This window comes from Benincasa hispida, chromosome 6 (genome assembly GCF_027475165.1).
Source record: "Benincasa hispida cultivar pf3 chromosome 6, pf3_genome.v1.1, whole genome shotgun sequence".
In the NCBI taxonomy this organism is placed as follows: domain Eukaryota; kingdom Viridiplantae; phylum Streptophyta; class Magnoliopsida; order Cucurbitales; family Cucurbitaceae; genus Benincasa; species Benincasa hispida.
In genome coordinates, this window is record NC_143483.1 from 13,199,963 (window position 1) to 13,272,051 (window position 72,089).

The 72,089-nt window shown below is 34.9% G+C and overlaps 4 protein-coding genes and 1 non-coding gene across 6 annotated transcripts in view; 4 read left to right on the forward strand and 1 right to left on the reverse strand.

Annotated features, from left to right (window-relative positions):
- Positions 1-14,891: 14,891 nt before the first annotated feature.
- Positions 14,892-18,226, forward strand: LOC120079513 (S-adenosyl-L-methionine-dependent methyltransferases superfamily protein). Its single transcript, XM_039033723.2, has 9 exons — positions 14,892-15,137; positions 15,249-15,310; positions 15,585-15,636; positions 16,412-16,526; positions 16,685-16,779; positions 17,237-17,343; positions 17,440-17,554; positions 17,894-17,938; positions 18,027-18,226. Exons 1-9 carry the CDS (start codon positions 14,952-14,954, stop codon positions 18,096-18,098), a joined length of 849 nt encoding a protein of 282 aa, XP_038889651.1. The 5' UTR covers positions 14,892-14,951; the 3' UTR covers positions 18,099-18,226.
- A 12,071-nt stretch (positions 18,227-30,297) lies between these two features.
- On the forward strand, positions 30,298-34,677 carry LOC120079353 (serine/threonine-protein kinase STY13-like). Its single transcript, XM_039033514.2, has 7 exons — positions 30,298-30,659; positions 31,396-31,544; positions 32,192-32,324; positions 32,578-32,773; positions 33,111-33,235; positions 33,323-33,481; positions 34,024-34,677. Exons 2-7 carry the CDS (start codon positions 31,417-31,419, stop codon positions 34,342-34,344), a joined length of 1,062 nt encoding a protein of 353 aa, XP_038889442.2. The 5' UTR covers positions 30,298-30,659; positions 31,396-31,416; the 3' UTR covers positions 34,345-34,677.
- Positions 34,678-34,880: 203 nt separating this feature from the next.
- Positions 34,881-34,952, reverse strand: TRNAD-GUC (transfer RNA aspartic acid (anticodon GUC)). The gene has a single exon. It is a non-coding gene; the product is annotated as a tRNA-Asp (tRNA).
- Positions 34,953-37,767: 2,815 nt separating this feature from the next.
- Positions 37,768-42,823, forward strand: LOC120079566 (SUPPRESSOR OF GAMMA RESPONSE 1). Of its 2 annotated transcripts, none has more exons than XM_039033793.2 (6): positions 37,768-38,124; positions 39,789-39,921; positions 40,593-40,779; positions 41,125-41,621; positions 41,799-42,116; positions 42,196-42,823. In XM_039033793.2, exons 1-6 carry the CDS (start codon positions 38,117-38,119, stop codon positions 42,247-42,249), a joined length of 1,197 nt encoding a protein of 398 aa, XP_038889721.2. In that variant the 5' UTR covers positions 37,768-38,116; the 3' UTR covers positions 42,250-42,823. The 2 variants fall into 2 exon arrangements, with proteins under 2 accessions (XP_038889721.2, XP_090170602.1); XM_090314476.1 differs by having other exon boundaries at positions 38,103-38,204.
- A 26,250-nt stretch (positions 42,824-69,073) lies between these two features.
- The window catches only part of LOC120080331 (RNA-binding CRS1 / YhbY (CRM) domain protein), a 3,960-nt gene continuing 944 nt past the window's right edge, over positions 69,074-72,089 (forward strand). The window contains 4 exon segments of the mRNA XM_039034975.2: positions 69,074-69,350; positions 69,675-69,960; positions 70,291-70,692; positions 71,692-72,089. The exon segment at positions 71,692-72,089 is cut by the window's right edge and continues 289 nt beyond it. Coding sequence (XP_038890903.2) covers positions 69,286-69,350; positions 69,675-69,960; positions 70,291-70,692; positions 71,692-72,089 — 1,151 coding nt within the window. The 5' untranslated portion in view covers positions 69,074-69,285.

Sequence of the window (72,089 nt, forward strand, 5' to 3'; positions counted from 1 at the left end):
TCAATGATAACACTAATTCTGATAACCCACGCGTTTAAGATAGGCGTTAGAAATATAAGTCTAAAAACCTCACTAAATGAAACATATTTTTTATTTCCCATGCTTGTAAGCCTCACCTCAAACTTTCTTTTAAAATTTCTAAGGCATTTTTGTAGTTCTTTTTCAGCAATGAGGACCTTGCTTACCTCCAAAATTTTGGGGTGGGGAGGTTCGAGTTGATGCGTTCTCTAGATTATAAAAATCTTAATAATTTCATTTAATTTTTCACAAATAATAATAATAAATAAATAATATTTTAGACATAATAACAAAACTCCATTATCAGCGCAAAACAAAAAACCCAACCTGATATGATTTAAGATTGGAAATGGCACTTACTCGTAGTTGGATGCCCACATGACACTTGTGGGGGCAAACCAAAACGAAGGTGAGTAACTAGGACCAACACGTCCCAAACTCTGCTATCTAAGCCCAAAGAAGAAAACATAACGCTTAGACGTTTAGATAAGAGTTTAGTTATGAAGGGCACTTGCTCGTGTTTGGATGTCTGCATGACACCCGTGGGGGTAAGCCAAAACGAAGGTAAGTTACCTGAATCGACATATGGGTAGTCCTCTAAGAATAAAAACTTGCATTTGAAAGGATTTTTATAACAAGATAATCTTCTAACGCATTACTAAAATTGAAAGATGGAAATGTTTTGGAAAGTAAAAGAATTTTTTAAGAATGGGCTTGTTACATACGAGATCAAGTATATATTTCTTTTGGAATGGAACAACGAGATCAAGTATATATTTCTTTTGGAATGGAACAAACTTATATTTTAAATGCCAATCTCAAACACTTAGAGGTTAAAGGACATAATGAGAGATGGAGCTAGTGCGTTAATGTTGGAGTATAAAGAACACATGCACAGCGGAAGCAAGGATCGATTACGTTCTAATTATATAAAAACAAGAATAAGCATGCATAAGGGTTAGAAATTACAAGATTTATAGAATCCACTGCAATCTTCCTCTCCCAAGCTCGATTGACACCACCAACAGCAAATCCTCACTATTCTTCGGTTGAAGAACACGATGGTGGGACCGTTTTGTTAGTGAAGATAATGGAAAATCACTTTAATAAAAGGAGAGTAAAGAGATTTAGGTGGAAGAGTTTTGGTCAAAAGTCAAAGAAGCGTTAGATTTTACAAAATTCAAAAACCAAAATATTTATAGAAAAAATACATGCAAAATTCTATCTTGCATGTCTTCCACCTCAAACTCCACTAGCATGTAAACTTTAGGTGTCAAGCTTGGTGAGTGTCACTTCAAAGTCCACTTAGTTAGTGGGAAAATCTAACAATTAGATTTTTCCATTAACTAATTTTTTATTTTTTTAAAAAAATGAAATACAATTTTCAAATTTTGGAATTATTTAATCAAAACAATTTTAATTAAATAAAATAAACAAATTTAATATCATATATTAAATTGTCTTTGACACCTAGCTTTGATTAATCACATTAATCAAGTTTAAAAAACACTTTCATGCTAACGATCAAGTATACTCTAAAAAATAATTAATTAATAAATTGATTATTTAATTGTAAATTATATCTCATATAAAATACAATTTTTTCTAAAACCCGAATTTGAACATTTCAAATTCTTATTTTACCTAGTTCTTCAATTTTGTCTGTATTGAGCTAGCAAGGAGACCCGATGGACTTACAGATCATAGGCTCCAACGATCCGAGACTAATTGATCAAACTCTTTAACCTAGTTAATCAACATTCATTAACTAATAGGACTATCCATTATAGCCTGTAGTTGCACTCCTCTCACTGTAGATATATTATGTGTCCATTTGATATAATCGTCATCAATAAGTTGATCCTTCACAGGTTGTTCGTAACTTCAGCTAGGTCAAATATTGAAATACCCGTAAGTTACATCTTTTCTCCTTAAGTACCACTGTCCCTCTAATGAACAATTGATTTAGGATCATAATCACTAAATCCATTCCCTCTTAGGCCAACAAGAGGATGAGGCCCCTTGTTCAAGACCCGGGATCAGCCCTTAAAGGGACAACATTTCTACTATCCCGAAAATGGGTATAAGTGAATTCCATCTTGCAAATTCTATATCTCCAACCATCTACTCGGTCTTATCCTTGAAATAGGAGGCATATTGAGTAGCGATGAGCTTATGCTCACCTATGCAGATCAAGGGACAATCGCGGATAAACAGGAATTCATAGACCACTCAGGATTCAGATCAAGTTATCTAGGTCATCAAGAAGTGAAATTAATCACTGTTAGTCTGTCTTACATAATCTCATCATGTAGAACACCCCCGCTCACATGTTTGTACATGAACGAACTGATCATATTATTTATGACACTTTACAACATTTGTAACAATCATAAAGAGGGTCGTATTCAATAGTTTCTCTAGAAATAGGTACCCAACCTAATCCAAGTACTATATGGTTTAGGCTATTTTACTCGAACTTGATCTAGTTTATGTCTCCACATAAAGTCCAAGTATTCATAACAATAGCCAAGGGTTCGTAGTTTATTGGATTTAGAGTTATTAAATAATCAACAACACTTGTCTGAATAAACTTCATGTATGTTTACTGTTTACAAAACTACAAGTTTTAGGACATACAACCCAACAAACTCCCACTTGGACTAAAACTCCTAATGGGTTACAACAAAGTTGAGTGCTGTGAGAGAAAACTAAATACAATAAATTAAGGCATTCCATAGCCACAATTTCTCCCACTTTCCCTATTTATTCTACCCGTAGTCCTAAACTCTTCAGGTGACCCTCAAAAATCTTAGTCGGGAGGGCCTTTGTAAACAAATAAAAAAATATTGTCCTCAAACGCTATTTGTCTCACAATAACATCTCCTCTTAACACGATCTCTCTGATGAGATGATATTTGCACTCAATATATTTTTTGCGCTTATGGCTTCTAGGTTCTTTAGAGTTTGCTACTACCCCACTGTTATTGTAATACAAAGTGATTGGCAGATACATGTCTGGAACAACTTCCAGATCATTTACGAACTTCCTAAGTCATACTGTTTCCTTGGCTACTTCACAAGTAGCAACATATTATGCTTCCATTGTAGAGTCTGCAATGCAGCTCTATTTAATACTTCTCTATACTTCTACTCCTCCATTTAGAATAAACACCGATCCGGAAGTAGATCTCCTAGAGTCTATATCAGTCAAAAAATCAGAGTCAGTATATCCTATAAGGATCAAATCCTTATTTCAATATATGAGCACGTAGTTCCTCGTTCTCTTAAGATACTTAAGGATATTCTTAACAGCAATCCAATGTTCATAACCAGGATTGGACTGATACCTACTGACAATCCCTACTGTAAAGCATATGTCTGGACGAGTACATAGCATTGCATACATCAGACTTCCGACTACTGATGCATAGAGAACCTATCTCATATCCTCAACTTCTTGAGGTTTCTTAGGCCAATGTTCCTTTGACAAATGTATTCCATTCCTAAAAGATAAAAGACCTCTTTTGGAATCTTGCATCTTAAACCTAGACAACACCTTGTCTATATAAGATGTTTGAGATATGGCTAGCGTTTTGTTCTTTTGATTTCGAACTATTTGAATCTCAAGAACATACTGCACCTCTCCCAAATATTTCATTTGAAATTGGGTTGCTAACCAATTTTTAATGTCAGTTAAGTATCCTACATTATTCCCAATAAGTAGGATATCATCTACATACAAAACTAGAAATGCTACAATGGAGTTGATGATCTTTTTGTATACACACGGTTCATCAACGTTCTGTTCAAAGTCATAAGATTTGACCACAGTATCAAATCTTATTTTCCAGGATCTGGATGCCTGTTTCAATTCATAAATAGATCTCTTCAGTTTGTAAACTTTTTGCTCCTGACCATGTTCAATGAACCCTTCTAGTTGGACCATATAAATACTCTCTTCAAGATCTCCATTTAGAAAGGTAGTCTTGACATCCATTTGTCAAATTTCATAATTATAAAAAGTGGCAATGGACAAGAGTATCCTGATTGATTTGATCATAGAAACAGGTGAGAAGGTTTCTACATAGTTCACCCCCTCAACCTGGGTATAACCCTTTGCTACTGACTGGGCTTTATAGGTCTGTACCTTCCCCGTATGGTCTCTTTTACACTTGTAGATCCCCTTACAACCGATAGGTTTTACCTCATCAAGTTTATCTATAAGTTCCCATACTGAATTAAAGTACATAGACTCTATTTCAAGGACCATGGCTTTGATCACTGATCCAATCAACATCCATTGCCTGTTTATATGTTAATGGATCCTCTAAGCCATCATCAGGTATGTTGACTTCGGTTTTAATTAAACCCATATAGCAATCAGGCTGTCTCACAACCCTCCCACTACATTGAGGCTCTCTCAACTCTTGAGCAGGATGTGATGGACTAGATGTCTTTGATCTATTTACAACTCTTGTTGATGAGTAAGGCTTATCAACAACTTTTGTTGATTCGTCTGTAGCATTATTTGAAATCTCTTCCAAAACTAGTTTACTACGGGGTTTATGATCTTGAATACGGTCTTCCTCTAGGAATGTGGCATTTGTTGATACAATACCTTATCATCCTAAGGATCATAAAACTGACCATCTCTCATTCCTTTAGGGTAACTTACAAACAGGCATAACTTTGAACGATATTCCAATTTCTTAGGATTTTGCACCAATGCGTGTGCCAAGCAACCCCAGATCCGAAAATGACGTAAATTAGCTTTATGTTCTTTCCATAACTCATAAGCTGTTTCTGAAACACTCTTAAAGGGAACGTTATTCAAAATGTAAGTTGCAGTCTCTACTGCATACCCCTAGAACGAGTTAGGCAACTGAGCATAACTCATCATGGACCGAATCATGTCTAACAAGGCTCTGTTTCTCCATTCAGATACACCGTTCTGCTGAGGCATTCCCAGTGTAGAGAGTTGTGACTGAATCCCATGTTCTATCATATAGTCCTGGAATTTCAAGTCAAAATACTCCCCACCTCGACCTGGTTGAAGTGTCTTAATAGATTTACCTAATTGGTTCTCAACCTCGGTCTTAAATTCCTTGAACTTTTCAAAAGCTTCAGACTTAAAATGAATTAGGTAAATGTAATCATACCTTGAATAATCATCTATAAAGCTAATGAAATATTCATAACCTCCACATGCTTTAACACTTATCGGTCCACAGAGGTTCGAATGCACGAGCTCTAAGGTTTCTTTGGCTCGAAGACCTTTTCCAAAAAAAGATCTTTTTGTCATTTTTCCTTCGAGACATGACTCACATGGCGGTAAAGAGACATCTTTTAACTTGTTTAGAAGTCTTTTTTTAGCCAGTCTCTCAATCCTATTGAGATTAATATGGCCAAATCTCAAGTGCCAAAGATAGGTACTCTAAGAAATGCGTTGCCTTTTTCTTTGAGATTCAGCTATTTTAAACACTTCTGTGTTATATAAAGCTTCAAATTTAGATGGTTTTAACTTATATAAGTTACTTTCTAAGTTTCAGAACAGATTTGTATACCTCTTTTTGTAATGAACGCTTCATTAAGACAAAAATTTACTTTGTACAAATCTTCCAACAAACAAGAAATAGATATCAAATTTATTTTACAATAAGGTACATAAAGAATATTTTCTAAATATAGATATCTATTTCCAAAAGTTAACTTAACAGCTCCCACTGCTTTTGCTGAGATACGATCCCAGATCCAACCCGGAGAGTAATCTCATCTTTTTCAAGCTGCTTCTAGGAACTAGTTTCCTGAGAAGGAAAACAAACATGATTAGAGGTCCCTGAATCCAATATCCAAGTAGAATCTTCATTCTCCACTATACATGTTTCAATAACCAATAAATCTAATTTACCTTGTCTTTCTTTTTCAGCTTTCTTCTCGGTAAGATATTTAGGGCAAATTCTTTTCCAATGTCCATTTTCATTGCAATGGAAATATTTTCCTTTGGCAACTTTATTTTTGCCTTTCTGTGCAGCTGGAGCCTTCCCCTTCCCCTTCCCAATTTCCTTCTTTTTCTTTTGAATACCTCTATTTTTTTAGAAAGAATGGCCAGATTTACTCCTAGAAAACGAATTTTTTTAGGGTTTCCTCATTGAAGTGGAACCAACATTTGCTTCTGCCTCTGAACCTTTATTTTTCAATAAAGATTCATAAATATGGAGTTCGTTGAGAAGAGTATCAAGTTATACTCTATCTTATTCATCATGGCATTCGTTTTGAATTGAAAATATCTCTTCGGAAGAGACTGCATGATGAATTCAACTTGACTTTTCTCATTCATGATGGCTCCATTCACTTCTGCAATATTGAAGTGAACCATCATGTTCAAAAAAATATTCCCTTACGGAGGTTCCTTCCTTCATTCTGCAGTTGTAAACGAATTTAATTGCGTCATGCATGGCAGATGTGGACGGTTGTCCAAACAGGCCCCTCAAAGAGTCCATGATCTCTCGTGTAGTAACTAACCTCTCGTGTTTCTTAAACAGTACATCAGATATACTAGCTAAAAAATAAACCCGAGCTTTCTCATCAGCTTTGACCCATCTGTCATACACATTCTGAACTGTTCGGTTTGTGTTGAGACCAGGGGATGGGGGACACTCCTCCGTTAAAACGAGTCGAAGATCATCTATTACTAGTATCGTGTTTATATTCATTTTCCAAGTTTCGTAATTATCGTCGTTAAGTTTTTCAAAAGCTAGTAGTTGTATAATGGATGATGACAATGTTGAAAAAGTAAACAAATTATCAGAGAATTAATTTAACTCTTTTTAATCCAATTTATTTAGAAAAAATAATATACTCATTCTCATTATTCTTTTGCTACGATACTTTAGTGAGTCATAATAGCCCCCACTGAAGGGCAGTCGACTACTCCTTCACTAAATCAAGACATTCTTGACTAAATACTAATACCAGAATAACTCTTATCCTTATAGTACTTAGTTGCCGTTTACTTGGTCAAGATCTTTACTAGCACTTAGTAATTCTTGTAAGTGTATACCCGCCACTTTCAAATTATAGAGATTGGAATCAAACAAGCCATCGAAGGAGAAACAATTGTTTGAAAATGGACCTAAGTAACCCTATCCATTTTTAGAGTTCGTTGTTCCAAATCCTATGTTATAATCCTCCGAAGGTATAGCCGTCGTTGAACGACTAGCAAAGGGTCGCATAAAGCCAACCAGCAGGCGCAACATAGGAATCTCACGATGTGATCTAATGGAAGATACCGTAAGACGTGTTTACACACACCTTTCACTCACTTACTATGAACTATTCACCTTGTTATTGACCCATGCAAACACTTTCCGAGGGGAGGTTGCCATTAATTGCAATTCGAAGCTGAGCACGGATCTCACGGTGTGAACTCTTAGGGACGTGAGAGCTAGAAATAATATACCTCATATACTATTAATCTCCCACTGAAGTGTTTTATTTTATAAAACGTTGGGTATTTACTTGGTTATTAACCGGCTAATATTAAACAACCTAAGTCTAGGTAATTTTTCCTAGTTTAACTCTTATATCGGGACTAACCTATGATGTCTAGGTGATAAACCAGTTTTATTACCATACACTGCACATGCATGCTCATAAAATTAGGGTTATTGACTTATACACCAGTTTGATCTCCAGGTAGGAGATGTTTCATAAACCGTCAACTTAAGTACCCCCAACCTTAGACAAGATCTCCCCGGGTAAGTAAACAACTCTTGTTTTACAAGTAATCGACCTATTTTAACTCTTAAAAAGGTGATTGAATTGCACCGGTTAACCCTATGTGAGCATGCATCTTATCTTTGTTATAGATTTTAAAAGTCTAGGTTATTTTATAACAATTATAACATTTATAACCCTAGAACATTCATCTATAACATGCTTCCTTAGACAAACATGCTTTAATGTAACACATATATTAAAACTAAGCATGCATATTATATAACACTTATAATATATATCAAATGCATGCCACATGCTTATCCTATGGTAGAGTTTTTTTTTAAAAAAAAAAAACTATATGGCATACTATATGCATACATAATTAAAACAATATCATACATCACATGTATAATAAATAAATAACACTAAAGTGGACCAGTTTTGGCATTAAAAACAAACAAACAACTAATTTATTATTAAAAAAAAAACAACAACAAACAACTCCCTCGAACGGCTTCAAACTCTTTGAACCAACTTGAACCAGCCAAAAACCACTCGAACCGGCTCAGAAACTCCAAAAACCAAGTTGAACCAATCAAATCGGCTCAACTAAGTCATTGGACCGGTCCAGACCATCTGAACCAGTTGAGTCAATGCACTGGAGCTGGTCAACGAAGGAGGAAACGACAAGCGAGGAACGAGGACGAACTGGGTCAGGGCTCCTGACGAGTCGGACACTAGCAACAGCTGACACGTGCACGGGGACTCCACCGAACTGGGTCGGGTCGGGCCAGACCGGACCGCTCAGGTGGCTGGCGCACGCTGGGAAGCTCACTGGATCAAGTCGGTCCGCCGGGTTCTCGAGTCTGGACTAGGTCTAGGAGGTTCTCTCACATCTACAAGCTTAATTTCTCCAAATTGAACCTATCCTCTTTCCCAAAACTGAGCAATTATATCCTAAAAACGACTCTAATGACTCTAGCAAATTTACAGACCCTTTGTCACACATTAAAGCTCATATACATGTGAGCAATTACAAATTTCAACAAGAAATTAAATGAAAACTAATGCCAAAACTGTAATGTATTCACTTTAGTCAACCGAACATTCAATAAATGAAAAACACCCACCAATATACAATAGAACGTTATAAGCATGCTCTGATACCAATTGTTGGAGTATAAAGAAAACATGCACAATAGAAGCAAGGATCGATGATGTTCTAATTACATTAAAAATAAATAAATAAATAAGCATGCATAAGGGTTAGAAATTACAACCTTTGTAGAATCCACCGCAATCTTCCTCTCCCGAGCTCGATCGACATCACCAATAGCAAATCCTCGCTATTCTCCGGTTGAAGAACACAGTTGTGGGACCGTTTTGTTAGTGAAGACAAGGAAAAATCATTTTAATAAAAGGAAAGTAAAGAGATTTAGGTGGAAGAGATTTGGTCAAAAGTCAAAGAAGCATTAGATTTTACAAAATTCAAAAGCCAAACTATTTATAGAAAAAATACATGCAAAATCCTATCTTGCATGTCTTCCACCTCAAACTCCACTATCATATAAACTTTAAGTGTCAAGCTTGGGAAGTGCCACTTCAAAGTCCACTTAGTTAGTGAAAAAATCCAACAATTGGATTTTTCCACTAACTAATTTTTTATTTTTTAAAAAATGAAGTACAATTTTCAAATTTTGGAAATTATTTAATCAAAAAAATTTCAATTAAATAAAATAAATAAATTTAATATCACATATTAAATTGTCTTTGACACCTAGCCTTGATTAATCACATTAATCAAGTTTAAAAAACACTTTCATGTTAATGAACAAGTATACTCTCAAAAATAAATAATTAATAAATGAATTGTTTAATTGTAAATTATATCTCATATAAAATACAATTTTCCCTAAAATCCGAATTTGAACATTTCAAATTCTTACTTCACCTAGTTCTTCAATTTTGTCCATATTAAGCTAGCAAGGAGACCCGATAGACCTACAGATCATGAGCTCCAATGATCCGAGACTAACTGGTCAAATTCTTTAACCTAGTTAATCAACATTCGTTAACTAACAGGACTGTCCATTATAGCCTATAGTTGCACTCCTCTCACTAAAGATATATTATGTGTCCATTTGATATAACTGTCATTAATAAGTTGATCCTTCACAGGTTGTTTGTAACCTCAGCTAGGTCAAATACCAAAATATCCTGAGTTACATCGTTTCTCCTTAAGTACCACTGTCCCTCTAATGAATAATTAATTTAGGATCATAATCACTAAATCCATTCTCTCTCAGGCCAATGAGAGGATGGAGCCCCTTGTTCAAGACCCAGGATCAGCCCTTAAGGAAACAACCTTTCTACTATCCCTAAAATGGGTAGGAATGAATTCCATTTTGTAAAATCTATGTCTCCAGCCATCTACTCGGTCTTATACCTAAAATGGGAGGCATATTGAGCAATGATGTTGAGCCTACCCTCACTTATGCAGATTAAGGGACAATCGCGAATAAACATGAGTTCATAGACAGATCAGGATTCAGATCAAGTTATCTATGTCATCAAGAAGTGAAATTAATTAGTGTTAACAGTAAACGGTGTTAATACGTAACAGTGATTATTTCGTGGTCTGTCTTACACAATCTCATCGTGTAGAACACCCCTGCTCACATGTTTGTACATGAACAAACTGATTACATCGTTTATGACAGTTTACAACATTTGTAACAATCATAAAGCGGGTCGTATTCAATAGTATCTCTAGAAATAGGTATCAAACCTAATCCAAGTACTATAGATGGTTTAGGCTATTTTACTCGAACTTAATCTAGTTTATGTCTCCATATAAAGTCCAAGTATTCATAACAATAGTCAAGGGTTCGTAGTTTATTGGATTTAGAGTTATTAAACAATCAACAACACTTCTCTGAATAAACTTCATATATGTTTACTATTTACAAAACTACGAGTTTTAGGACATACAATCCAACAGTTAAGTGTTGGGTTTTATGTCCTAAAACTCGCAGTTTGTAAAATAATAAACATTTTCTATTATCAATATACTTGTTATTCATCTCGTAAATTGTATGAAAGTCTAAATCCAATAAACTAAGATCCATGACTATTGTATGAGTACTTGAACTTTATGTGGAGACATAAGAGTGGATCAAGTTCGAGTAAATAGTCAAAATGATCTATGGTACATGAATGAGGTTGGGTACCTTATTCTGGTAACACCATTGGATGCGGCCTACTTTGTAGTTGTTACAAAGAGTTGTAAAGTGCTACATACGATGTGATCCTAATTCGTACATGTTATGACATGAGAAGTATGGGCGTTCTATGCAATGAGTTTGCATAAGATCAGGACCAAGAAGTAAGTCACTCTTAATTTTTAACGTTGTTTACTGTTTAAGACTGACTATTTCACCTAGATGACCTAGGTTAACTCGATCTTAATCCTGAGCTAGCTATGAACTCCTGTTTGTTCGGGATTATCCTTTGATCTGCAAACGGGGAGAGTAGTCCAACAGCACTACTCAATAAGCTTACCATTTTGGGGATAATACCGAATGAATAGCTGGGGACATAGCCTTGCAAGATGGAGTTCACGCCTACCCGATTTAGGGATAGGAGAAAGGTTGTTCTCTCAAGTACTGAATCTAGGTCTTGAACAAGGGGCCTTACCCTCTCACTGGGCTGAGAGAGTTTGGTTTGATGATTGGATCACAAACCAGTTGTTCATTAGAGGATCAGCAAGGACTTGAGGAATAAGACGTAATCTCGGGGGTAAAACAAATATTTGACCCAGCCATTATTATGAACAACCTGTGAAGAGTCGACTTGCTGATTATGGTTAAATCATGTGAACATAATATATCTACAGTGAGGGGAGTGCAACTATGGACTTAGTGGAGTGACCCATTAGTTAACGAATGGAGATTAATCTGGTCTAATGAGTTTAGCCAATTAATCTCTGATCGTTGGAGCTAATGATCTGTAGGTCCGCGAGGTCCCCCTACTAGCTCGTAACGGACTAGCTATAGAATAGCGTGATAAGTTAATTTGAAACGTTCAAATTAGAATTGAGGAAATTTGTAATTATATGAGATATAATTATATGTTTAATTTTAGAATTAAACGGAATAGAAGAATTTATATATTTAAATATGATTTAAATATATAAAGATGAATATGTGTTAAAATTAATTTAATATTTGATATTGAATTAATTAAATTTTATTTAATAATTAATTTATGAAATTAATTTATTTTTCATTTTGAAATCAAATAGATTTTTTAAATCAAAATTTGATTTTTAGATAAAATTGAAAAAGGAAAAGAAAACTAAAACACAAAATAGAAATATGGGTTTTTCAATAATCCATCTTTGAAGTAGCTCACACATGAAGCAACCATTTGCCTTGTCTTCTCCAAGCATGAGCTGCAACTCATGCAGCTCTTCTCTTTGCATATTGATCTGCAATATAATGAGAAGATTGGAGTGAAAATCAGGCATGCAATCTATAGAATTTTGAGAGAAAATTCGGTTTGAAGAAAGTTTCTTCAACAAAGATTGTTGCAGTGAGCTTTTCTCCTTCATCCCTTGATTCAAGTTTGTTTTGAGTCCCACAACTCAATCTAGAGTACCAAGAGAATAGTGGGAAAGATCTTGAGGTGGTCTACAACAAGATATGAAAAAGATTGCAGCTGGAGAAGAAGCTTTGAAGAAGTTCTACAAAAGGCATGTCTTGAAACCCATTTTTCTATAGAAGCATGCTTTATATTATGCCAAAATTAGTGAATTTGAATGCTTAGATGATCATTGTGCTTCCGCTGCTGTTGATACAATCCTACATTAAGACCATGAGAGTATGTTGAGGAATTATTTTAGGAATGCTCCAAGATGAGGATTGTTCAAAATTTGGGAGTGTGATAACTTGTAGAAATATAAGTTATCTCAATGTTGAAATAATTAAGATTATAAGTGATGTAAACGCACTCTTGATAAAGGAAAACGCATGAAATTCTATATATGTGGTAAACTCATACAAAAGTATCCTTTTAAGTTTGGCATCTGCATCGAGAGATGTTGAGCATGAATTAAAGAACAGATTTCCAACGCATCACACATACATTTAAATTTTAGCAGACATTTGCACCATCTCTATTTCATTGTCATTGTGCTCATATAGGCTTGTTGTTTCCACTAGGAAATCAATGCATACCATCTATGTTTAAGCCATTCATCAACGAACCCTTTTTCCCTCTTTGAACTCCTATTTTTCTCTTGCATGCGTGCCAGTAGTTTAGTGTAAATATCCAATGCCTATCAAATTATTAGGACCTCTACAATAGACCCAAAGATCAACCCTGCGCTGTGTTTGATCATAGGCTTACCAGGACACTTAGACTAGATTTATACTTGGGTCTAGCTTCAGAGAACTTATACGCACTTACAAGGTGTGCACGCATATAAATCTGTCATCAGTCCAACGCATAACATTATCTTTATACTAAGAGATAGATCAAACATCTTCATCATTCATCTTTATTCATCACAACCATCTATCACTATTTATATTAATCATCATAAGCACGATAGAATTAAAAGGTGAACAATCCTGTAAGGATCAAATCCTTAGACTCATACAATAGCATATAGGTCCTCGTTCTCCTAAGATATTTGAGAATAGTTTTAACGGCTATCCAGTGATCTAATCCTGGTTAGACTAATATCTACTAACTATCCCCACTGCATATATCAGGTCTAATACATAAAATCGCATACATCAGGCTGCCAACAGCCGATGCATAAAGGATCCGTCTCATCTCCTCAACTTCTTGAGGTGTCTTAGGACACTCTTCCTTAGACAAGACAACTCCATGCCTGAAAGGTAGCAAATCTCTCTTAGAGTTTTGCATCGAATACTTGACAACCATCTTGTCAAAGTAGGATGTTTGAGACAAGGCCAGTGATTTGTTTTTATGATCCCTAAAGATTTGTATGCCTAGAACAAACTAGCCTCTCCCAAATCTTTCATTTGGAATTGGGCCACCAACAACTGTTTTGTATTAGTTAGCAGACCTACATCTTTCCTTATGAATAGGATATCATCTACGTATAATACTAAGAAAGTGATTGAACTGTTGATGATTTTCTTGTATACACAAGGTTAATCAACATTTTCATCAAAGCCATAAGATTTGATCGCAATATCAAATAATGTTATATTCCAAGATCGAGAAGCTTGTTTCAATCCATAAATGGATTGGTTGAGCTTGCAAACCTTTTGCTCTTGACTTTCGATTATGAATCCCTCTAGTTGTTGCATAAAGATGGTCTCCTTAAGACTGACATTCTTAAAAGCAGTCTTGACATCCATTTTTCAAATCTCATAGTCATAATATGCGGCAATGGACAGGAGTATCCAGATAGACTTTAACATGGTGACAGGTGAGAAAGTCTCCTCATAGTCAACTTCCTCAACCTACTTTGCCATTAATCTAGCCTTAAAGGTTTGCACCTTACCATCTGCACCTCTTTTCTCTTGTAGATCCATTTGCAACCTATAAGTTTTACCCCATCAGGTTGATCTATAAGCTCCCAGACTGAATTGAAGTACATAGACTTCATTTCGAGATTCGTAGCTTTAATCTATTCATCTTTGTCTGCATCCTCCATTACCTGTTTATATGACAATGGATCCTCAACGTAATGAATCAAAGTTGAAAGTATACGGACTAAAATGAACATTTTGAAAGTATAGAGACCAAAATGAACAAAAATTAAAAGTAGGAAGACCAAAATAGTATTTAAACCTTTATTTCTTATTAGATCAATTATTTGAAAAAAATTGTATAATTCATTAAACAAACCTGAAGGCTAAAAATATGTGAGAAACTTTTATTTCCCTGTGCTATGCCCATACCAGTGTGGAAATTGGAAGAACCAACCAAAATGAAAACCGAACCAGACCAAAACAGGTTCATATCTTTGGCGGTCCGAAGTGGACCACAAAAAACCGAATCTAGTCGGTTCGATCGGCTTGACTTCCCTAAATTCGAGTACGAAACCGAACCGAATCGTTCGGTTTTTCTTGAGGCGGGTTTTGCTAAAACCCCAATTCCCAACCCATCAATCGCCCTAGTTCCATTCCGCTTCGAATTGTTTCATCAAATTTTCCTAGCAAAAAACAACAATGGCGGACGAAGGCCGCTCAAGCAAAAAGCGCAAGAGGGCGAAGCGCCGTGGATCGAACAAAAATAAAGATTCTACCAATAATCTACCGGATACTACTGCGCCCAGTCGCCAAGACATCGTTGTTTCTCCTTCTTCCGATGGAAAATCTCAGAAGGTTTCCGGCTCGTCTAGTTTCCTCGATAAGGTTCGACTTCTATTAGAAACTAGCCTCGTTTTGAAATCAATTGTTGCTGCTGAAGAACTTTAACGATTATAAATTTATAATTGTATGTATTGTGGTTTGGTGATGATGCAGATGCGAGCTCGTTTGTCAGGAGGGCATTTCAGGATGCTCAATGAGAAGTTGTATACCTGCACGTAATGATTTTCTCTTCTATTCTGCTATTTTTCATCTTGTGTTTTTGGTTTTTAATGCTTCGCTTGTGTGTTTCTATGTGTATATGCTAAATTTTGAGTCAGATGCCATATTGTTGATATGTTGTTACTTTAATTTTTGTTGACTTTAAAATTTCAGTTTCTGATCTATTTTTCTAAAATTGAACTCTTATACTTAGTTTTATTAATTTACTTCATAGTCAGACCCACATTATTTGAAGCCAATTAATCTTCTTTTTCGTCTTTTGTGTTTCAGAGGGGAAGAGGCACTTAATTATTTCAAGGAAGACAAAGTTCTATTTGATGTTGTAAGTTTTGTCGCTGTCCATACTTCCTAAATGTAGTGGATGTTACTATTTAAGAACTAGTTTCTTCACGCACATACACGGCAGAAGAAACTTTACTATTGACTTATAAATTATAATCATCAATCTTGTAAATATGGAATTTTTTCCTATATACAATGTTTTAAAAGGATTTTTAGGCTTCTCACCTCAAGGCTCTAACTCTTAGAAAGGAGGCTCACACCTCCTTTGAACGATAAGAAGCTTATGCCTTCCATAAAAGTTCTTCCCTCTGCGAAACTTAAAGTATCTATATCACATGTGATGATTAGAAGAATAATATTAAGTTGCCTCATTCTTTAAACCTATAAAAGTTTGAGTTGTGGGAATTTGAACTAGTACTACTATTAATTTTGCTATTGTGATTTTAAAAGCATTGAAGACAAAAGTTTACAGTATAAGTCAATTCTATTATGATATAGTAGAGAGGTTAAATATATCCTTTTAGAATTTTGGTGAAAGAGGTAAAGGACAGTCATTTTTATTTATTTATTTATTTATTTTAATGACGATTATGCTTATGACTGCCGGGTTTTACCAATTTAGGATTTTTAAAATGTTGTAAACTAAATTTGAGACTTAAGCCTCATATTGCCCCTAGGCCTTCAATAAGAAAAACATCAAGGCTGCCTTTAGCCTTTAAAGATACTGTCTATATATTGATCATTGAGGAAGTTTTAGGTGGTGAAGTTCATTTATAAGGTCTAGGACTAGGGTTAACTAACATTTTGATGGCTAGTATCATACAGGATACCAAGAGCAAATGACACATTGGCCTGAGCTGCCAGTGAATTTAATCATAAAATGGCTGAAGGAGCACGATCCCTCATTTATCGTGGCTGATTTTGGCTGTGGTGAGTTTTTGGAAAAATCTTTTTCCCTTCCTTTAACTAACTATTGATCAAGTGTTTTGATACTTTTGATGGCCTTCGTTTTTATTGATCAAGTGTTTGATACTTTTGATGGCCTTCGTTTTTATTTCTTCATTTTTCTCCTTCAAATTTAATTACAGGGGATGCACGCCTTTCAAAGAATGTGAAGAATAAAGTTTTCTCATTTGATCTAGTTTCCAAAGATCCTTCTGTTATTGCCTGTGATATGTCAAATGTACGTGCACTGTTCTTTAATTTAATGTCGGAAAATGCATTGGGACATACAACTACATTTTTTGCATGAAACTTAGCCATATTGATAATATTTGCATGTATTATCTATTTGATACTTGATAGCACTGTTGCAGTTTTAAATGATATTAGGTATCAATGTTCTGAAAATTTGAGGACATGGTAAGATTGGTTGGATATTTTATGTGACTGTGTTTTGAAACATGTGGCCGTTTGTTTTTCCAATCATGTTATTTGAGCAGTTATTATTGGCATTGCTATGATATTCACTCAATTATCCCCGCCGGTGATGATTATAGATATGCTCATAGGAGCATTACATTATATCCGTCTCTTTATTTTTATGTTCATGAAATTTATATTAGACTCTCCTTGGCTGTTGTCTTCTTCAAGTAAGAAAGAAAGCTCTAAAAGCTGGTTAATGTTTATGCTACTGGCAGACGCCTCTTGACTCTGCATCTGTGGATGTTGCTGTCTTTTGCCTTTCACTTATGGGGGTCAATTATGCAAGTTACTTGGCAGAAGCACGACGAGTACTTAAACCACGGTTTGTGTGCGCTATTTTTGGCTCTCTCTATTAGCTTTTTAGCCTGATAAAACTTGTCTATCATGTGGCAACTGAACTTTCTGTTTTTACATCCAGTGGATGGCTTTTAATATCAGAAGTTAAAAGCAGATTTGATCCAAGCAATGGAGGAGCCGACCCCAAAAAGTTCATAAAGGCTGTTTGTGAGCTAGGTTTCATCTCAGCTTTGAAGGTATACTTAATTTTTTGTTATTTAGCTAGCATTGTCTGTTCCTTAATTTTCTGTTATTTAGCTAGCATTGTCTGTTCCTTTCTGGCTGCTAACTAATAATTCTATTGATGACTTATGCCATTGAATGAGTCAAACTCAAATTGCAAGTTCAACTAACCCATTTTCAAAATATGAAGTGGATGGATAAAAATATTTTGAAAGTCCTTCATTTGCCATATTATCTATGAAATTCGAACCCAGACTCCATTTATGAGTATTTTTTCATTTCATTGGTCCTTATTTCTTATTTTCAATTTATGTCTAATCTATATTAGTATTTGTTTTTTTAATCATGTGCAGGACTTCTCGAATAAGATGTTTATTTTGTTATACTTCAAGAAAAAGGTTTGTAAATGTTCTGAGTACCTTAATCCACACCTTAATCCACTCGTTATCCTCTGGGTTTAGTCATTCTTTTGCCTCGTTTATGCAGGACGATAAAACTTCTGAGGGGAAAGATATTGATTGGCCCCAACTAAAACCTTGTTTGTACAAACGTCGATGAGATTGCATTTTTTGTTGGGGTTATGTTAAAGAAAACTCAAATAGCTTCTATATTTATCTAATCTCATGGGAAATCATTTTGTAGTTCATTGATGTTGTCAAATGAAATGTTGGTTTTTAGTTGAGCAATTATTGAAGTCCGAAGCTTTCTTGGGTGGTTCATCTCTCCAATGGGTTTCAGTTGAGCATGGTGAGTGTTATGAAATCAGTGAACAAATAACACAATAAACATAGAAATTCACACATAGATTTATGTAGTTCATTAAAGTTGTGTTAGTTACAAGGTAGAGGTAAAATAATTTTATTAAAAAGAATAATTAGAATTGTGTTTCTAACGTTTAAAAAGTTTATATAGTGTACTTCTCTAAATCTTAGGTTCATAAAAATAGGAAATAATAAATGCAAATGGAATAATTCTTTTTTTTTTTTTTTGAATGGATCAATCTTGTCAATTGGTCTGATCCTTTTAAAAAGATCAATCAATTTGTGTTTTCTCTTGAATGGTTTATCTAGTGGCATGATTTGCATCAAAACTCTGAAATTATTTTGGTTAATTTTTGAGTTATCGATAGAATTTTTCAAATTTATTTTCAAAATTGTCTAATAGATTTTTGAACTTTTACTTTTTGGGTTGGATATATCTCAAAACTTATGATTTTGTTTCAAGTTTTTGTCTTCGTCAATAATAATTTAAGGATATAAATTTTAAATATATATTTAATAGAACAATCAAATTCTCAAAATTGTTAATATGGGAGTGATTTATCAAGCACAAAGCTAAAAATTTGTTAGACGTTTTAAGAAATTTAGAGATTTATTTAAATGCAAAATGTGGGTGTATTAAATATTTTGAAGGTTCATTGACCAAGTACTAAATTTGTAATTGAATCAATTATTTTTATTCAAGCAAAAAGCACACCCTATTATGAATATTATAATACAAAATAGATGTTAATTGCTTAGTGGTCATGTGTCACTATTCATGTTGTTCATGTGTCATGTAGTTATTCATATTTAGTGTTCATGTAAGTCTGTATCCTACTTGTCACTTTGCCTATAAATGATGGTATTTGGTGGATCTTAAGAACACACCTACATTAATAAGAATTTCACTTTTACTAATTTTTATATTATCTAATTTCATGATTTTGGTTATTTTATGTTTTAGTTATTTTATTTTATAATTTTAGTTTTTTTATTTATTATTATTATATATAAATATTATTATATTATATTTTTCATATTTGTATTCCTATTGTACTCCTCAATTTCATAATGCTTTGTCAGCAAGAGCTCCTGTCATTTTCTCCATTAAAGGTAGGTCCTAAAGGTATGTTGATTTTTCCCTCTTCGTTATAATTAACAAATTAAATGTTATTTTTCATATTTAGTACATATTAAATTTATAATATAAATATAATATTTTGTGATAGTGTTGTCATGACAAACCTTACAAAATTAGAATTTGCAGCCCTTGACATTAATGGCAATAATTATTTGTCATGAGTGCTCAATGCCGAAATTCACTGGATGCTATGAACTTGAGAGAAACAATTAAAGAAGGAAATACGACATCTAGTCAGGAAAAAACAAAAGTTATGATTTTCCTTCGTCATCATCTTCACGGGGGATTGAAAATGGACTATCTTACAATAAACGATCTCCATATCTTGTGAAAAAATTTAAAAGATGTATGAACATAAAAAAAAATAGTTATTCTTCCTAAAGCTCGTTATGAGTGGATGCACTTGAGGTTATTATTTTTGTGGTGGTTGTTCTAATCATTTAAATTTCTAAAGAACCACACAAAATGATGATCACAAAGGAAAAGCTCCACAAGATAAAAGTTCAAAGAGTGTTGAAAATAAATGTTTCCGATGCAGAATGATTGGACATTGGTCACATACCTGTCATACGTCAAAACACTTAGTTGACCTCTATCAAGCCTCCCTGAAGGAAAAAGAGAAAAATGTGGAAGCGAATTTTGCATACCAGGATAATGACATATTTGACCCATCTCATATGACAAATTTGGATGTGACGGACTTCTTTGAATCTCCTAAAGAGAAGATTGGCACAGTTGGTGGTACATCAAGTGTTCTTTTGACTTTGAGAATATCTAGACTTAATGTTGGTATTTTCTTTTATCTATCTTTATTTTTTTTTTAGTAACTTTTGTATATTTTAAGTGTTTTTTTTTCTTATTGTAATTATTTTCTTTTAATGAAGAGACATGGATCATTTTCATATATTGGGTGTTTAAAAAATTAGCAAAGAAGATCTATGTCTGGCAGACAATGCAACTACACATACAATACATACAAATAAAAAACACTTTTCCAAATTGAAAATGTTGAAAGCAAAAGATTAAAGTAAATACAATATTAGGTTCTGCAAACTTAATGGAAGGTTTTGGAAAAGTAAATATTATTTTCCTAGAGGAACAAAATTTACAATCGACAATGCATTATTCTCTAGTCAATCAAAGAGAAATTTTCTAAGTTTTAAAGCTATAGGTTACAATGGTTACCATATTGAGACCGATGGTAAGAATAATGTAGAATATCTATATAACATATCCAGTATCTCAAATGAAAAACGTATATTAGAAGAGTTGTCTGCTTTATCTTTTGGATTCTATTATACTCATATACGAGTAATTGAAACATATACAATAATGAACTTGAAGTTCATGAACCATACATATTTACAATTTGGCATGATCGATTGAGTCATCCAGGATCTATAATGATGAGAAGAATTATTGAAAATTCAAATGAATACCCATTGAAGAACCAGATGATTCTTCAATCTAATGAATTATCATGTGATGCTTGCTCTTAAGAAAAATTGATAATTAAACCATCACCAGCTAAAGTGGGGACTGAATCACCTATATTTTTAGAATGAATTCATGGTGATATATGTGAACCCATTAACCCACCAAGTGGACCATTTAGATATTTTATGGTATTAATAGATGGATCCAACAGATGGTCACACGTGTGTTTATTATCAAGTCGAAATCTTGCATTTGCAAGATTACTTGCTCAAATAATTAAGTTAAGAGCACAGTTTCCTGATTATACAATTAAGACCATTCGTCTTTATAATGCTAGTGAATTTACATCCCAAGCTTTTTATAATTATTGTATGTCAATTGGAATAAGTGATGAAAATCTTGTAGCTCATGTTCATACACAAAATGGTTTAGTAGAATCATTTAGAAAATGTTTGCAATTAATTGCAAGACCACACTTATGAGAGCTAAGTTTCCTTCATCTGTATGGGGGACATGCTATTTTGCATGCAACATTCACTTGTACACATTAGGCCAGTAGTTTATTATAAGTACTCGCCATTATAATTAGCTTGTGGTCATGAGCCAAATATTTTCCATCTGAAATTTTTTAGATGTGCAGTATATGTTTCAATTGCTCCACCACAAGGCACTAAGATGGGTCCTCAAAGGAAGTTCGGAATATATGTTGGATATGATTCTCAAAGGAGGTTTGGAATATATGTTGGATATGATTCTCCATTTATTATTAAATACCTTGAGCCCCTGACGGATGATGTATTTACTGCACGATTTGTTGATTGTCATTTTAATGAGAAAAATTTTCCAACATTAAAGGGAGGAATTAAGATGTTGGAAAAAGAAATTACATGGGATGCATCATTATTGTCTCATTTAGATCCCCGTACAGATCAATGTGAACTTGAAATTCAGAAAATAATTTATTTGCAAAATATAGCAAATCAATTACCAAATGCATTTATAGATGCAAAAAAAGTAACTAAGTCACATATACCAGTTGCAAATGTTCCATCAAAAATTGATATCTCAACACAACAAGTTGTCACTAATGAATCTGGAACACGCCAGAAGCGTGATAAACCAGTGGATTCCAAAGATAAAAATCCTTGAAAACGAAAAATAATTAATAGTGAAAAAGACTTGGTTGAGGATGTAAATACTCATAAAGAAACCCTCGACATGACTAGTGAGGAAGGTGAAATACCTAAGAATAATAATGAAATTTCAATAAACTATGTCATGACAGGAAAAAAGATAGAATCGAACTAATATAATTATTGACAACATTTTTGTGTATAATGTTGCTCTTGATATTTTATTTGAAAATGAAGATCATGAACCAAAATCTATTAAAGAACGTCGACATAGAAAAGATTGGCTTCAGTGGAAAGAAGCAATCGAGACAGAATTAAACTCACTTTCAAAACGTCAGGTTTTTGGACCTGTAGTCCGAACACCAGAAGGTGTTAAGCCTGTGGGATACAAATGGGTATTTGTGAGGAAAAGAAATGAAAATAATGAGGTCACAAGATATAAAGCAAGACTAGTTGCACAACATTTTTTCACAAAGACCTGGTATTGATTTTGAAGAGACGTATTCTTTGGTGGTAGATGCAATTACATTAAGATATTTAATTGGCTTGACTGTGTATAAAAGTCTGGATATGTATCTTATGGATGTAGTCACAGCATATTTATATAGATCTCTTGATAATGATATTTATATGAAAATCCCAGAAGGATTTAAGATACCTGAAACTTATACATCAAATTCCCGGGAATGGTATTCAATAAAGCTACAGAGATCACTATATGGATTGAAACAATTAGGACGGATGTGGTACAATTGCCTGAATGGATATTTATTGAAAGAATGATAACAAAATCATCCAATATGTCCGTGTGTTTTTATAAAGAAATCACAATCAGGATTTACTATTATAACTGTATGTGTTGATGACTTGAATATAATTGGAACTCTTGAAGAGCTTTCAAAGGCAAAGGAATATCTTAAGAAAGAATTTGAGTTGAAAGATCTCGGAAAAACAAAATTTTGCCTTGGTTTGTAAATTGAGCATTTAGCCGACAGAATATTTATTCACCAGTCAACTTATACAGGAATTATATGGACAAAGCACATCCATTAAATATTCCAATGGAAATCCGTTCATTGGATATAAAGAAAGATGTATTTCGACCTCGATAAGATAATGAAGAACTTCTTGATCCTGAAGTACCATATCTTAGTGTAATCGGTGCACTTATGTATCTTGCTAATAATACAAGACCAAATATTACAATTTTAGTAAATTTATTAGCTAGATATAGTTCTTCACCTACAAAAAGACATTGGAACAGAATTAAGCATATACTCCGTTATCTCCAAGGAACAATCGATATAGGTTTGTCTTTATCCAAAAAAATCAAATAACAGATCTAGTTGGTTATGCAGATTCTGGGTATTTATCTGATCCACACAAAGCTAGGTCTCAAACAGGTTATCTGTTTTATCCAAATAAATCAAATTTTGATCTAGTTGGTTATGCAGATTCTGGGTATTTATCTGATCCACACAAAGCTAGGTCTCAAACAGGTTATCTGTTCACATGTGGAGGAACTGCTACATCATGACAAGTGAAATAGACTATAACGACAACTTCCTCAAATCATGCTAAAATTCTTGCAATTCACGAGGCTAGTCGAGAATGTGTATGACTAAGGTCAATGACTCAGCACATTCGTGAAACGTGTGACTTGTCTTCTAATAAAAATCTTCCAACAATATTATACGAAGATAACACAACCTGCATAGCCCAAATCAAAGGAGGATATATTAAAAGAGATAGAACAAAGCATATTTCACTGTAGCTTTTCTACATTCATGATCTTGAAGAAAATGGTGACATCACTGTACAATAAATTTGTTCGAAGGATAACCTGCCAGATTTATTTATAAAGGCATTACCAAACGCAACTTTTGAAAAATTGGTGCACAATATTGGAATGCGGCAACTCAGAGATCTTAAGTGATGTTTCCATGAAGGAGAGTAAATATATTGTATTTTTTTAGGAGTATGTATTATATGAAATATGTACTCTTTTCCTTCATTAGGATTTTTTCCATTGGGCTTTTCCTAGTAAGGTTTTAACGAGGCATCTATATATATATATATATATATATATATATATATGAGAGCATCTAAAGGGGAGTTTTATGAATACTATAATGGAAAATAGATGCACATTGCTTAGTGTCCCAAAGGTCATGTGTCACCATTCATGTTGTCCATGTGTCATGTAGTTATTCATGCTTGGTGTCCATGTAAGTCCACATTCTACTTGCCACTTTGCCTATAGTGGCATTTGGTGGATCTTATGAACACACCTATATTGGTGAGAATTCCACTTTCACTAATTTTCATATTATCTAATTTCATGATTTTGGTTATTTTATGTTTTAGTTATTTTATTTTATAATTTTAGTTTTTATTCATTTATTATTATTATATAAAAATATTATTATATTATATTTTTCATATTTGTATTCCCGTTGTGCTCCTCAATTTTATAATACTCCCTAAATTTATTATATCATATCATGAAATTTAAGGTACTTAACTAGTATATTTTTTTTCTCTATAAATATTAACTTAAAGAACATTTTACTTACAACACTATAGGTTGTTTGGGGTGCTGAGTTGAGTTATAAAATCGAAGTTCATTTGTCTGTCGATCTTATATGTCAAGAAGTCTATGTTTAGGGTGTTTTTTTTCTAAAATAAATAATCTACTTTTCTGGCAACTATTTTTTTTTAATATTTTTATTCAATAATTCTATACATTTTTTTAAAAGTATGGATTGTCTTTTATTTTTTAGAAGTACACATGTATTGTTGGTAGATTTGAAAAACATGGTTTAGGGTTTACTTTTGGTTCATGCATTGCAATTGTTTTTTTGTTTGCTTAACTTTTTGTTTAATCCTTCAATTGCACTCATAATTTCCAAAAATTTAATACTAAATTGAGATGTCAACTTAAAACTATCACAACCAAAATGAGTATAGCTCAATTGACATAAAAATGTGCTAGTAACAATAATAAAGTTTGTGGTTCAAATCTTCTTGTCCTCAATTGTACTAAAAGAATAAAACTCTCACATATATTTTATAAATTTTTTACATGTAACCATTGTATTTGAGATAGACAAAATACTCTTTTTTTATGCAAACTACAAAATTACAATATAATTTCACATTATTGGAATGTATAAGTATAATATCACACAAATGTAGGTCATCAAGGAGTTTAGGATATTTTATGGCATCTTATACCAAATTATAGTTTAGGGTTTAATATGCATTCATGTTGGTGTTGGGAATGAGATTAAAGATTCAAATTGGCTAGACAAGGGGATAATTATGAGTACATGAGGGATGACAACTATTACCAATGATATGAGACTTTTTGGCTAAAAACAAAAGTAAAGTCATGAAGGTTTATGCCAAAGTAGATAATACCATACAATTGTAGAGATATTTGGAGGTTGGTTATCCCTAACAAATGATATCAGAGCAGTATTAGGTTGTAACTTAGCCTTATTGGTAGAATCCTCATGTACCAAACAAAGAAGTGGAAAACCTTAGACGATGAAGTCATGATGGTACCCATATATGTGGTTGGCATCGAAGGTGGTAGTCTGCAGAGTTGGACATTGGAGTTCTTCGCTAGAGATGATTGTCGAAGGTGATATTTGCCGAAGGTAGTTGTCGAAACATATTGCTAAAGTGAGTTGGTAATAGTCGTCCATAGTGGTTGCAGCCAGAGTTCAGAGGTAATCGCTAGAAGTGGTCGTCGGAGCATGTTGCATACAATGATTGTCGTCGAAGTTGGTCATCAACAGTGGCCAATAGGTGGAGTTATTGGAAACATTGGAGGGAGGGAGAGAGAAAGAGGTGAAGATAGAGTTCCTTGATAATGTACAAACTTTAATAATAAACACCATAGAAATTGGTCGAATTGAGTTATTTTATACCAATTTTATAAATCGAATTTTTAACTCAACTCCACCATGTCAATACTCCAAAGACCCCTATAAAGTTTTATATCAATGTCACTATGAATGAGTATCTTCTAATGGTTTAATTAGTTAATGTTTTGTTGAAGTAGAGCTTTATTCAAAAGCACTACCATTCAAAGTCATTTTAAATTAATTTTTATAGTAATTTTGCTTTTCCTTCATGTTAATGGATTTCTCCTTTGTCTTTGTTAGGAACTCGTCATTTTCATGTGCTTTTCTACTTCATTTTCATTATATTTTAAGTTTCCTTCTTCTCTAGTGGCCAGTATGTCACATAGTCGTTGACCCTTTTCTTAAATAATAAATACGTTTTATTTCATCGACTTCACTTTAGGAATATATATTTTGTTGTGTTTGTAATTAGATAATCCAAAATTTTATTACAACAAATCATGACATGTGGGGGATAATGACATGTCGGGGAAGTTAAATACGCACATGATTTTTGTTATGTCAGGATAAATTTCGTTGCGAATAATGAAAATTCTTGTAGTGACTTTCATTGTTTGTAAAACAAAATATTAACTTAGGGTTACAACAAAATAATAATAATAATAATAATTTAGAGTAAATAATTACTCTCTAGCTAACATATTCGAACATGGGGAGATTCAAATATTATATTGATTTGATATAGTTAAACGGTATAGTAGTATTTTATAAGGTAGTAACAAAAAATCAAAAAGTCGAAAAGTCGAAAACCAAATCAATCCAAACTGATCCAATGGTTTAGTTTGATTTTTTTAGTATAAAATTGGACATATTGGTTTTGTATTTGAAGAAAATAAAAAAATATTTGTTTGAATCGGTTTTTTTATTAGAAAAATCAATCAAAACCAAACTCAACCGAGGATATATATCCTCGAAAATAAATTTCAATATTAGGTATCTTTAAATATTTTAATTATTATGGTGTATATATATTTGTTGTTTAGAAAAAAAAAAGACTAATTATTTTGGAGCTGGTATGTTTTTTATTTAAATAATGTATCAAGAAAAAAATAAAAATATCAAAATTCAGTCTATAGAAAAACATATCCAATTTTAATTTAAAATTAGCAAAAATAACCAATTTAAAACAAAAGTGAAAATACAAATAAAAATTTAGAATGAACAAAGAAAATACCTAAAAACTGAAAACCAAACGGATAACAAATCGAATCAAATAGAAACCAATCTATTAATTTTATTCTTTATTGGACATTAGTTTGGATTCCTTCTTTATAAAATCATTTGGTTTGGTTTGATTCTTGGTTGGTCCTAAAATCGACAAAATCGAATCGACTATCATTTATAGTATTTTAACGTGTTAATAAGTTTAAAATGTACTTAACTTTAAAAAGTTATTATAACGTAAGCTTGTCATAATATTGTTTAAATAAAATCCAAATCTTGAAAAACAAATTTGAAAGAATGAAAATGTGGATACGTAAGTATGATTTATATATATATATATATATATATATATATATATATATATGTTCAAAAATTAAAAATATCATTTCTTACATTCTTCATCGAATAATTAAGGGGTATTCTTAATCCACTGCAAACCCCACAACTTATTTACATCAATTCGATAATTTGTACTACTTATATTGTGACCCTACAACTAAACATTTTCACTAATTATCTTAAATGCCTCTAAAAGTTAACGACAATTCTTAATTTTTTTTAAACTTTTAATCATTTTATATATACGAACAAATTATTAGAATTTTTGGTAGTATTGATTGTGAGATTTAGTTAATAATAATAATGCCCATTTGCCATCCCTACTTGTTTATTGAAAAGTGTTTTTTTTGTTCGTACACTTTCTCCTTTGCACTTGTCTCATGATTTGGTCCTCAATTTTAAAACAAACGTTCCACATCAAAGTATCCATTTTCCCACCCTTCCTTTTTAAAGGAAAAAAAAAACATTATTTTGAAAATAATTTGAAATCACTATTCGTAATTCAAATTATCCACCGTGTCGTGTTCATAACTATACAAATAATTCGAAATCACTATTTATGCTTCAACATTGTTTAATTAAATCAAATGCAATTCATTATTCCTCACTACCATTTCTATTATATACTTAAATTTCTTAGATATTAGATAAAAGTCGTTCGAATGTCAAATGACATGAATTGTAAAATAACGAAAACTAACATTTTGCTTACGTCACAAAATAACGACCATATTAAATTGTTTATTCACGATCGCGAGTCTCACTTATTGTGAATTGATGAGATCCCAAATGTAATTTCATGTAAGAGAAAAGTCATAAGATCACCAAATTTTAATAATGACGAGAATTTGTATTTTAATAAAATTTGTGATGTCCCTTGGAGACACATTCGGGGTCTCATCAATTCACAATGGGTGTAAACCGTAATTGCGAATAGGCTTTAACGTAAATTTAACATATAGTAGTTGGTGCTTTGTAATGCGTAAACAAAAAGTTATTTTTCATTATTTTCGAAATTTAGGTCTTTTCACATTACCTTGATTAAATTTAAATTGTTCATATAAAAAAAACTCAAACTCAGAAATCATTCACATTTATTAATTCTTTTACAAAAGTAGGGAACATAACTCTCGTTTTCTTATTTTAGTTAAACTTACTACTTTTTATTTGTATTCATTTAAATATGAATCTCATTCTAAGACATTAGTATAATAGAGTAATGATTAAGTACAGCCTAACCTCATACCCCTCTCACCTTTACACACAAAGAAAAAAATTATTAAAAAAATTAAAAATAAATAAAAGTATCACGTGACACATTTTTATTGGGTACTAGTCGGACTGCACCTAAGTTTTTCCTAATATAACAACATCGAATAAAGTTTTCGAAAAATTTATACTCATAATTCTATATTTTTCTTTTCCCTTCACTTAATTACATGCATAACTTTAATATATAAGCATCAACATAACACATTATATCATATTTTCAATCAAAATGTTGAAGGTTGGAATTTACTCTTGTACCTAATAAAGTAGAAATTGAATACTAAATCTAACATATCTTTCTTCTCTCTCTATTATTTAGTCAATAAATTTCTTCTCATTCTATTACTATTCCTCACCAATCCAAATTAATAATGGAATGAATTATGTATGAGATATTTATAATTGAGATTTAAACACACCATGTCCCTTGTCTAATCCAAAATCAATGTAAAATGCATCCCCTCATTTTCTCTCATCTATTGCCACCTTGCACCTTTTTAAATCATCTTATCTTCTCTCCTCGATTCCCTTTAAACAAAACCAAGCATGAATTTTCATCCATATTTATACATTTTTATGAAATCGAACACGAGTGGTAAATCGATATTTTTATTATATCATAGAAGAATTTATAAAATACAAAAATAAGTAAATAAATTGTCAACGATGTGAATATAATAAAACAATAAATAATTTTATTGATTTTAAAAGCGTAAAATATTTGTTTGTCAATTTCATTTTTTAATCTTACATTTTGGAAAAATTGCAGTAAATAATCAAAGTGTGATGATAGGTGCAATTATACCCTCAAACTTTCAATTATAAAAACTAAATCATTCAACTTATACAAGTGTTAAAATTAGATGATGAAGCTTACTAATCGTAGAAATTGTAACAATTGTAAAATTTTGATGGTTCAATTTTTATCATTTGGAGGTCTAATTTCTACGATTATTGTAAGTATGAGGTTAAATTTTAACATGTGTAGAGGTTTTAGAACTCAATTTTTACAATTGAAAGTTTATGGTGTAATCTCAACTACTACCATACTTTAGGATAGTATTTACAATTTGCCCTTATATTTTTATAATTTTTTTATAAAAATATTTACATCATCTAAATTTTATCAATATTTCCAGAAAATTTTAATAGATAAAAAAATGTCAAACTATTTACAGAAATAGTTAAAAAAAAATTATAGACATTGATAGTGTCATCAGTAATAGACTTATATCCGTTCTTAATACTACAGTGTCAATAATAGAAAATATACTTCTATCAATTTCTATCAGTGATAGACTTGTATCAGTTTCTATCCGTGATAAACACTGATAGACTTTTATCAACCTCTATCAACATAAGATTAAATTTTATTTAATGTTTCTTATTTTTTCTATTTGAAAATCCCCCGTATTCCATCCATGTTCTTAAATTTTTTGGCAATATTTTTGTCCCATCAACATCTTAAACCTCGGTTTTAATCCATATTCTATTTCGATTTTGACCATTTTCCGCCAATTCGTTTTAAAGAAGACGACGAAACTACACTTTTGACCAAATTTTGGTGAAGAAATTATTGTTTAGACAATGGAGTTTCGTTTCTCACTTCATTTCAATTGGGTTTCATGAATGAATCTCTCTTGCCCATTTGTCAAGCATGCCCACCTCTCTCCTTCACCCGATGACCTTACGTTTACTGTCCTTTATTTCCTTACTGTTCATCTTTTTTTCCTCTTGTACTTATCTGGGGAAGTTGAATTTGAACCTACCAATAGTTGAAATGGGTTCTCAATTGGGTGTTTTTCTAAATGTTTTTATATTGATAGAAAAGTCAAATACCTGGTGGCCAAACCATTTTACTTTCTTTTGACGCACTCCAACTGTTAGCGAAAATGTCTGAACTAACTCCCCCGCAGGCGGAGGCGCTTCTGAGTTCTGAGGTAATAATCCGTGTAGTGAAAGCTACCCAAAAGCATTTTTCTTTCTTTTGGGTGCGTTTTGAGGATGATTCTTTATGGTCCCACTCTGTAATTCTTTAAGAAATTGATCGGATTGATTACAATTATCGCAGAATATTGTTTTATTTCTTTTCAGACCGTCAGATTTCCTTCCCCACGTATCCGTTGCTCTGTTTTCCCTCTCTGTCTTTCTCCCTTTCCTTTCAACATTTGAGTTGTTTCCTACTGTTATATGACACAAACCCAGTTCCTTCCGCGGCTTTTCTTTTTCCTGATATTGAGTTTGACATGTTTCATACGCGGAGACTTGAAAACACAGTTTTTGGGGGTTAAGTTTTAGAGACGAATTGGATCTTTCAGCTTTCTTCTAACTGAACTTTGTTATTTTGCTAACTACCCTTTAAAATTCGTTTGTTTGTGCATTTGTTGGCCTCTTCCTTTCCCTTCTTGCTCCCCTTTTCGCTTCATTTTTTTATCCCTGTCAATGGCAGAACTTCTTGAATTCCGAGTCTGTGTTTTTCTTTTAAAGTATCTACCGAACTGAGATGAGTTTTGGATTCTGGTCCGCTGAGAGTTGAGATGGAATCATGCAAAATCAAGCATATATTTCCATAGTTCTTTAACTTCATTAGCTTGCCGTTTAATTCAACTAATTCTCTCTCTGAAGTTCTAACTGTGCTTCAAAAACCTTTTTTTCTTCTTATTATTATGTCTTAAGGAGTCTTGCTTGGTATAAGAAATGGGGTCCGGTAACCGGTTATGTTCAAAAGAGTTTGATTTGGATGCTAAGTGGCTGGTCGATCCGAAGCAAATCTTTGTTGGGCCAAGGATTGGGGAGGGTGCGCATGGCAAAGTGCACATGGGGAAGTAAGTTATCCTTACCTTGATACCTTTCTCTCAGATTTGAATTCTTGGGTTTGAAGTTATGTTCTGTTCAGTTATGATTTCTGAATTCTTGTTTGCAATTGTTGTATTCTTTTTTTCTTTTCTTTTTGTTCCTTTGCTTTTTTGGGGTTGTGGGTGGGAATTGAAGAATATTCTTCATTTCTCTGATTTTCAATACCGATTGGGGCATTACGTATAGGTATAGGTTACATACGTATTTTCCAATTACTTTATTCATACTTGGCATAGAGTAAAGGGCTGTTAGAGGTGATAACAAACAGAAATAGGCCATCGATGGGGAGAGAGAAAAATAAAACATTGTTCCTCGCAAGTAAGGAGTCGTTACTTTCTGATGTGGTTTGTTTTAACTTAATATAAGTATCGGTGGTTTCCGCCTATTTAAGAAAATTAGAAGGAAACCACATCGGAAAGTAAGGACAAGCAGGGAGCAAGGATGCAAATTTATTCTTCTGGATGGGGTAGGTGGTTGAATGTTTTGAATTTTTATAGTGCATTTTATATGCCCATTTGTGCTACCCTCGTTGAGATAGGTAATGCACATTTTTAGTAGCTTATGCTGTTTAATGGATCTTGTTACAGTGCAATTATAATTCTTTTTCACCATCCAGATATAAAGACCAAAATGTTGCAATTAAAATAATTCGGAAAGGTGAAACTCCAGAAGAAATTGCAAAAACTGAGGCACGTTTTGCTCGGGAGGTTGCTATGTTATCCAAAGTTCAACACAAGAATCTTGCGAAGGTTGTAATTGCAGTTCTAAGTTAGTGACATATAATTGTGAAGTAATTTGATTGTTCTCTTGGCATACGTCTTGTTGTGTAGCCCTTCTTGGCGTTTTCATATTTCTCTCTCTTTTCGGTTCTTTTAGTAGTCTTCTTGGCACTCTCATTTTACGGATAAACCTTCAGTGTTCTGAAAGGAAAAAAGAGAGCAGACATGGTAATGAATGGAGTCGCATAATAACTTGTGGGATTGTGGGGTTGATTTGTCCCAGTTTATAGGTGCTTGCAAGGAGCCTATTATGGTGATAGTGACCGAGCTTCTTGTAGGCGGTACATTACGGAAGTACTTGTTGAGTGTAAGGCCAAGGTGCTTGGACTTCGATGAGGCAGTTGGCTTTGCTCTTGATATTGCACGTGCAATGGAATGCTTGCATTCCCATGGGATCATTCACCGTGACCTCAAACCTGGTATGCTTCGACCTGACAGTACTTTTAAGCTTTATAAACCAAAATCTTCAGTTAGCATAGAGTATAATTTACTATGGAACTCTGATGAGGGAATAAAATTTGGCTGGAATTGTGTGAAGATGATTGTGAAGAATTTTACTATCGACATGTTCTTTTTCTATAATGAGCATAAGATTTGAAGGCTTACTGCATCTCATCTATAGTTAGATTTTAGATTTCCTTTTAGTAGTACTGTACACTGGTTTGAGCTCCATTAGATAGACAGCAACGAGATCTTGGTACTTTTAAGGAAGATCAGTCATATTATAATTCTAATTACACTGCTTTCTGTTCCCAGAGAATTTGATCTTGACTGCAGACCACAAGACTGTTAAACTTGCTGATTTTGGTCTCGCTAGAGAAGAGTCGGTAACAGAGATGATGACAGCAGAAACTGGGACTTACAGATGGATGGCTCCAGAGGTAAAATCTTTTTTGATCTGTTATTTTGTGTGCCAATGCAACTGCTTTGTGATAGTTCTCTACATCACTTTGTATACTTGGTGGCAGCTATACAGTACGGTCACTTTACGAAATGGAGAGAAGAAGCATTACAATCACAAGGTGGATGTTTACAGCTTTGGAATTGTATTATGGGAGATTATCCAAAATAAGATGCCTTTTGAAGGCATGTCAAATCTACAAGCTGCCTATGCGGCTGCTTTTAAGGTGACGACTAGCATCAAAATACATTGAATAAAACAATCCGACTGCTGAGTGGTTTCTCTGAGTTTGTATCTGTCGTCCAGTTGGTAGTCAGAGCGACTTAACCCTAAGCTGATAAATAAGAGTAGCTTGATCTTTGGAATTCTAAGGAAGAAAATGGAAGAATTAGGTCCATATGAATATCAATATGATTAGGATATACCTGATAAAGCTATGCACCCACAGTATATGCCACCATATCTTTATAGTATAGGAGCAGATTTGAATCATGTGATCCTTTTCCTCCTTTATTTTAGTGGGGTTTTTTTTTTTTTTCCTTATAACAATATTGGAGGAATCTCCATGTTATGCAAGATGTAGAAGTGCGAAAATGGATCTTCCAAAATAAACTTAAGGCTGCATATTTATGCCACATTACTTGTTCTTTTTGTTGTTTTGCCTATTTTTGATTGAGTAGATCCATACATTGTAACTGCAAAAGCATCGGTAATACTTGTAATATCTCCATCTTTTTTTTTTTGGTCCTCTGGACATTGTCGATGCAGAATTTACGACCGAGTGCTGAGAACCTCCCAGCGGATTTGGCACCCATTGTGACCTCCTGTTGGACAGAGGATCCAAACGATCGGCCTAACTTCAACCAAATCATACAGATGCTCTTGAAATGTCTATCCACCATTCCACAACCAGATTATGTAAGACCACCAACGATGCACCCACCTGAGAATGCAGTGCTGCCACCAGAATCTCCTGGAACAAGTTCTTTGATGGCAGCCACAAGACGTGGCACCGGGGAAGTCCTGAACAACGAGATGGGAGAGAAACCAAGCAGTTTCTTCTCGTGTTTCACTGGTAACTGTTACTGATTCACCCAGAAAGTAAAACAACCTTCTTATCACAGAACTGGAGCTGGAAGTCCTTACAAAACTTACCACAACTGAAAGATTGGAAAAAGAAGAAAACCATGTGTAGTTAATGATAGAAAATTAGTGATTCAGGTTCCATCGGTAATATCTGTTCAAGTTGATAATATAGAGACATGGATTCATAAAGAGACTTAGAGAGTGTGGAGTTGGGGTTGCTGTGATGTCAACCGTAAGAACAAATATTCGTCCAAATGCCTTCCTCTCCTGCTTGTTCTTCTCTATGGAATTTTCAAAACTGAAACGTATGATAGTGAGGCCATTTAGTTCTTCGAATGTCGTTCCATTATTTTTTGTCTTCATTGCAAAAATTGTAAATATATATATATAAATGCCATTGCCGCGGATCGAACCAGGGACACTAGCGTGACAGGCAGAAATTCTTACCACTATACTACAACAACTCAACTGCATATAATTTAGGCTGACGTTTAATTGCAGAAATTTGAAGAGGAAAAAAAAAAGGAAAAGAACAATAACGCCGTTGCCGGGGATCGAACCCGGGTCACCCGCGTGACAGGCGGGAATACTCACCACTATACTACAACGACTTGCTGATAGAAATTATAAATAGACAAAATTTGAAGGAACTTTACAAACTTTGACTTTTTTTTTTTTTTGACTAAATTGAAAAAGAAAACATACTCCAACATGGAGAATTAAGGGTGATATTTTTTTATTAAAAAAATAAAAATAAAAGTTCAATTCAAAAATTTATAATTTGAAAATTTTGAACCTATCGAATAAATTTCTAAAATTTCAATTTTATCTTTAATAAGTTGTTGAATTTTAAATTTTGTTTCTTATAAGCTTATGACATATTTAACCTTTTTTATAATCAACGAATGTATTAGATATAAAATTTAGTTGTGTGTTTAAAACATTAATGTTCTGATGATAACTATTTATTTTTTTAAAAAAGAAAAAAGAAAAAAAAAAAAACTTATAAGCATTATTTCTATCCATGAGTTTTTATGTTTTGTTATCTGCTTTCAACCCATGTTTAAAAAACAAGTCAATATTTGAAAACTAATAAAAGTAAGCCTAGTTAATAACTACTATTTTTTATTTTGGAAATAATATTATACACTCTCCTTTCACATATTAGTTTATTTGTTTTGTTACTACTTTTAAAAAATGTTCTAAAAAAAGCATGTCAAAGTTCTAATACTAAAAAGGGTTCTATCTCGTTTGATAGATATTAAGGCTTCGTTTGATAACTATTTTGGTTTTTGGTTTTTGATTTTTGAAAATTACGCCTATTTTTCCTTAAATTTCTCACGATGCTTTATATTTTTCTCAAGTAAAAGAGTCGAGTTATTCGTCTAATTCTAAAAACAAAAACAGGTTTTCAAAAAACTACTTTTTTAATTTTAAAAACTTAACTTAGTTTTTGAAAACAACGGTAAAAGTAGATTAAAAAGCACAAAATTTAGAGGTGAAATGAGTGTTTATAGACTTAATACAATACTTCACCTCCAAATTCCTTCATATATTATCTACCTTTTACCAATAGTTTGAAAAACCAAACCAAATTTTGAAAAAAAAAAAAAAAACTCTCTTAAAAACTTGCTTTTGAAATTCGGAATTTGGCTAAGAATGCAACCATTGTACTTAAAAAATATGCAAATCATTGTAATTAATGAAGAGAAAATATGCTTAATTTTCAAAAATAAAAAACAAAAAAGAAATGGTTATCAGATGTTGCCTATATGGTTACCAAATAGAAGCTAAGTTTTTTGTTTTTTGTTTTTTAAAATTAAGTTTATAAATACTACTTTCACTTTTTTATTTGTTTGTTTTGTTATCTACTTATTATGAGTGTTTAAAAAAAACAAGTCATAATTTGAGGAATTCTTTTAAAATTGAAGCTAAAATTTGAAAACTAACGTCCCATTTGGTAGTCATTTGATTTTTAAAACTTGTTTGTGTTTTTGGAATTTGGTTAAGAAGGCAACTTTAAACTCAATAAATATGCAAACTGTTGTAAGAAAAATTAAAAGAAAACAGGCTACACTTTTAAAAATAAAAAACCAATAACCAGATGGTTACCAAACGAGCGTAAAAAAAAACAATGTTCAAAAACTTGTTTTTGTTTTTTGAAATTTGCTAAAAACTCTAATGTGTACGTAGAAAATATGAAAACTATGGGTCAAAAGTTGTAAGAAATCAAACACAATTTTAAAAAATAAAAAACTAAATAGTTACCAAACTAAATTTAAATGGTCATCAAATGGAGCAAAAACTTTTTAAAACTTGTTTTTATTTTTATAATTTGACTAAGAATTCAAATATCTAGTTAGGAAAAATGAAACTCATGATATCGAAGCTGTAAGAAAACAAATAGAAGTTTTTTTAAAAAATAAACATAAACAAAAAATTAAATGGTTATCAAATGAGGTTATAGTTTCAAATTTTTTTTAAAACAAAAAATTGAATAGTAAGTCAAATATTTTTTTAAGATAAGTGAAAATCATAGTAGAAAAATTGTAAGGAAACGAGCATAATTTTTCTTTTTCTATAAAAAAAAATGAAATAATTATCAAACGAGAATTGAGTTTCATGTACCAATAGGTGTATATATATATATTGAGAAAAATCAACTCGATCAATGACCTTATACACAAAATTAAAAGCTTGAGACTTATTTGATCGACAATCAAAAGTCTAAAGACTTACTAAATACTTTTAAAGTTGAGTGACTTATTAGGTATAAAAATGAAAATTCAAAGACCTATTACGTACAATTTTTAAGTTAAGCACCTAAATTTGTTATTTAACTTTTGGAAAAATTTAAACAATATGAATTAAATAGAAACAAGGAAAAAAAATATTTTTTTGATCCCTAAGTCTTCGGTCTAGTTTCTATTTGGTCTATAGATTTTAAAATATTACACATTTAGTTCTTAAGTTTTGATTTTTATTTCAATTTAGTTCATAAGTTTCAAAACGTTACACTTTTACCCTTGACATTTGAGTCATATTTCAAATCTTAGGTTTCAAGATTTTATATTTTTAATCTCAAATTTTTGTTAAATATCCACTTTCAATCATTGACGTCAATGTCTACTAATTAATTTGAAACAATTATAAAATAAATTTTTAATTTTAATTTTAATTTTAATTTTAAAAACAATAAAAAATAGAGAAATAATTCTTTTAATTGTTTTAAATTTACTAACCTACCTTACCATAAAAAACGAAAAAAATAGTATTTAGTAAAAAATAGAAGTTAAAAATGACTCAATTAAAACAAATCTATTTATATATATATAAAGTAGCACTTTTGGCTTGGGCCGCAAGTATCCATGTCCCACCTGAAATTTACGGAACATTACATTAACTCGTTTTTCGAAGCTACAAATCCTTCCACCAGACATCCCAGCTTCGTCTCCCATACCTCAGCCTCGGTCCGAGCTTCCGTCAACGCTCGGGCCCACATCCGTTAACAATCCCCTCCATGCTTCTGTTCCGAGCCTATGTTCTGGAAGACGAGCCTGCACCGAAGCAGGGGCTCAATTTCCCGCTCACACTGAGCACAGTTAGGATTTGGGTTTCCACTCTTCCTTTCCCTCACACTATTCACTAAAACTTAGCTTAGTGGACCAAAAGCCGAAGCTCAAACGCGCTGAAGTTTCTTTTTCTCTCTGAAATGTTCTTCTTCTCCTCCTTCTCCTCCTTCTCCTCCTTTTTCTATCGCTAGCTCTTGAAGAATATGGCAAGGTGAGCCTACTCCTTTTCGTGTAATTTCTTGGTTTTCTGCTGAGTATTCGTCGAGTTCTTACAACCCCAGATAGCAAAATGTGGGTTTTTATCTTCCATTTCTCTGTCGATCGTCCTTTTCTTGGTTCTTCTTATAGTTTGTATTTCTGGGTCGATTGAACTTTTGTGCCCAGATGATGGGTTTCGTTTCATTTTTCTTATATGTAAAGTTGATGTTAGTTAATCGAGAAGTATAGGTCTTACTACTGGACTTTTATGTGTGTGTGTGTGTGTTTTAATGCTTCGCTGATTTGGGGAAAACGCTGATACAGAGGATGTGGGTTTGTAGACTATTGAAGCTTGAAAGGGAAACACTAAACTAGTTTTGTTTAAGGTATATTTTTTCTGCTTCTTGCTTGAGAGCTTGGTGGTGACGTCTGAGAGCTTGATCACGTACATTTATGGCATAGTTGAACGTGCCCCACTATGGCATTTCTAAAACCCAATAAACGATCTACTTTGAGGTTAAGAAATAGGGGGAATGTTCTGTTCACAACACTTTTGGTTAAAAGTTTCACACAAGATGTGCTGGTTTTGATCATATATGAAGATTCAGCTATTTTTCATGGTTAGAATGATGAGATTGAGAATGCATGGAGTTTACTTCATTGTGTGGAGTGTGCACATTTATTTCCAGCAAAAGTGTTTGGACCTGTAACTGCAAATCGGTCCAAATGTTCTGTCTTGAATGGTCATATCATGTAAAGTCTTAGACTCGATTTCTTTTTGCCATGGTTCGAGCTACCAGACCCAATGTAGACAACCTACTGAAGGATGGTTGCTTTCGTTTCCTGTTATTGCACTAAAAACAACCCTTTTGGATCATTTTAATCACTCAACCAATCTGATAAACAAATGTACAATCCACTACAGTTGGTCCTAGTAGTAATTGAGCTTGAGGACTTTAAATCTTAAGGTGGTACTCTACCGAGGATAAACAACAGTCCTAATTATTGGAGACTATGCACATCTCCTCATATCTTCACAATAGTATGATATTATTCACTTTTTTTGGCATAAGTCCTCGTGGTTTTGTTTTTATATTAGGGACAACTGACCTCCAAATATCTCCACAATGGTAATATTGTTCCCTTTGGACGCAAGTTCTCATGACTTTGTTTTTGGTTTCACCCAAAAGGCCTCGTACCATTGGAGATAGCTAGCCTCCCTTATATACCCATGATCATTCCCTTATCTACCAAATGTGGAACTTGGATCGCATTTCCAATATTTTGGAATCATCCAAAAAACCTCATACTAATAGAGATACCGTCCCTAACTTGTATACTCGTGATCTTCCCTCTTTCATAGCCAATGTGTAACTTTAGTCACATTCAACAACTCTAACGTTTCTCGATAGCCATATGTTGTTGTGTTTTGCTGTTTGTCTCATGAGATTATTCATGTGCACTTGGGCCTTGATATTGACTGTATCAAAAGTAAAAAGTTCAGGAAGAATTTATTTATTTACTTAGACTCATTTTGAATGGCCCGCCCCTAGACTCGAAACCTTATAAATGCTTGTAGTTCTCTTCATTGTTGCTTACTTTTACAATCCAATATTTTTTTGTCCTTCTTAGATATCTAGTGACTGCATTTTAACTTTCATTATCTCATTCTCACAGGTCTTGGATAATTGATAGCCGAACAATTGCAAGAAAAGTTAGAAACGTCAGTCAATCTTCTTCACAAGCAATTAAAGATTGTGATGCGAAACGAGAATGTCCAAACTGTCACTTTATCATTGATAATACAGATGTAAGTTTGACCTCTACCCTGTGTTGTCATAACTGATTTGTTTTAAGAGTTCAATGCTATAAGAACAAAAAGTTGATTCTTATATATATTGCCTAAGAAGTACAAATACCTTAGTTTGGCTAGCATGTCCGTGTCGGACACTCGGACACTTGTTGGACACATCAAACACTTGTCAATGCAACAAATGGGTAAGACATGCATTGAACACTTGTTGAGTAGAATAAAAAGACATATTTATGACAATAATGATAACTTTTGAGTGTGAAATACATTAAGCTAAGTTTTTTGAGCATATAAATGCATTAGCCCATTTACTTTGAATTTTCTTTTGGTATAAAGATGATATATATTTTTAAAAATGTATATTTTGTTATACGTGTCCTTGTCGTGTCGTGTCCTAGATTTTTAAAATATAACGTATCGTCGTGTCTGTGTCATCTGCATCTCGTATCCGTATCTATGCTTAGTATACTACAAATGGCTCATTCACATCTTATAAGAAACTTGAACCTTTTGATATGCCCTTTAGTTATTGACTCACTTGCAGTGAAATTTTAGTGTGTGATTTGGCATCTACATTTCGACTTGTGTTGTGCCTTGAATGTAAGGCATTGAATTGAAGCATTAATTTGAATCATTGAATGTCCATTAAATGCATTTTTTTTTGGCAGGTTTCTCCTGATTGGCCTGGATTGCCTGCAGGTGTTAAGTTTGATCCAACTGATGAAGAAATAATGGAGCACTTAGCGGCCAAGTGTGCCGTTGGAAACTTAAAGCCACATGTATTAATTGATGAATTCATCCCCACACTTGAAACAGACCAAGGAATCTGTTATACTCATCCAGAGAATCTCCCCGGTAAGGAATTCATCTGTGTCGGGTTTTTAATTTCCTATGCTATCATCAATATCTTCTGTTCAATTATAACTTTAACTAATTAAATGACCAGATTTAGTGTGAACAAGGCTCTCCATTTGTAATTGTGGTCAAGAGAAATAGTATTTCTAATTTATTTCACGGGCTTTAGATTTAGGAGAATTGGTTTGCTCAATAATTGCGCATTTTGATTGGTAAAAGTAATCTCTCAATTTACTAGTTGATTATATCTCGGTTTATATAAAGCTAAGTGTAGCACGAATTAAGCAAATTAAGTTATGAAACATTGTTCACTTATTCAGAATAATAACATTTTCAATTATTCAGGTGTTAGTAAAGATGGAAATGATGTCCATTTTTTTCATAAAACAAGCAATGCATATGCCACGGGTCAAAGGAAGCGCCGCAAGATTGAAAGTGAACCTAATTCAAGCCTCGAACATTTTCGCTGGCACAAGACAGGTAGGACCAAAGCTGTGAAAGATAATGGTGTTCACAAGGGATGGAAGAAGATCTTCTCTCTGTATAGAAGTTCGAAGGGAGGCTCGAAGCCTGAAAAGTCTAATTGGGTTATACATCAATACCATTTGGGAACTGAAGAAGATGAGAAGGAAGGCGAATACGTTTTGTCGAAAATTTCTTATCAGCAACAAAAGCAATGTATTAAGAGCAGTGATAATATGCTCATTGAGTATTTTGATGCAATGCTCCATCAAACAAGTCCTAGAACTCCCAAGTCGAATCCTCCAATTCCGCCTCGATCGGGAAAATCACTTGTCTCTAATGCTGTTGCTGACAGCAGTCTGCCTCAGTCATTTTCAAAGGTAGCTTCTCCTTTTAAGTTAGTTTCATTGTCTATTTTCTGCTTTGTAAAGAAGTGGAGTTTCAGTAACAAGTTGTCATCTGCTTTCTCCATGGAGAAGAAATTATGTTATTGCATTCTTTCTGACTCTAAAAAGTGAATCTATCAAATTCACAGTTAAGTATGTTTTGTTCATTAGGAAGAAGAGTTGACTCCGGAGGCATCTCGTGTTTCTTATCCGAATATTTCATCAGAGATCGACGTGGGATACCATGCATGGTTGGCTGGAGAATCTCAGGATATAAATGATGTTGAACTACATTACTTGGAAGACAACTTATTGTGCAATGAAGTCCTAGATTCTAGTGCTTTTATGACTAACAACCAAGTAAATCAAATGCCTTTCCCTCTCTCTGGTAACAATGCTTACCACGAGATTGCGAACGATAACGTTCCTTGTGGAATTGCAGACCTTGTGAACCTTGAATTAGATACTCCACCTGATTTTCATCTTGCTGTAAGTTCACCTCCCACTTTCCCAAGTTTCAAATGCTTTCCTTTGATCTATAACTCAAGACTCTTATTATTGCTTGCAGGACCTGCAGTTTGGTTCTCAAGAGAGCATTTTCGACTGGATCGACAGGATATGAAGTGAATGTTGAAGCAAAATCTCATGAGAATGACATGTTACAATCTGACTTTTCTGCCCCAAATCTTCCTCGAATTCACCATCTTTCATCGTAAAACTCTTTGCAGTCATTTGGCTTTCATTTGTATGGGAAATGCCATGCATTTTGCCCGTTGCAAGTCGGTTAAACTTCGAAATTCGAAAGACACGTAACAACTTACAACCATATCTATCAGTTGTTTCACACAGTCAAGTCATCGAATCAAGAACAACCGCAACCTGCTCAGCTATGTTTTTGCTCAAATTTTGTGTTAAATGCACCATGAAGGTGCTTGAAGTTACTATGAATTTTTGAGTGCCATTGATGATATGTGAGATGGGTTGTTGAGGGGAAAATGTGCCTGATCTAATATTTGGTATGGAATGTAATAAACATTCTATGTGGTAACTGATTTATGTGTAGTGGTGGTGATTCATTTTGAGAAGATGGATGGGGTGACATTCATCTTTTGGCCAACTTTAATCACACTTTTTCTGTAAGATATAGTAAGTAATTGGGTGGTGTATGTATGATCTATATTTATTTCCCTTCTCCATTTCTCTGTGTTATTCCATGTTTAATGGCTAGTAAAAAAATGGAGTTTCTTGTCCTTTGAATCACAATAAGAAGTAAAAAAAAAATTAACACAAAAAAAGAAGGATTTCTTGTCTCATTCATGACTGGCCTTTGTGTAGTCCTATCCTCCCACAAAATTTTGACACATTTGACAAAAATGTTACTCATTATTATAGTTCTTCGGAAAAAAAAATTAATTCAATTGTGATAGGCATACTAAGTGAAGTCATATAAAGCATGGCCCTTGATTAAAATGTTAGAGCTTTGAATCTTCATCTATTTTTTAACTCAAGAAAGAAAATTGTGAGAGTGAGACAATCAAAATATAGTACAATGTCCAAATAGGTTAAGACACATGTTCTTGACCAAGAGCCTAAAGCTTTTGAGTCCTATGGCTTTATCCATCAGCCACTATTGTCGACTACCATGCCACACTCTGGTAACCACCTCCTAACAAACCTGATGACCACCTTAATTCGCACAGCCAACTCTACTGACTAACTCTATGCTCTGACAATCACCTTTGATGAAAAACTCCAGCAAATACCGCCTTCGATGATCAACTTCAATGACAACTACCCCTGACGACCAACACCAACATTCACCTCATGTGATCGACTTCAGCAAAGACCACTTCTAACAATCAGCTTCACCAACAGCCACCTCTACCGGCCTACTTTGATGATCACCTTAGACAACCAACTTTGTTGTGCATCTCCATTGACTAACTCGATCAATAATATACTAAAAAAATAACAAACAAAAAAAAATGCTCAACTGGCGAAAGTGTTTTAAATACACTTATGAAATTATTAATGATACATTCCACGATCATTAAAATATGTTATAGGGTTGTTGATCATATAAATAATAATGTTTTGTGTTTGTTAAGTGCATACTTATGCGTAGAGAATTGAAAAATAAATTTTTATTTAATTGAGTTCACATCTCAAATGAGTGTGAAGCATTTTGGAAAGTATGTGTATAGTTGAATAGTGGAACAAAAAATTAAGCCAAAAAATAACAAAAAAAAAAAACCCATAAAAAAGTGCATGTTTTTTTCTTAAGTTTTAAAAACTGAACTAGATATCCATAACAATCCAACTCAATTTTGCAGTCCAAACACAGACTTCTTAAACCAATTCAACTCAACACCCGAAACATAAACAATTATAACCAGTTCAGCTCAATTATGCATTCCAAATATAGACAATTATTATCAACTAAACTTAATCAAACTTTGCATCCAAACACTGTTGGGGATGATACCCTAAACTCTCATGTCTTGTAGTTTATAAACACAGTTTTGTACGAACACTTGTGATGTATAATATATGATATTTTCTTCACTACTTGTCTTTGAACATTGAATATTTTATTTGCTTTACCACAAACCAATAAACTAAAATCTCTGGTTGTCATTTTGTAACTTAAGCATGTATGTAGTGACATACAAGTAGATCATGTCTTAATTGATAACCAAAATGGTCTGTAGTATATGGATATAGGAGGGAAACTTTATCCTGATAACGCTACGGATGCTACCCGCTTTGTGGAATAGTTACAAGTGTTGTGATTTGCTACAGATGGTCTAATCCTGATCATTCATGTGGGGACATGCAAGCGAGGGCGTCCTATACAAAGAGTTTGTATAAGACCTGACCACGAAATGTTAACGTTATTGGGATTGGTGTCCTAATTCTTCCGGAGTCTCGTTGTTTGTAATGATACACATTGTTTTATGAATAAAATAATTGTTATTTCATTCTGGCATTTACTCATATCCAATAAACAAAGCTCCATGGTTATCTTATGTAAACTTAAGCATGTATATGTGATATACAAGTGGATCATGCCTTAAGTGATAACCTAAATAGGTCTGTAGTATAAGGATTAAGGTGAGATACCTGATCATGCATGTTTTGTAGAGGTTTGCAAGTGTTGTAAACTACTACAGATAGTAGATCCTGACCTTCCATGTGGAGATGTGCGAGCGGGGGTGTTCTATATAAAGAGTTTGTATAATATCGAACCATGAGATGACTAGATTCTATATATAACGCCGTTGATACTGGAGACTTACATCTCACCTAAACGACCATAGGTGACACGACCTCAATCCTGAGTGTTTTAGGAACTCCTGCCTTTGAGGGCGGTCCTTTGATTAGTATGGGTGAGAGTGGCCAGATTGCCAACTCAACATGCCTACCTTTTTGGGGACTTGTCTGATTTGAGAGCTAGGAACTCAATACCCAAGATGGAATTCACTCATTTCCCGAAGCAGGGATAAGTAAAGAGATTGCTCCCTTAAGGGCTAATTCCGGGGCTTGAACATAGTGGTCACAGCTTCTCTTTGGAAGAGAGGACTCAATCATAGTAGGACTATGACTTATGTTCATTAGAGGGATCAGTGGTACTTAAGGAGTTAGATGTAACTACAGGGGCATAACGGTTATTGGCCGAGCTGTACTTACAAGCGATCTGTGAAGGGTTATCGCACTGTTGATTGGTTAAGATGGACACATAATATATCTGTGGTAAGGAGAGTTCAACTATCAGTCTTTAGTGGAGTGTCTGATAGTTAACGGATGGTGGATCCTGTGATTAAAGAATTTAGTCAGTTATTCACGTACCACTGAAACTTCGAGCCAGGTCCATAAAGTCGCTTTAGTAGCTCAATGGATTCAGTTGAGGATCAATTCTTGGTGTTGATTTGAAATGTTCAAATTGACAAGAGGTAATTCGATTATATATGATATGATCGGTATGATGTATGAGATACATCTAGTGGAGGATTAATGTAAATGAGATTTATATTAAGTACCATGGAATAGAAAAAGAGTTATGGTTTATATGTTTCATGAGATGAAATATTTAAACTATAGGTTATAAATATGGTATGGTAAGTTAATTATCATTTATATTTATAATAATATTAATTATTTGATAACTAACTCTTTTTCTCTAATAACCAATTGAGTGTGAGGTTATTGGTGGTTTCATGATAACCGTGAGATAAAAGGAAAATTTTTTTCCTAATTTTAGTAAGTTTTTGTAAAAAACTTGATATTTTGTGATTTTGAGATTTCCTCTCTAGGAAATATTCTCACGGAAGTTGTCAAGTAAATGGGTTTTACTAAGCGACAACTTGGATAAGGTAAATGATCGTGGAGTGTTCGTAGGTGACAAATACTTAGTTAAGCGATGAGTTAAACGATCGCATAGCTTTTTCTAGACGATCTCTTAGATTTTCCTAAACGATTGGGCATCGACCTATACGATAGGTTCTGCCATCTCCCACTTGCTCAATCGTTTACACGATTGTTGTTTCCTCCGTCTTCTGCCTCAAACCAAGTCCACACAGAGCCCATCCTCTGGATTCTCACACCGAGAATACCAAGATAGCCTTCTTGGTGGTGTCATACTTAACTCAACATTGTCGAGGTTCTGTCGAGGCTGTTCGTGTTGTTTAGAGTGTTCGTGAGCTAGGCGATCACTGAGTTCGAGTGCGCGATGTTGGTGTTGTGTAGCGGTCGTGTTGGACAAACGTTCATGGTTGCTGTGTGGCTTTGATCGAGCGTTCTTGATCAAGAAGCTGGGCGATAAGTCTACAAAAGTGTGTAGCTTTTGTCCACTATAATTTCTGCACTTAATGCATAACCGTATGTTTCTGTTTGAGATTGTAATTGTAAAGTTCATATACGATTGTAATTTGGAATGATCTTTCCGCTGCTCATGGAAATCCTTGTGTTCAATTTCCTTCAAACGTCTCGTTATATAACGCCGTTCATGATAGATACTTCACTTCACTAGGATGACCATAGGTAACATGATCTCAATCCTAAGTGAATTAGGAAATCCTGCCTTTGGGGGTGGTCCTTTGATTTGCATGGGTGCGAGTGGCCAAGTCATCGACTCAAACCTACCACTTTGGAGATTCGTCTGATTTGGGAGCTGGGAACTCAGCTACACAAGATGAAATTCACTCCTTCCTCGAAACAAGAGTAAGTAGATAGATTGCTCCCTTAAGGGATGATCCCGGAGCTTGAACGATGTAGCACCACATACCTTCTCATGGTCCGAGAGGTGTCCACACATAGTAGAACTATGTTGTATTGTTCATTAGAGGGATCAATGGTACTTAAGAAGTTAGATGTAACTACAGGGGCGAAAAGGTAAATTGGCCCAGCTATACTTGCGAGCATCTGTGAAGGGTTATCGTACTGTTGATTAGTTATATCCGATGGACACAGAAATATATCTTTGGTAAGAAGAGTTTAGTTGTCGGTCTTTAATGGAATGCCTGTTAGTTAACAGATGGTGGATCTCGTGGCTAAAGAGTTTAGTTAGTTATTCACGTACTATTGAAGCTTCGAGCCATAGATCCATAAGGTCCTCTTGGTAGCTCAATGGATTCAAGTTGAGAATCAGTTTTGGGTCAGTTTGAAATGTTCAAATTGACAAGAGGGAGTACGATTATATATGATATGATTGACTTTATGTATGAGATACATTAATTGGAGGAAATTGAATATAAATATGATTTATATCTAGTGAAGGAGAAAACACTATGGTTTATATGTGATATTAAACTATAGGTTAATGAATGTAATATGATTATATTTATTATTTTAATTTGACAATTATAGGATAATTATGCATGTCGTTTTCTCCGTAACCGTGTGTTAGTAGGAAGTTCCAATCAATTTTCGTAACTGAAGAATAAAATGAAAATCGTTTTCATTTTGCAAAAGATCACATTTTTTTTTTTTTTTGCTCACGAAGTGTATGCTGCCTATTGCTGAGTAAACTGGGAGACAATACGATAGCTCGAATTTACTACACGATCGTATACACGCGTGCACCATCTTCTAAATAATCGCCTACGTTTCTCTAAACAATCGTCTAGCGTCGAGCATTTACTAGATAGTCGCTGCCTTTTTACTACACGATCGTGTACTCCCTACTAAACGATCAAGCATTTTGTCTATACGATAAGCTAAACCTTCTCCCACTTGCTTGGTCGTTGTATACGATCTTCATATCCTCCCCCCCTCTACCAAATCTCAACAGAGCCCACTCTTTGGATTCTCACACCGAGAATACTGAGGGTTCCAAGTGGTGGTGTCATCCCCATTTGCTTCTGTTCGTGTGGAGGCCATTCGTGTGTAGACGACCGAGTGTTGATGAACGATTGACTTGACGTTCCAGCGAGAGCGAGAGGAGCCTATTCATTTAGAGAGAACGAGCTTTGCTGTGAAGAAAAGTTCTTCAACTGGTACGTATCTCTTCTTTGTGTTGTTTATCATTCTAAGCATGCCGATAATTTTGTAGTATGGTGCATATCTGTATGTTTGAATGTAAATGTGGTAATTCTGTGACAATGTCTTTGGAAAGATCCGCTTCCGCTTAGAGGTACTCTTGTATAAAAGTTCCTTGAATCGGTATCAGAGCTAGGTTTCTGAATTCCAAATTTATTGATGCAAAGAATTGCATTTACATTTTCGGTGGGTTAAGCATGTCTACTCTCTGTTTAAGCGTTAAATTGTTTGTGGATGTGTGGATTAATGGAGTTTCTGGGATGAAGCCTTTGATTTGTTTAAACTTTTTTACATTTCAAGTTAATTGTAAAGGCCCCTGCATTTTTGGGCATATTAACTGCTATCGAGTCTATAATTTCAAAGAGTTTGAGTCTGTGAGTCATTCGTGAAGAAGCTTCGTAGCAAGGGTTGTTGTTCTTCGAGGGTGAAGACTACCAAGCATTGGTTGGGTCATGTAAACGATGGGGTAGACGATCGCTGAGTATCGAATACTCGGGATCTGTTTTACGCACGTGTACTAGACGATCATATAGCTCAGCAAGCTTCATCACTTAGTTACTAACTACACGATCGTGGAGTAAATCGTTTACCTATCGTGTGTTAAGTGATCGTCTAGACGATCAAGCTTCGTGACTTCATAGTCGTCTAAACAATTGTTTAGCATCCGCGTGTTTTCGTCTTGTGCGCTAAACGATCGTATACCTGGCGAGCGTTTACTAAACAATGGGGAGCTTTGCCCAGCGGTTCAAGACCTAGTTCGCTTGTGAACCGGTTTGCTTGGTGGGAAAATGTAATAGATAGAGTTTTTCTTTCCAGTTTTAGAGGTGGTTCATCCCGGTCCATTAATTTGTGTTAATATACATAGGATGTATGTTTTAATTGATATGTCATTTGGTATGCCATATATAAAAATCCCACCTTAGGTTATGCATTGATCATGCATCATTTCTTTATTATAAATGTTATGATTTAGAGAAGCATGATTTAAATTACGTAAGAGCATGCTCATGCATCATATAATATAAGAGTTATATTTATGCGTGCATAAAGCATTATGCATCATCTTTATATTATAAGTATTATAGTATAAGGGTGTATGGAGCATGTGTGCTTGGTTTATTACTTGTATGTAAAAGTTATGTATAGTAATGATTGGACATTACATGAAGCATGACACATAGGTTAAATTTATAATCGTTATAAATACCTAGTTGTGTGACAATGTATACATTACATGAAGCATGACACATAGGTTAAATTTATAATCATTATAAATATCTAGTTGTGTGACAATGTATGGTTTTAGTTGTTTCTTTTATAAAAGTTATAAAGAAATAGAACTAAAATCAATAAGAAAGACATGCATGCCAACTTAGGTTTAAATCATGGTTTTAAAAATGTTTTAAAACTTGGTTGAGATACACTTAAGATCACAGTTCTAATATGATTAGGAACCTTAGGCTTTAATATTTTAATCAGTTTAATAGGATTAAATTACTAATAAAAAGTTAAAGTGTAGCAAATCTATCTATAAGGGACCTTTTGTCTAAGGCGGGTTCTGTCTAGGCTGAGGTTTTTAAGGTGACGGAAACGAAACACCCCTACCTGGGAACCTACCTGGAAAGGTGAATTAAATAGATTTGATGCATGCATGCAAGATTAAGGACAACCCATTAAAGAGTTTAATATGACTTCTTGAACTTGTCTTATTTTAAAGACAAAAGTTATTTTTTAGTGGACTAAAAATGACTTAGACTAAAAATCAGTAGCCGGATTATCTAGGTTAATGAACCCTTAGGTAGAACATTCAGTGGGAGGTACTTGGGGCATCTGATGCTTCATTTAAACCTCTCACGTTTCTCCCTTTACTTATCCACACTGGAGATCTACCATCGGCCTCGTGGCACCCTGGGAGTGTCCCTCTAAAGGATGGTGTTTGGGTAGGTCAATATCAAGGTTGATGGAGAGAATGTTCATAATAAGTGGGAGCGGGAAGTGCGACAGCATATCCCACGGTCTCTCTCGTTAGGTTGAATAAAGTTTTTGCGCATCGCCTCGAGGCACCCTGGGAGTGTCCCCTTATGGGATGGCAGTTTTGTGCGTTTCTTTATTTGATCTCCTGTATAGGATAAGGTTACTTAGTCTCTTGTCCTAATCTACTTCTTCCATACGGTGGGCTGATAACGGGTAGAAACGCATGTTATTACAGTGCTAAGTTATTAAACAATGAAGGTTTGCGTTGATAAAATATGTAAGATTGCGTCCAAAAAGTATTAAGTTCATAACATTGCGGCCGCATGCGTCCATCGCATGAAAATAGTTAACTTGTGTATTTTTATGCAAAATATGCGTTAACACAAGGTGGAAAATGCGATCATAAGAAATCAACGATCGAACACAGTATTACCGCAAGGCTTTGCGATGATTTGTGCTCGCGAGTATCTGCTCAAGAAGAATTGCCACATAGAGCCGGCGCAACTTGGTGGGCGCATCTAAGTGAAAAGCATAATTAATCACGATGAGACAAAAAGCTGATGACGGTCGGGTCTGAATTAAGTTGACAAGCCGTTAATAAACTAATGTAGCAAGTACACTCAACTTTTTGGTGACAATTAGTCGACACATCAGGTAGAGAATTAATGCCATCCCATCAGTGCAATCATAAGAGAGAAGCAACCTTTCACCCCGAAGCTCTATAAATACCGAAAGCAACCTTCAGTAAAGAAGTCAGATAGTTCGAATAGTTAGAGAATTTTTCCTTAGATAGATTAGCTTTGTTCTTAGATTTTCTTTTATTTAAGGCAGAAGCGAGAGAAACGAGATTGTGCTGATAGATCGTTCCGGTGAACTTGGGAGAGTGCCGGAAGCGTCAGGATCAGAGAGAGGACCAGCTCCTGCGGAAGCAGGAATATCTTTTGAACAGAATAGAGTTGACAGTGTAAAAGCCTTGGGAAGCTAGAGATTGTTGCCAGGCTCTCTATCCTTATCTTCCATTGTCATTTTGTACTTAAAATCATCTATAGAAATGGAGCTTACTTCTTTATATCTGTTCACTCTCTGTTTATTACGCATGAGTAGCTAAATCTGTTGAATGGGTTGAGAAGTACTTAGCTAGCATAGCTGGGGATATTCACTCTATGAGATTATCTTGTATTATGTATGCATCATTCGTCCATTGGATATACTTGGGAGGGTAGTCTAAAGGCAGAATCTAGGCTTGGAAAAGTCAAGTTAGAATCTAGGCTCGGGAGAGTTAGATTAGAACGTATAATCAAGAGATAGGAGCTTAGAAATAAGCACTGTTTGCTATTAACGCATCATATGCATCCTGGAGATAGGATATGATTGTGTGCGGTCACCTTTTCTTTGTGTGCATCTTGCATCATCACATAGGAAAAGAGTAGAGACTTAGGAATAAGCTCTATGGACATTTTTGCATTCAACACATGTGTCCTAGAACTAGAAGCACCGTATTTGCATTGGAAAATAACTTGTTGTCACATGAGTGTAGCAAGATTGCATAGTTTGACGCATTACCGGGAAATACTAGCTAAGGACCTTCTCAACCCGTTCCTCCACATACTCAGTGTATCTCCGCATAATCGAACTTTTTTTAAATCCGCCACATACATTTATTTTATACACCAAACAACAACCCAAAATAACTATTTGATTATTTGGTTACCGTAAAGTCTTCTTAGAAATTAAAACCGCATACTGTTTTCCCTAGTCCCTGAGTTCGACCCTGGACTTACCAGGAAACTCAGTAGGGTTTATACTTAGATTCCGCTGAGAAAACTTGTTGCTCAACACATTCTCATCACCGCATTTCATTCCATAATTTCACCGCATAAAATAACACACCATGGGCGCATTAGGGCGAGACTCTGGGGCCGAAAACGAGGGGTTACACTTACGCGGAATTGTTAAGGGTTAACAATTCTGGATCAAATAAATGGTGGTTGTTAAGTTCAGTTCCAAAAGTTGGTTCTGCCTAATGGTTGAGAGTGTGTCATCCCAGTGAAGGGGCATCTGATCACCCCACCGGTGACGTTTGTCTTGCCTTGCTAATGTATCATTGCAAAATAGATATCTTATCACTTAGGGTACTTAGAAACTATTTTGCTAAAACTAGTTAGTGTTAAAATGTGGTTTAGCAAATACTTATAAAAGTTTGTTCGTTTTTCAGCAATGGTTTTAAAAAATGGCTACAATCACTATTGCATTGCTAAGCGCCGAAAAACAAACTGGTGACAAATATTCTAGTTGGAAAATATATGCTCACGACAATACTAATCATCGAAGATCTAATGTCTGTCCTTATAGAGGAGCGTCCTTCTATTCCAACTCCAAATGCCACTCAAAATGTTCGGAAGGCATACGAGCGATGGACACGGGCAAACGAGAAGGCCCAAGCCTATATCTTGGCTAGTCTAAGTGACATGTTGGCCAAGAAGCATGAGCCCATGGTCTCAACGCGTGAAATCGTGGAGTCCTTGTGGGGGATGTTCGGACAACCATCTGGACAGCTCAAGCATGAGGCTCTGAAATACATTTTCAATTCCAAAATAGAGGAAGGCACCTCTATTCATGAACATGTGCTTAACATGACAGTCCACTTTAACGTGGCGGAGATGAATGAGTCTAGAATCGACGAGGGCAGTCGGGTTAGCATAATCCTACATTCATTGTCGGAGAGCTTCCTCCAATTTATTAGCAATGTGATTCTTAACAAAGTGGAATATACCCTTACAACTCTCCTCAACAAGTTGCAGACCTATCAATTCTTGCTGAAAAGTAAGGAGAAGAGGGGAGGTGAGGCAAATGTTGCCTCGTCTTCTAAGATGTTCCATTGAGGTTCGACTTCAGGGGCGAAGTCTGCACCTTCTACTTCTAACTCTGAAAAAGGGAAGAAGAAGAAATGTGGTAAAGGGAAAGGAAGACACCTGCTAACTCGCCACATGTCGCTTAGAGGAATAGGCATCTGGCACCGGTTGACAAGGAAAAGTGTTTCCACTGCAACCAGGACGGACACTAGAAGAGGAATTGCCCTCTCTATCTGAAGGAAAAGAAGGCCGTCAAGGCTAAGACCAAGGCGAACAAAGGTAAATGTGATTTACTGGTGTTAAAAACTTGTTTATTGGGGAATGATGATTCTGCCTGGATTATTGGTTCAGGCGCCACTAATCATGTTTGTTCTTCTTTTTCAGGGGATTAGATCTTGGCGGCAGCTGGAGGCTGGTGAGATGACGATGCGAGTAGGCATCGGGCACGTTGTCTCAACTATGGCAATGGGAGGAATCCAATTATCTTTACATAATAGATTTCTTGTTTTAAAAGATGTATTTGTAGATATTAAGTTAAAAAGGAACTTAATTTCTGTAAAGTGTTTGCTACAATGTAAATATACTCTTTCATTTAATTTGGATAAAGTGTTTATTCATAAAGATGGAGTTGAGATTTGTACAGCAAAACTGGAAAATAACTTGTATGTGCTAAGACCATTAGCTTTAAGTTCCCTCCATAACATAGAGATGTTTAAAACTGTCGTCACTCAATTAAACGTCAACGAGTTTCTCCAAAAGAAAATTTCCAACTTTGGCAACTTTGATTAGGGCACATCAATCTTAATAGGATTGAGAGATTTTTTAAGAATGACCTTCTAAGCGAGTTAGAAGAAAATTCTTTACCAGTGTGCGAATCTTGCCTTGAGGGTAAGATGACTAAAAGACCTCTTTTATTGAAAAAGGTTATCGAGCCAAAGAGCCTTTAAAGTTAGTACATTCTGACTTTTGTGGTCCTATGAATATGCAAGCCAAGGAAGGCTATGAGTATTTTATTAGTTTTACTAATGATTACTCTAGGTATGGGTATGTTTATCTGATGCAACAAAAGTCTAAATCCTTTGAAAAGTTCAAAGAGTTTAAGGCTGAAGTTGAAAATGTATTGGATAGACGGATTAAAACACTTCGATCAGATCGAGGTGGAAAGTTTTTGCATTCGGGGTTCCAGAACTATTTGATAGAACATAGAATCATTTCCCAACTCTCAGCGTCGGGTACACCTCAGCAGAATGGTGTAGCGGAGAGGAGAAACAGAACCTGATGGAACACGAGACATACGTAATGGAATAAGGATCTAATTACACTCTAATTGTTTTTAATTTAAAGGAAAAAACAGTAAATTAAAAATTACCTTTGAAGCTCCCGAAAACTGCATTTCCTAGCTAAATATCGATCCGAACTCTTCCGGACCACCACTAGAGTTGACCTACTATTCTTTAGACTCAGAACCGGATTGTGAGACCCGGTGGATGAAGAAAACCGAGAGAGAGAAAGAGATGGAAAATAGATGGAGATTTTAGGTTAGGTTTTGGGTTTTGAATTTGCTCCAAATTAGTGATTTTTCCAACCCAAATTTAGAAAACAATTTTGAAAAAAATGGCCAAAAGTTTTTCATCCATAATTGAAAGCCCAATTTATAGAAAAAAAACCATGCAACAATTGCATGAAACCAATTCATAAAAATCCAACACCTAGAATCCACTATCTAAGTGGGCTTAATGTGTCCACTATAAGCCAAAACCTAGCTCACTATCTTATTAGCGAAATTATCCAACAAAAGTTTGGATTTTCCCACTGGCTTTAGTCAAAGGGCAAAATAGTCATTTTATCAAAACCTAAAATTCAACATTTTGACTTTTTATGATTTTTCCCGTGTTGACTAATTTTGACCTCCCGAGCATGAATCCGCATTCATTTTCTCGAAATTCAAATCACATTTGAATATAAAGTCGGTCAAAGTTTGACTTTTCAAAGTCAAAAGTCAACTCTTTGACTTTTAACATCTTTGACCATTTCCATTATTTCCGATGATGAGCTGCCCTCACCTATGCAGATCTAACGATAATTCCGAGTGAACAGAAGTTCATAGTTAGCTCAGGATTAAGATTAGGTTACCTAGGTCATCAATTAACGAAATAGTCAGTTTTATACATAAAACGGCATTTAGAACATAAAAAATGACTATTTCATGGTTCAGTCTTATACAAACTCATTGCATAGGATGCCCCCACTCACATATCTCTATATAACGATTCAGAATCACATCGTTTGTACTAACTACAAAGTGGGCCGCGTCCATAGTGTCCCCAGAATAAGGTACCTAACCTTATTCATATACTATAGACCATTTTGGCTATATATTTTAACTTTATCCATTTATGTCACTACATAAAGTTCAAACTACATTAAATAACATTAAGACCTTAGTTTATTGGACTCAAGATTACAATTTCAATAACACTTTTTTCGAAAAATAAAACAGAATATGTTTATTAATTTACCAACTACGAGTTTTAAGACATAAAATCCAACAAACTCCCACTTGGACTAAACTCCTAGTGAAGTATCACAATGTTGAGTTTAAGTGAGAAACATATGAGTACAATAAACATATAAATACAATAAACTAGGGCATATACCCAAAAGTTCTCCCACTTGTCCTAGTTTACAAACTTCTTAGACCTAGACTCTGCAGGTGACCTTCAAACACTTTAGCCGTAAGTGCCTTTGTAAAAGGATCAACAATGTTTTGCTCAAAAGATATCTGGGTTACTACAACGTCTCCACGATGTATAATCTCCCGGATCAGATGGTATTTGCGCTCAATATGCTTGCCGCACTTGTGGCTTCTTGGTTCTCTTGAATTTGCAACTGCACCACTATTATCACAATATAGGGTGATAGGCAGATGCATATTTGGAACAACTTCCAAATCTGTCAAGAATTTTCTCAACCATACTGCTTCCTTTGCTGCTTCACATGCAGCTACGTATTCAGCTTCCATTGTGGAGTCCGCGATACAGTTTTGCTTCACACTTCTCCACACTACTGCTTCTTCATTCAGAATGAACACTGATCCCGATGTAGAATTCTTGCATCTTTATCGGTTTGAAAATCAGAGTCAGTGTATCAAGTAAGGATCAAATCCTTAGTATCATACACGAGCATGTAGTTCCTCGTTCTCCTAAGATACTTGAGGATATTTTTAACGGCAGTCCAATGATCATATCCAGGATTGGACTGATACCTACTAACTATCCTTACTACGTAGCATATGTAATGTCTAGTACATAACATTGCATACATTAGGCTTCCTACTGCGGAAGCGTAGGGAATGTGTCTCACATCCTCAACCTCTTGAGGTGTCTTAGGACATTGATTCTTTGACAAATGAATTCCATATCTATAAGGTAACGGACCTCTTTTGGAATTCTACATCTTATACCAAGACAACATTTTGTCTATATAAGTTGCTTGAAACATGACTAGTGTTCTGTTCTTGCAGTTCCGAATAATCTGAATCTCGAAAACATACTGCGCATTTCCTAAATCTTTCATTTGAAACTGCGTTGCTAGCCATTTCTTGATGTCAGTTAGGTAAACTACTTCATTCTCAATAAGTAGAATATCGTCAACATATAAACTAAGAACGCTATAGTAGAATTGACGATCTTCTTGTAAATACAAGGCTCGTTAACATTCTGTTCAAAGCCATAAGATTTGATCGCAGTATCAAATCTTATATTTCAAGATCTGGAAGCTTGTTTCAACCCATAAATGGATTTTTTAAGCTTACACACCTTTTGTTATTGACCCTGTACAATTATCCCCTCTGGTTGGGCCATATAGATACTCTCCTCAAGATCGCCGTTTAGAAAGGTTGTCTTGACATCCATCTTCCAAATTTCATAGTCATAAAAGGTGCCAATGGATAAGAGTATTCTAATCGACTTAAGCATGGCAACGGGAGAGAAAGTTTCATCATAGTTCACTCCCTCTCTCTAGGTATAACCCTTTGCCACAAGTCGAGCCTTAAAAGTCTGTACTTTACCAACTTGGTCTCGTTTTCTCTTATAGATCCACTTACAACCAATTGGTTTTACATCATTTGGTTGATCTACAAGTTCCCAGACAGAATTGAAGTACATAGACTCTATTTCGAGGTCCATGGCTTTGACCCACTGATCACGGTCCACATCTTTTATCGCCTGTTTATAGGTCGATGGATCCTTTATGCCATCATCAGATATGACGATTTGTGTTTAACTTTCTGTTAAACCGAAGTAACGGTCAGGCTGATAAACAATCTTCCCACTACATCAAGGCATTCTCAACTCTTGAGAAGGATGTGACTGACTAGATGTACTAGTTTTATCTACTACTTTAGTAGATGAACTAGTTCTATCTGTAGTGTCTTTCGAATTTTCATTCAATACTAGTCTACTGCGAGGTTGATGACTTCTTATGTGGTCTTCCTCTAAGAATGTGGCATTTGTCGATACAAATACCTTATTCTCTTGAGGATCGTAAAATAGACCATCTTTTGTTTCTTTTGGATAACCTACAAATAGGCATAGTTTTGAACGATATTCCAATTTTATAGGATTTTGTACCAACAAGTGTGTCGGGCATCCCAAAATCCTAAAGTGACGTAAACTGTCTTTACGCCCTTTCCATAGCTCATAAGGTGTTTCTAAAACACTTTTAGAAGGAACATTATTCAAAATATAGACAGCAGTCTCTAATGCATGTCTCCAAAAGGAATCAGGTAACTTAGTAAAGCTCATCATTGAGTGAACCATGTCCAACAAGGTTCTATTTCTTCTTTCAGATACACCGTTCTGCTAAGGCATATTAGGTGCAAAGAGTTATGACTTGATTCCGTGTTCTATCATATAGTTCTAGAATCTTAAGTCCATGTACTCCCCACCTCGATCTGATCGTGGTGTCTTAATTGTTTTACCTAACTGGTTCTCAACCTCAACCTTATATTCTTTGAACTTTTTAAAAGAATCAGACTTGTGATGCATTAGGTAAATATGACCATACCTTGAATAATCATCAATAAAACTGATGAAATATTCATACCCACCTCGAGCTTTGACATTCATCGGTCCACAGAGGTCCGAATGTACGAGCTCTAAGGGTATTGTGGCTCTGAGACCTTTTCCAGTAAAAGATCTCTTAGTCATTTTTCCTTCAAGACAAACTCACATGGAGGTAAAGAATTGCCTTCTAACTGATTTAGGAGTCCATTCTTAACCAATCTCTCAATCCTTTTGAGATTTATGTGGTCAAGTCTTATGTGCCATAGATATACAATAGAAGAAACTTTTTGTCTTTTATTTTGAGTTTCGACTGTTCTAAACATCTCAGAATTGAAGACAAATTATGCTTTAGTTGGTCTTAACTTATATAAGTTGTTTTCAAGTATAGCAGAACAAATTTGAATACCTTTTCTGAAAATGAATGCTTCATTAACTTCAAAAGATATTTTATACATTTGCTCCAATATACATGTGATAGATATCAAATTCCATCTCATTTTAGGAGCATACAAAACATCTTTAAGTATGATATATCTATCGTTGAAAAACAACTTCAAGTCTCCCACTGCTTCGGCCGAGACAACCTCTCCTGTTCCAACTTTGAGGGTGATCTCGCCTTCTTCAAGCTTTTTCCAGGAGCTAGTTTCCTGAAAAGAGAAGCAAATATGATTAGTGGTTCCTGAATCCAATATCCAGGTTGAGGCATCATACTCCACTAAACCTGTTTCAGCAACTATTAAATCATATTTACCTTGTGCTTCTTTCGAGGCAGGGACCTGAGGACATTCCTCAGTTAAGACAAATCTCAGGTCATCTATTACTAATGAATTCAGATTTGTTTTCCATGTTGAGTAGTTATCACCGTTAAGTTTTTCAGAAGCTAATAGTTGAACTAAAGAGTTAGTCATGCTGAAAGGAAAAACATATCATTTTTAGTAAAAAAACATTAATCTTTTAAATCCAATCAAGTTTAGCAAAAAAAACCAATAATGTACCCTTCATTATTATATTTTGCAACGATATTTCAATGGTTTAGAATAACCTTCACTGAGGGGTGATCGACTATTCCTCCGTTGAACCAAGACTATCTTGACTAGATACTATCACCAGAATAACTCTTATTCCTATAGTAACTCAGTTATCGCTACTTTGGTCAAGAATTTACTAACACTTAGTAATTCTCGTAAGTGTGACCCTCCATTTTCAGACCTCAAAGATCGGAATCATTATGCTCCCAAAGTTAGAAAGACAAGAATGAAAACAGACCTGAGAGACCTTATCAATTTCTACAGTTCGCAGAGTTCTGAATCCTATAATACAACCCTCCGATTGGTAAGGTCGCTTCAAGGCAGACATGCAGGCGCATTATAGGAATCTCACGGTGTGACCTAATGGAAGAGATCGTAGGATGTGTTGACACACTTCCTTCACCCACTTACTATGAACAACTTCCCCTATTCACCTTGGTATTGACTCATGCAAACACTCTCCGAATGGAGTCCGCAAGCATGAATCTCACGGTGTGATCTCTCAGGGACGCTAGAGCTAAAAGTACATTACTTCTCTCCAGCTGAAGTGTTCTAGACAGCTATGGAATAAAATACTTAGCGATACATTTCGGCTAACTAAACATATCCTAAGTCTAGGTGATTCATCTGAGTATCACTTTTATACTGGATTTTTAACCTACGATGTCTAGGTGATAAACAAATTTTATTACCTCACACAGCTCACGCATGCTCATAAAACTGGTTTAACCTAACTCAGACACCGACTCGATCTCCAGGTAGTAGGTGTTCCGTGAACCGTCAACTTAAAAACCTTCAACCTTAGTCATCTTATCCGACTTTTTGCCAAGATCTTATCGGGTGAGTTTTCTTGTAACTTCGGTTTTATAAGATATCGACCTATATTCTATGAAAATTGGGATTGCTCGATGGTTAACCCTAAGTGAGCATGCATCTTATCTTTGTTATAGATTTTAGAAGTCTAGGTTATTTTATAACAATTATAAAATAAATTATAACAATTATAACCCTAGAGCATTCATTTATAACATTCTTCCTTCAAATAAATATGCTTTAATATAACACTTATATTAAAACTAAGCATGCATAGTATATATTTTATAACACTTATAAGATATAACAAATGCATATCACATGATTTTCCTATGGTGGGGTTTTAAAACTATATGGCATATTATATGCACACATAATCAAACAACATTATACATCACATGCATAATAGGTAAACAACACTAAAGTGGACCGATTTTGGCACAAACAAATAACTAATTTATTACACAAATCAGCAACCGGCTTCAAACACTTTGAAGCATCTTGAACCGGCCCAAAAACTCCCGAACCGGCCCAAAAACTCCAAAAACCAAGTTGAACCGGTCAAACCGGCTCAACCAGGTCAAACGGACCAGTCCAGACTATCTGAACCGGCTAGTCAACGCTCACTGGCGCACTCAACGGAGGCGCGGGGAAGGGCTAGTCGAACTGAACGCACAGGTCGCGGACGTGGGAGGCGCACGGATCGCGGGTCGCGGGCGAACGACGCACACAACGTAGCTTCAGGTGGAGAATCGGGTCGAGTCGCGGAACGTGCCGGAGCACTTTGTTGACAGCTGGCGCGCACGGGGCTTCTCCTAACTGGGTCAGATCGCTGCTCGGGTCAGGTCTGGTAGCAGTCTCTCAGGTCTGAAGGCTAATTTCGGGTCTGTGATAAAAAAAATTTCAATTTTGCTACTGTCCTCTCTCCCGGAATTAAGAAACTACAACCTAATTTAACCATTAATGACTCCAACAAATTTACAGACCCTTTTTCACACATTAATGCTCATAAACATGTGAGCAATTACAAATTTCCACAAGAAATTTAAAGAAAAACAATGGCAAAATCATAATAAATCCACTTTAGTCCATATTTCATTCAACCTTTGAAGATAAAGGAAAAAAACACCCACCAAAAGCAATTGAGCATAATTAAAGCATGTTCTAATATTACATGATGGAACACGAGACATACGCAACGGAATAAGGATCTAATTACACTCTAATTGCTTTTAATTTAAAGGAAAAAAGCATGCAATTGAAGGAAAAAATAATAAATTAAAAATTACCTTTGAAGCTCCTGAAAATCGCTTTTCCTCGCTGAATCTCGACTCGAACTCTTCTGAACCACCACTAGAGTTGACTTACTATCCTCTGGACTCATAACCGAATTGTGGGACCCGGTGGATGAAGAAAACCGAGAGAGAGAAAGAGATGGAAAATAGATGGAGATTTTAGGTTAGGTTTTGGGTTTTGAATTTGCTCTAAAGTAGTGATTTTTCCAGCCTAAATTTAGAAAACAATTTTGGAAAAAATGGCCAAAAGTTTTTCATTCATAATTGAAAGCCCAATTTATATAAAAAAAAACCATGCAACAATTGCATGAAACCAATTTATAAAAACCCACACCTAGAATCCACTATCTAAGTGGGCTTAATGTCTCCACTATAAGCCAACATCTAGCCCACTATCTTGTTAGTGGAATGATCCAACAAAAGTTTGGATTTTCCCAGTAACTTTAGTCAAAGGGCAAAATAGTCATTTTGTTAAATTCAAACTTTGACCTAAAAGTCAACATTTTGACTTTTTATGATTTTTCTCGTGTTGACTAATTTTGACCTCCCAAGCATGAATCCACATTCATTTTCTCGAAATTCAAATTTGTTGACTTTTTATGATTTTCCCGTGTTGACTAATTTTGACCTCCACAGCATGAATCCGCATTCATTTTCTCGAAATTCAAATCACATTTGAATATAAGGTTGGTCAAAGTTTGACTTTTCAAAGTCAAAAGTCAACTCTTTGACTTTTAACATCTTTGACCATTTCCATTATTTCCGAGCTTCCGAATATGAACGTATTCATATTCTTGATATTTAAATCACATTTAAATATTAAAGTTGTATCTCTAAATTGAAAAACCCGACCACTATATCACATATACTTGTTGGTTTCTCTTTCTTCACCTAATTCGAACAATTCGAATCATTCTATCATACTGTTCTAAGTTTATTCCATATGAGCTAGTAAGGAAACCTAATGGACCTATAGATCATGGGCTCCAACAATCGAGATTAGTCCCGTAGTTGCACTCCCCTTACTATAGATATATTTGTGTCCATTTGATATAACCATGATTAGTAAGCTAATCCTTCACAGGTTGTTCGTAATCTCGGCTGGGTCATAAAAATCGTTTTACCCCCAATACTACATCTTGTTCCTTAAGTTCCACTGATCCTCTAATGAACAATTGGTTTAAGGTCCAACCTATAAACCGAACCCCTCTCGGGACAAGGAGAGGGTGGGGCCCCTTGTTCAAGACCTGGATTCAGTACTAAGGGAACAACCTATCTACTATCTCTATAATGGGTAGGAGTGAAATCCATCTTGCACCCTATGTTCCCAGCTATCCACCTGATCTTACCTCTGAAATGGGGGCTTATTGGGCTAGCGATGATGAGCTGCCCTCATCTATGCTGATCTAACGATAATTCTAAGTGAACAGGAGTTCATAGTTAGTTCAGGATTAAGATTAAGTTACCTAGGTCATCAATTAACGAAATAGTCAGTTTTATACATAAAACAACATTTAAAACGTAAAAAATGACTATTTCATGGTTCAGTCTTATGCAAACTCATTGCATAGGATGCCCCCACTCACATATCTCTATATGAACGATTCAGAATCACATCGTTTGTACTAACTACAAAGTGGGCCGCATCCATAGTGTCTCCAGAATAAGGCACTCGACCTTATTCATATACTATAGACCATTTTGGCTATATATTTGAATTTCATCCACATTTATGTCACTACATAAAGTTCAAACTACATTAAATAGCCTCAGGACCTTAGTTTATTGGATTCAAGATTACAATTTCAATAACAATTTTATCAAAATACAAAACAGAATATGTTTATTAATTTACAAACTACGAGTTTTAGGACATAAAATTCAACAGAACCTTGTTAGACATGGTTCGTTCGATGATGAGTTACGTTTTCTTACTGAACTCTTTTTGGGGTTTCGCAATGGAGACTGTAGTATATATACTCAACTGTGTTCCTTCCAAGAGTTTTGCGAGAACACTTCTGGAGTTGTGGAACGGGCATAAAGCTAGTTTATGTTACTTCCGCATATAAGGCTGCCCAGCAAATGTGCTTGAGGCTAATTCCAAAGGCTAATCCCAATAAATTGGAACCACAGTCAAGGTTATGCCTCTTTGTAGGAAACCCTAAAGGTACACGAGGGGGTTATTTTTATGTTCCGTCGAAAAATAGGGTGTTTGTTTCCACAAACGCTCTTTTCCTGGAGGAGGATCATATTAGGGAGCACAGTCCACGTATTAAAGTCATGTTACATGAGCTTTCTAACGAAACTACTGAAACTTCAACAAGAGTTGTTGAAGGGTCTGCTTCATCAGCAAGAGTTGTTGATGATAGTTCATCTGGTAGGTTGGTTCCACCTTAAGAGTTGAGGGAACCTCGACGCAGTGGGAGGGTTGCGAACCCACCTATTCGCTATCTGGGTTTCAGGAAATCCTGGCTATGGTAGTCGATGGCGACATTGAAGATCTGTTGTCTTATCAGAAGGCAATGAAGGATGTTGACCAGGATGAATGGGTCAAAGCCATGGATCTCGAGATGGAGTCGATGTACTTCAACTCAGTATAGGATCTTGTAGATCAGCCTGATGAGGTAAGACGTATAGGTTGTAAATGGAGCTACAAGAGGAAACATGGTGCCAATGGGAAGGTGCAAACCTTCAAGGCTCGACTTGTGGCAAAGGGTTATACCCAGGTGGAGGGAGTCGACTATGAGGAGACTTTCTCGCTTGTTGCCATGTTGAAGTCGATCCGCATCCTCCTATCCTTGCCGCTTATTATGATTATGAGATTTGGCAAATGGACGTCAAGACGACCTTTCTGAATGGCAATCTTGAGGAGACCATTTATATGGTGCAGCCTGTTGGGTTTTATGTCCTAAAACTCGTAGTTTGTAAAACGATAAACATTTTCTAAGTTTTCTATAATCAATATACTGATTATCGATTTCATGAATTGTATGAAAGTCTAAATCGAATAAACTAAGACCCATGACTATTATATGAGTACTTGAACTTTATGTGGAGACATAAGAGTGGATCAAGTTCGAGTAAATAGTCAAAATGATCTATGGTACATGAATAAGGTGGGTACCTTATTCTAGTAACACCATTAGATGCAGCCTACTCTGTAGTTGTTACAAAGAGTTGTAAAGTGCTACATACGATGTGATTCTAATTCGTACATATTATAACATGATGAGTGAGGGCGTCCTATGCAATGAGTTTTCATAAGATCAGACCAAGAAAAAAAAGTCACTCTTACTTTATAACGTTGTTTACTGTATAAGACTGACTATTTCACCTAGATGACCTAGGTAACTCGTTCTTAATCCTGAGCTAACTATGAACTCTTGTTTATTCGGGATTACCCTTAGGTTTTCATAGGTGAAGGTTGGCTCAACAGCGCCGGCTCAATAAGACTCCATTTTAGGGGTAAGATCGAATAGATAGTTGGGGACATAGAGTGCAAGACGGAGTTCACGTCTACACGATTTAGGGATATGAGGAAGGTTGTTCTCTCAAGTACTGAATCTAGGTCTTGAACAAAGGGCCCCATCCTCTCATTGGGCTGAGAGAGTTTGGTTTAGTGATTGGATCACAAACTAGTTGTTCATTAGAGAATCAATAGGAACTTAAGGAATAAGACGTAATCTCGAGGGTAAAACAAATATTTGACCCAGCCGTTATTACGGACAACATGTGAAGGGTCAACTTGCTGATTGTGGTTAAATCATGTGGACATAATATATCTACAGTGAGGGGAGTGCAACTATGGGCTTTAGTGGAATGACTCATTAGTTAACAAATGGAGATTAATCTGGTCAATGAGTTTAGACAATTAATCTCGGATCGTTGGAGCCCATGATCTGTAGGTCCACGAGGTCCCCTTACTAGCTTGTAACGGACTAGCTCTAGAATAGCGTGATAAGTTAATTTGAAACATTCAAATTAGAATTAAGGGAATTAGTAATTATATGAGATATAATTACATGTTTAATTTGAGAATTAAACGGAATAGGAGAATTTATATTTAAATATGATTTAAATATATAAAGATGGATGTGTGTAAAAATTAATTTAATATTTGATATTAAATTAATTAAGTTTTATTTAAAAATTAGTTTATGAAATTAATTTCATTTTTCAATTTTTAAAATCAAAATGGATTTTGGAAATATCATTTTTGATTTTATGATAAAATTGAAAATTTAGAAAAACAAAACACAAAATGGAGAAAATTGGTTTTCCATTATCCACCACCTAACTTACTCATACAAATAGTATTCACTTTGCCCTGTTTTACTCCAAGCATGAGCTGCAACTCATGTAACTCTCTCCCTTGCATGTTGATCTGTAATATAATGAAGCGTTTGGAGTGAAATTTGGGCATGCAATCAAGAGAGAATTTTAGAGAAAATTCGGGTTGAAGAAAAGGTTGTTCAACAAGATTGCTGTTGTGAGCTATTCTCCTTCATCCCTTGATTCAAGCTTGTTTTGAGTCCCATAACTCAATCTAGAGCACCAAGAGAATAGTGGAGAAGATCTTGAGGTGGTCTGCAACAAGATTTGGAGAAGATTGTCGTTGGAGAACAAGTTTTGAAGAAGTTCTACAAGAGGTATGTCTTGAAACTCACTTGTTTTCTGTAAGAGCATACTTTATATTTTGCCAAAATTAATGAATTAGAGTGCTTAAATGATCCTTGTGCTTCCACTGTTGCTAATACATTCCTACACGCCCGAGAGATTCATTGCCCAAGGTCAAGAACAAAAAGTTTGTAAACTGAATCGGTCCATTTATGGGCTGAAACAGGCGTCTCAATCTTGGAATATTCGGTTTGATATTGCGATCAAATCGTACGTCTTTGACCAAAATGTTGATGAGCCTTATGTCTACAAGAAGATCGTCAACGGTTCAATAGTTTTCTTAGTGTTGTATGTAGACGATATCCTACTCATTGGGAATGATGTAGGTCTACTGACTGTAGTTAAGAACTGGCTAGCGACCCAATTCCAAATGAAAGATTTGTGGGAGGCTCAATTTGTTCTGGGTATATAGATCTTTCGGGATCGTAGAACAAAGTGCTAACGCTGTCTCAGGCATCGTAAATTGATCAGATGTTGCTCAAGTACTCGATGCAGGACTCCAAAAGAGGTCTACTGCCATTTAGGCATGGAGTCATTTTGTCTATGGACATGTGACTTAAGACGCCTCAAGAGGTTGAGGAGATGAGACGGGTCCCATATGCATCTGTTGTTGACAGTTTGATGTATGCGATGCTTTGTACTAAGCCAGACATCTGCTATGCTATGGGAATAGTCAGTAGGTATCAGTCTAACCCAGGCCAGTGTCACTGGACCGCAGTTAAGAACATCCTCAAGTATCTTCGGAGAACGAGGGACTACATGCTTTTGTATAGATCTAGGGATTTGATCCTTACTGGATACACGGATTCTGACTTTCAGATTGATAAGGACTCTTGAAAGTCCATTTCAGGGTCAGTTTTTACTCTTAACGGAGGAGCTGTAGTGTGGCAAAGTACTAAGTAGGGGTGCATCACCGACTCTACTATGGAGGCGGAGTATGTAGCGGCTTGTGAAGTTGTTAAAGAGGCCGTTTGGCTCAGGAAGTTCCTGATAGAACTGAAATTTGTTCCGTATATGTCTAGGCCCATCACCCTCTATTGTGAAAATAGTGGTACTATGGTGAACTCCAAGGAGCCTAGGAGTCATAGGCGCGACAAACACATAGAGCGGAAGTATCATCTGATCTGCAAGATAGTGCATCGAGGGGACCTGATCGTCACGAAGATTGCTTCAGAGCACAATATTGCTGACCCGTTTACGAAGGCTCTCACGGCTACAATGTTTGAGGGTCACCTTCAGAGATGAGTCTATGGGACTGCCCGCGGCTGGACTATGGAAAGTGGGAGATTTTATTGAATTGGGCCTTAGTGCCATAGTTTATGGTTTTGTACTAGTTTTATGTACACCCCACTCGCTTTAGAACAAGTGGGAGATTATTGGGGATGATGTCCTAAACTCTCGTGTCTTGTAGTTTGTAAATACAGTTTTGTACGGATGCTTGTGATGTATAATATATGATATTTTCTTCATTACTTGTTTTTGAACATTAGATGTTTTATTTTCTTTACCACAAACCAATAAATTAAAATCTCTGGTTGTCATTTTGTAACTTAAGCATGTATGTAGTGACATACAAGTGGATCATGTCTTAAGTGATAACCTAAATGGTCTGTAGTATATAGATATAACAGGGAAACCTTATCTTGGTAACACTACAAATGAGTCCCACTTTGTGGAATAGTTACAAGTGTTGTAACTTGCTACAGATAGTCTGATCCTGATCATTCATGTAAAGACGTGCGAGCGAGGGCATCCTATACAAAGAGTTTGTATAAGACCTGACCACGAAGTGTTAACGTCTCGTTATATAATGTCGTTCATGAAAGAGACTACATATATATATGTGTGTGTGTGTGTATCTACATACACATATACATGTATTTACATACACACAGATATACACACGCTATGTTTATAATAATATATATGTAATTATATATAACTTTTTATTTGATATATATATTTCTTATTAAGTAGAGATTAGGATATATTGTTGTAATATTTAAATTTAAATTTTTAGAAATTATGAAAATTAAATATTTTAATCATATATTTGTCACATATGAGTGAAATATTTAACTATTTAAGTAACAAATTTTGATATAGTGATTTAAATTAATTATTAATTTTTTGGTAAAAGAATCCAAACGGGAAAAAATTTCCGCGGGGAACCCGATTCTCGCGAATTCCCCATGGGGAATCCTCACCCCAATCCCCGTGGGGAATTTCACGGAGATGGGGAATGAAATGGTTGGAGGGAACCGGGGATGGGGAAGCCATCTCTGACCCCACCCCATCCCGTGGACATCTCTAGTTCCACTAGACTTGGAGTTTAAATTTATATGTAATAGATCAATTAATTTTAAATTTTTTTGTACATGTGAAAGACTTATTAGGCCCAAATTTGAAAATTCAGATCCTTTAAATGTTTTAGAAGTTGAGAGACCAAATTTGTAATTTATTTATTTTTTGAATGAAAGTCTTGTAATTTACAAACGTATAAATAATTAATCCCTCTACATAGGTGGAATTCTCATTAACTTTTAACACCAATTTTAAGGAGGTTTTTGTATATACGATGTAATCTTAGAGATGTTAATGCCGATGACTCAATCCTAGAAAATGAATGAAAACTAACCTTTTGTTAATGCCATAAAGTACTATCACATTAAAGATGTCTCTCCTATCGTGAAATAATTAGAGTTCTAACACGATATTCATTTCAATCACGATTTTTTTTAATCAATCATTATTCTTCTAAATCAATAGTCGATCAACTAGTGATTAAAAATGAAAATCGTATTAGGATCCAACAATTTCGTGAGGGGTGAGACATGATAAAATCTCTTTCGTCTTCTTCTCCTACAAGCACCTAGATCCGACGATGTTTCATTACGAGGCTGACACCAAAGAGCGAGGAAGAAGAGGGGTGAGCGAGATGAGTGTACTCCTAAGAAAAGAGAGAGAAGAGAACGATCTATGAGACAGGAAATGGAGATAGAGAAGAGCAAGAGAGAGGGGAGGGTTTAAGGCGAGCTAGAATTAGTCATTCCACGTGCGCGCAAAAAATTTATTTGATAATTTTACCTCTCTCTCTCTCTATATATATATATATATATCATCTTTGAAATTGCGTTATTCAACGTTAAAACCACTAAAATTGGATCATCTGTATAAAAATCTCAATTTAGAAATTGAATTGTTACACAATTTGAGGTGGCATTTCTTGTAGTATTATATGATTATATGATGTGATTCGTGGGCGAAAAAAAAGAGAGAGAGAGGAAGGGCAAAGGGGGAAATGGCCATGATCAGAATGAACGCTAAACCCTGCAGCCTGCAATCGCAAAACCCTTTCCGGTCGGCGGTGGTAACTGATTGATCCATCATCATCTCTTTCCTTAATTCATTCATCGATGTTAGCTGCTACTCGAAGACTCTGTTTCAGTAGGGTTTCCACTCTCCTATCCAATCGCTACAAGTATCTTCTCTATCTCTCTCTCGATTCCTTTTGGTTCCTAGGTAAACTAATTTTGTTCTTGTTTCCCATGTTGCGGTTTCTATGATACAGTTTCCAATCTTTTGCTTTAGTTTCAGGCGTTTCTGTGGCAGTCATTCAACTATCAATTCATTTTTATCTATGAATTTCGCTTATTTCAGTTTTCTAGCGTTTCTTTTTACTTGTTGAGAAATTTATACATTTCTTTTACTTTATTTGTACTGATCTTCTCATGTACTTAGCAACCAATTGGATGAATACGAACAGTTGTGATAAGATTGTGTTTTTCTTTTCTTATGCGTGCAGCAATGTCATATCATTAACTGATTTTCATTCAGAGGTTGCTTCATGCAATGTGGCTCATAGAAGTATTCATGGTGAATATATACTGCCTTCGACATCTAAGGTTGTTGGTCCTTTCAATGGGTCGTTCCGTTGTATGTCAACATCGAAGGGAAGGAGTATGCGAAGTAAGGTGGAGAGAAGAATGAGGAAGGAGTCTGGTAAAACCTTAAGGGAGATCCGAAGAGCTAAGAAAATAAAGAAAAAGTTGATGACAGAGGAAGAACGCCTCCTTTACAACCTCAAAAGAGTATGCTATTTACTAGTTATAATCCATGTTACTGATTTTGATGAAACGTATATGTTTTACATGTGTTTTAATTCTAAATCATACTTGTGATTGAAGAGGTTTATTTTTTAATTATACCATTCTTTCTGGGAAATCTGAACTTAATTTACATCTGATGTTCAATTTAAGTTCAATGCACTATACTGCTGACCTTGTTTTAAAAGATAACATAATTCTACGCCTATTAGTTTTATTGTGTAATGATATCCAACACACCATCCACACATGCGTGCACATGGAATTTAAATTTGATCGATTAATTTGAACACATTTGTCACATATCTTTCACAGGCCAAGAAGAAAGTAGCATTACTTTTGCAACAACTCAAGAAGTATGAGCTACCAGAGTTGCCACCCCCTCGTCATGACCCTGAGCTCTTGACCCCTGAACAGCTTCAAGCTTATAAAAAAATAGGCTTTAGAAATAAAAATTACGTCCCCGTTGGAGTTCGTGGAGTGTTTGGAGGAGTGGTCCAGAATATGCATCTCCACTGGAAGTTTCATGAGACGGTACAAGTGTGTTGTGATAATTTCCCCAAAGAAAAAATCAAGGAAATGGCAAGCATGCTTGCAAGACTTAGCGGTGGAATTGTAGTGAATATACATGATGTAAAAACAATCATCATGTTTCGTGGAAGAAACTATCGTCAACCTAAAAATTTGATACCGATCAACACGCTTACTAAGAGAAAGGTGCGCATGCTTGATCACAGTGCTTATTCTTTCAGTTTCTTTGTCATATTTTTACTCGAACTTTTTTCTGGGTTTTGTATTTTTGTGGTTTATAAATGGAGAAATAACCCCCTTCCCTCGTATTGAGACAGTACTATGAGTGATTTACATCAAATACAACAACTTGAAATGCATTCCTCTATGCTGGAATAGTGTATCTTCCTGGCCTAAAATTGAAATAGGATTAGGATGGAGCATCTTCTACTAGATAGCTAGTAAGCATCAGATGGAAGAAGTATGTTAGGTGGATAGAATGTTGGAGTAACTACGTTTTGTACAGGATGGGACTTGGAATTTAGAGAATAATTCTGGAAAGAAATAAACTTTTGTTCTCTGAAAGATGAACTTTTTCTTCAATAATTTTCTGGTAATCTTCATTATACAATCTTTTGAAAAATTTGATTTTAGTTGGCTATGCCAACTATGTTAGTTAAAAGTGACTAACAGGATTTAATTGAATGAATGATGTAGAGGTACATCCATTAAATGATGACATGTTCGCAATTTTTTATTGATAGCTTGTCAAAGAGAAGAATAGATTATTTGATAGAATAAATGCCACGAGTTTGACATACGATCTCTCTGTTTTTTTTTTTTCTTACTCTTCCTTCTGTCTTTTGAAAAACTTACTTGGATTCTTTTGGATGCTCCTTAATTTAATTTTGTTGGAGTCTGTCTTCGTTTGATTTCACTTTCACTCTTATCTTCTTCTTTGTAATGAACAATTTAAAAGGAAAGACTTCTCAATTACTCAAGTTTCCAATATATCTGAGAATGGAGGTTTTCTCTCCATATGAGGAAAACATAAGAAAACATTTTGGACCAAAATCAAACTTTTTAAAAATAAGGGGAATTTTGAACTTAATCTGAAACGGAGGGAATGAAAATCAAAATTACTATAGGAGAAAAAAGGAAGGGCTAGAAAACAGTAGAATGACAGTTGTTTGTTGTTCTATGTAGGCATTATTCAAGGCCAGATTTGAACAAGCTCTCGACTCTCAGAAGCTAAACATAAAGAAGATAGAGCAAGAGCTTAGGCGTAAGGGTATAAACCCGGAGGATCCAGTTGCTATGGCCAGCATACAGAGAGTAGCTTCAACATTTTTTAACGCCATTGACAAAAACGAAGGTACCCCATATGTCTTCTACGGTGATAAGCAGACAGTAACAGAGACCAAGACCAAGACTAAGACTAACATGGAAGAAGTGGAATCTAATAGTGACAGTGACCAGGAAGAGTTAGACCGATTCATAGCTGAGATCGAGGACGCAGCAGACCGAGATTGGGTTGCTGAGGAAGCGGCAGAGAAAGAAGAGCTTAGCCAAATTAGGTATAGGAATAGAGAAGAACATGGTGG

Excerpts from the sequence above, each read along its gene's own strand:
- LOC120079566 (XM_039033793.2), top strand. Across the intron at positions 39,922-40,592 it reads TTATCATTGATAATACAGAT|GTTTCTCCTGATTGGCCTGG; the intron begins GTAAGTTTGACC and ends TTTTTTTGGCAG. Across the intron at positions 40,780-41,124 it reads TCATCCAGAGAATCTCCCCG|GTGTTAGTAAAGATGGAAAT; the intron begins GTAAGGAATTCA and ends TCAATTATTCAG.
- LOC120079353 (XM_039033514.2), top strand. The coding sequence starts at position 31,417 with ATGGGGTCCGGTAACCGGTTATGTTCAAAAGAGTTTGATTTGGATGCT. Across the intron at positions 31,545-32,191 it reads GGCAAAGTGCACATGGGGAA|ATATAAAGACCAAAATGTTG; the intron begins GTAAGTTATCCT and ends TTCACCATCCAG. Across the intron at positions 33,482-34,023 it reads CCTATGCGGCTGCTTTTAAG|AATTTACGACCGAGTGCTGA; the intron begins GTGACGACTAGC and ends TTGTCGATGCAG.
- LOC120079513 (XM_039033723.2), top strand. The coding sequence starts at position 14,952 with ATGGCGGACGAAGGCCGCTCAAGCAAAAAGCGCAAGAGGGCGAAGCGC. Across the intron at positions 15,311-15,584 it reads GAGAAGTTGTATACCTGCAC|AGGGGAAGAGGCACTTAATT; the intron begins GTAATGATTTTC and ends TTTGTGTTTCAG. Across the intron at positions 15,637-16,411 it reads ACAAAGTTCTATTTGATGTT|TATCATACAGGATACCAAGA; the intron begins GTAAGTTTTGTC and ends TTTGATGGCTAG.